The sequence below is a fragment of the Siniperca chuatsi genome, linkage group LG5, assembly GCF_020085105.1.
Source record: "Siniperca chuatsi isolate FFG_IHB_CAS linkage group LG5, ASM2008510v1, whole genome shotgun sequence".
NCBI lineage: Eukaryota > Metazoa > Chordata > Actinopteri > Centrarchiformes > Sinipercidae > Siniperca > Siniperca chuatsi.
Genome location: NC_058046.1, coordinates 1,806,049 through 1,876,519, shown reverse-complemented (window position 1 = coordinate 1,876,519; position 70,471 = coordinate 1,806,049). Strand labels below are relative to the sequence as shown.

The following is a 70,471-nucleotide window of genomic DNA, read 5'->3' as shown; positions in this document are numbered from 1 at the left end:
CACACACAAAGTTTATGACTGATTTATTAGAATTTATACAATTCAAAAGTGATACAGATTTAAACAGTTCTCATATTTGATTTGTCTTGCAAAACTGTCTTAAAAACACATTTTCGTTGGCAGTTTCTCTTTGTGCCTGATAAATTCCGATTTTATATCCCGTCCTTTTACAAAGAGAGAGTACATCGTCATCAGCATATCAGTTGAACCAGTCACTGCGGTTTTTAGATTCTCCTCCAGGGAGTAACTTCACTTAAATATCAGCGCGGCCTCATATCCTAAATCAGCGACATTACGTGCACCCAACCACACAGAGGTCAAAGGTCAGAGGTCACCTCCAACTGAAAAATATTTGTGCAACTACTGACAGAACTGATAGAATCCTGACCATTTATACACAGAAAAAGTCTTATGAGTTCATGACTCAATCCAACTCTATAATACTGCTGTCATGTAAGATCATGACACATGACACTGTCTCTCCCCAGGCAAACTAATATGGGTGGCAATAGATCTCAGCTCGCTGATTCTGGACTGACGTGTCTGCAGTCTCTTCTATTTTGCTTCCCTTCAAGTGCATTTAGTGTCTTAAGGGACACAAGATGGCGTGAGTGAAAATGACTTGCTCCTCCATCACGCCACCACACACTCCAGCTGAGTCTCTGAAGCTTCAACCACCGTCTGGCTCCTCCAGGGCTCCTCCCCCGTCCATTTCTGAGCTGTGCCCAGGCTCCCCTCACCCTCCTGGGGCTGAGACCCTGCCGGGTCCAGGCACTGGCTCTGGAACTCTGCAAGTTCACAACAGAAGACACAGATACAACATTTAATATCTAGAACTAAAACTAAATCAGCAGATGTCAATGTACACAATGCGACACATTCCCACTTCCAGTGTAGACAGGAAGTTAAAAGATAAAATTATGGAGTCGGAGCACTTCCTTGTTGCTGAAACGCATAAGGTCAATACAGAATGGCAGTATTAATTCAGTCAATGAAAAGCATGCCAAAAAATATTTGTTGACAAATAATGAGACAAATTAGCTAATTACTTTACTACTTAAACTTAACAAAAATTAAGTAACTAAAATTTGACTAAAACTAACAGACATTTTCAAAAGACTACGACTAAAATTAAATCAAAGTCAGGGGCCGAAATTAACACTTTTAAATGGCTAGAATTAGTGTATATGTTTAGTATATAATATACATTTAGCTAAGATAACAACCTAGCTAATACAGTCAAACTATACATGGCCCTGCCAAACCCTATTATAGTCCCTTACATCCCTTAGAGAGGTTTTTATTCCTCTATCATTACATTTGTTCAATATTCACTCAGGAATGATTCTTCATATTGTGACAGATCAGGTGTGAGCCTATAAATGGTTGATGCATCAATGTGTGCAAACCAACCTGTGCAGATGTGCGTCTCCTCAGTGTAGATCTGCAGGAAGACAAGTGCAGAGAGGAGCAGCAGCCAGCGGCGGGCCTGGTCCGGGGCCTCCCTCAGAGGGGGCCTCCTGCTCTGAGAGGCCGGGTACAGGACCCGGCGGTGGCGGCGACCCCGGGGAGGAGAGGGACGCAGGCAGGAAGATGAGGAACAGGAACAGGAGGAGGATGTCAAGGTGCTGGGTGCTTCCAAAGGCCCCAGGGCCACAGGGAGTGGTCTGCAGGAGGAGGATGAAGGCATGGTCGATGTCTGATGATCTTCTTTTACTATTAAGAGTCTTTTAAAGGTTGTTGGTTTTTTATTTTTCTATCTGTCGACTGCTGAGTTTTCAGTATTTTTTCCTCTCGCTCTGTCAGCCTTAACACTGATAGCTCTCTATCAAAATGCGGTCGTCACATAGCATCTACTGCTCCTTCTTGTCTCTCAGTCTTCTCCAGATTGTTTTTAGAGACTCTTCACAACAAACTGCCTCTGCTTGTCTCGCACTCTGCATCAGCCCTTATTTTCCACTCTTTTATCTCGTGTTGCTCTCTGTCAATTTCTCTCTTTTTCACTCTAAAAGTCTATCTCCATCAGTCTAGTTCTAAATTCAGTACACAGACTGTTTATATATGTGCAGAGTAGGTGTTGTCAGTTTGCCTGTGGCCAGGTAGACCCCGCCCACCTCTGGAATTATTGTTGTTGTGAGTTCAAATTATTTTTAGATGCACGCAAACTCCTTCTCCCCCAAGAACATTCCTCCACCTCCTTCTTTTGCATCATGTTTCACTGCTGCAGCTGCAGGCTCGAGTCACAGGGTGAAGTCGAGGATCTCTGAGTGCATCATTGTCCATCTTCATTTTACTTACAATAAGATGAAACGAAATGTGGCCGAAGCTGCACTGCTGTAGTGCCATGAATCCATCCAGGTCCATGAACATTTGCATATAAAAAGGCTTGCCTATAGAGATGGGTTTTTAGAAGAATAGTCCAAAGATTCAGCAGATCTGATAGATCGGGGAGGATGATTCCAGAGGGCTGGGGCTAAAACAGCGAAGGCACGATCACCTTTTGTTTTGCAGTTGGAGCAGGGGACGGATAAAAGGCCGAGATTTAGTCCTTCTATTCCTGTGTGCACTGACGTGACAGTGAGCTGCTGTAACGAAAGAGATTCCCCTCAGGGATCAATAAAGTATTTCTGATTCTGATTCTGATTTGAGGATCGGAGTGGTCGAGAAGCGGCATGAGGATCCAGGTGAGTTCTCCCCAGGCTCGTGTTCAGAAATAGTTTTAAAATACAGAGAAATGTCCACATTTCCAAGACAATAATCCAAAATATAGGTAGAGTGAATGTAACAGCTACATAGCCTACTCCAAATATTTTACAAATACCAACCTGTCCAAGAGCAGTAACGTGACATCTGTGTGTGTCTGCCCTCAGTCCCTTCTCCTGCACCTCCAACGCTAACGCTACACCAGTGGTTATGTTTGTCCTCACTGATGATCGCTTTCTTTTTTGACAGAACACTGAGTTTCTTTTTTATCTGAAGCATCAGACACTTGTCTCGGATGCTTCTTAGGTTTTTCCACCATAGGCTCTGCCATATACTCCTAGTTTCTGTAGCCTTTACGTCACTACGGTTGCTCCCCCCTTCAGCTCTGGCAAACCAATCATTGCTGGTTGGCGTAAAATGATTCAATCATTACCGGGGGCGCCAGCGCGGGAATGTCGCCACAGACACCAGACTTAAAGATTCCGTATTCTGCGAAATACAGAGAGATTTAATCAGCATTGTGACGTTCATTTACGTGTAAAAGTCCACTAGCTCCAGCTTTAACACTAGTGTTATCTTCTAAACGGACTGCCAAGTCAGCGTTCTATGGAAGAATGAACTTTTGCAATAAAAGTAAAAGACAAAGACAAGTGAAAAGTACAAGGCACAAGAACAAGCTGGACTCCATCAGGGTTGTTTTCTCTCCTCTCCTGTCCTCTCCTGTCCTCTCCTCTCTCTCCTGTCCTCTCCTCCTCTCCTGTCCTCTCCTCTCTCTCCTTGTTTCCTCTCCTCTCTCTCCTGTCCTCTCCTCTCCTCTCCTCCTGTCCTCTCCTCTTCTCCTCCTCTCTCCTCCTCTCCTCTCCTGTCCTCTCTGTCTCTCCTCTCCTCTCCTCTCCTCTCCTCTCCTCTCTCTCCTCCTCTCTCTCCTCTCTCCTCTCTCTCCTCTCCTCTCCTCTCTCTCCTCTCCTCTCCTCCTCCTCTCTCCTCTCCTGTCCTCTCTCTCTCTCTCTCTCCTGTCCTCTCCTCTCTCTCTCTGTCCTCTCTCTCTCTCCTCTCCTCTCCTCTCCTCCTCCTCCTCTCTCCTCCTCCTCTCTCTCCTTGTTTCCTCTCTCTCTCTCCTGTCCTCTCTCTCTCCTCCTCTCCTCTCTCCTCTCCTCTCCTCTCCTCTCTCTCTCTCTCTCCTGTCCTCTCTGTCTCTCTCCTCTCCTCTCCTCTCTCCTCTCCTCTCTCTCTCCTCTCTCCTCCTCTCCTCTCTCTCCTCTCCTCTCCTGTCCTCTCTGTCCTCTCCTCTCTCTCTCCTCTCCTGTCCTCTCCTCTCTCTCTCTCCTCTCCTCTCTCCTCTCTCTCTCCTCTCCTCTCCTCTCCTGTCCTCTCCTGTCCTCTCCTCCTCTCCTCTCTCTCCTCCTTTCCTCTCTCTCCTCTCTCTGTCCTCTCCTGTCCTCTCTCTCCTCTCCTGTCCTCTCCTCTCTCTCCTCCTCTCCTCTCCTGTCCTCTCCTCTCTCCTGTCCTCTCCTCTCCTCCTCCTCCTCCTCTCCTCTCTCTCTCTCTCCTCTCCTCCTCTCTCTCCTCTCTCTCTCTCTCTCCTCTCCTCCTCTCCTCCTCTCTCTCCTCTCCTGTCCTCCTCCTCTCCTCCTCCTCCTCTCTCTCTCTCTCCTGTCCTCCCTCCTCTCTCTCTCTCCTCCTCTCCTCCTCTCTCTCTCCTCTCCTCTCCTCCTCCTCTCCTCCTCCTCCTCCTGTCTCTCCTCTCCCGTCCTCTCTCTCTCTCCTTGTTCTCTCCTGTCCTCTCCTGTCCTCTCTCCTCCTCTCTCTCCTCTCCTGTCCTCTCCTCTCTCTCCTCTCTCCTCCTCTCTCCTCTCCTGTCTCTCCTCTCCTCTCTCTCTCCTCCTCTCCTCTCCTCTCCTCTCCTCTCCTCTCTCTCTCCTCTCCTCCTCTCCTCTCCTCTCTCCTCCTCCTCTCCTCTCTCTCTCTCCTCTCCTCTCTCTCCTCTCCTGTCCTCTCTGTCCTCCTCTCTCTCTCCTGTCTCTCCTCCTCTCCTCTCCTCTCCTCCTCCTCCTCTCCTCTCCTCCTCCTCCTCCTCTCCTCCCTCTCCCTGTCCTCTCCTGTCCTCTCCTCTCTCTCCTTGTTTCCTCTCCTCCTCTCTTGTCCTCTCCTCCTCTCCTGTCCTCTCCTGTCCTCTCCTCTCCTCTCCTCTCTCTCCTGTCCTCTCCTGTCCTCTCCTCTCTCTCCTCCTCTCCTCCTCTCTCTCTCTCTCTCCTCTCTCCTCCTCTCCTCTCCTCTCCTTGTCCTCTCCTCCCTCTCCTCTCCTCTCCTCTCTCTCCTCCTCTCCTCTCTCCTCCTCTCCTCTCCTCTCTCTCTCCTCTCCTCTCCTTGTTCTCTCTCCTCCTCTCCTGTCCTCTCCTCTCCTCTCCTCTCCTCTCTCTCTCCTCTCCTCTCTCTCTCCTCTCCTCTCCTCTCTCTCTCTCTCTCCTCCTCCTGTCCTCTCCTCTCCTCTCTCTCCTCCTCTCTCTCCTCTCTCTCTCTCCTGTCCTCTCCTCCTCTCCTGTCCTCTCCTGTCCTCTCCTCTCTCTCCTCCTCTCCTCTCCTCTCTCTCTCTCCTCCTCTCTCTGTCCTCTCCTCTCCTCCTCTCCTCTCCTTCTCCTCCTGTCCTCTCCTGTCCTCTCCTCTCTCTCCTCTCCTCTCCTCCTCTCCTCTCTCCTGTTTCCTCTCTCTCTCCTCCCTCTCCCTCCTCCTCTCTCCTCCTCCTCTCTCCTCTCCTCTCTCTCCTCTCCTCTCCTCTCTCCTCTCCTCTCCTCTCCTCTCTCTCTCCTGTCCTCTCCTCTCCTCCTCTCTCTCCTCCTCTCCTCTCTCTCTCCTTGTTTCTCTCTCCTCCTCTCCTCTCCTCTCTCCTCCTCCTCCTCCTCCTCTCCTCCCTCCTCTCTCCTCTCCTCTCCCTCCTCCTCTCCTCCTGTCCTCTCTCTCTCTCTCTCTCCTCCTCTCCTCCTCCTCTCCTCTCCCTGGTCTCCTCCCTCCTCCTCCTCCTCTCCTGTCCTCTCCTGTCCGCTCCTGGTTTCCTCTCCTCCTCCTCCTCCTCTCTCTCTCCTGTCCTCTCCTGTCCTCTCCTGGTCCCTCCTTCCTCTCTCTCTCCTCCTCCTCTCTCTTGTCCTCTCCTCTCCTCTCCTGTCCTCTGTCCTCTCCTGTCCTGTCCGCTCCTGGTTTCCTCTCCTCCTCCTCCTCTCCTCCTCCTCCTCTCCTCCTCTCCTGTCCTCTCCTTGCGTGTGGACTAAGGTTTTGATTTTGCTGTCTCTCCTCAGGCTTCGACCACAGAAACTCTCACTGAAACTTCTGGAATGTTTTTGAGTTACTTTGATCGCCTGCCTGCCTCTCTCTCTGCACGACACACACACACACACACACACACACACACACACACACCACTGCATGCTAAATACTGTATATCATTATTGCATTACAGTATGTGACGTACAGTAATTTAACACATACAAAGTGCTGCATGCAACATGAAGTAAGTCGACACCAGTCTTGACACACTGGTTCCAGAAAACTGTATATTGACACACACATATACACACATACCCACTGAGTGCTAGATGTCAACACATAAACACAACTGCATCACACACAATATGTCGCACACAGACAAGACACACAGATCCGTGTGGCAGTTGGTTTGTGGTGATTTGATTTGGATTACACAGGGACTCAGGATCTCATGTTTAATTCAGCCATCGCAGCGCACAAGTAAACACACTCCCAGTCAGGGAGTCCGTCAGTTCTGAGTCGTTTACAGTTGTAGTCCGTAAAGCTCCACTGCAGAGGAAACATGACTACAGCCATGCTAGCAGCTCTGTACACAGCGGTGCTTTGAGCTAAATGCTAACATCAGCATGCTAAAATACTCATAATGACAATGCTAACAGCTGATGTTTAACAGGTATCATTTTCACTGTTGGACACATTAACATGTCGACCTGATGGTGGCGCTACATTAAAAAGTCAGAGGATATTTAGAGTTATTACAGTTCATCCTGAGGGGAGCATGAATGTCTGAACCACATTTCGTGGCAACCCGTCCAGTAGTTGTTGAGGTGGTGTGGACCGAGCCACTGACGGACACTGCCACCCGCAGAGCCAGCAGCGTGGCTAAAAACATTCAAACAGTGAGGCCGACTACACACGAGCGACCCGGACGCCGCCGAACCTCTTGTGTTACTAAAACACGTGATTTTTTTTGGCTGAGCTCATTGTTAAGTTGTTCAGATTTACAGGCACTTTACTGCTTCCTGTCTTCGTTGGTGAGGCAAACATGTGTAGAGAGACATTTAAATCGTGATTTTCACAGTTAATCAACTTTATTCAAATCAAGTGGCAGTAATAGATATTTTGTTTATAGTTAAATTCCTAAGAAGCATTTTGCACAGTGATTTATTCTTTTAACTCATTCCTGTCACAGTGGACCATGTTAGGTTTAAACACATATATGTGAGTATATACAAATGTACAAGAAATGTTGGATGTTGGATCGTCTCCGTGATGTACATGCTGCACTGAAATGAAAGCAAATGGAGCCGGTTGAATTGTGGTCCGACTCTCTGCTTCATTAAATCCAGATTCCCTCGACCCTTTGAACCCCCTTCGATTCAGCCACCATGAGTTCACAGAGTCCAAACCCTCAGAGTCTGACTGTGATTCACTGAGGGAGTGTCGGAGGTTCAGGCCCTGGCCAAAGGGAACATATTATTAGCCCATTTTAACAAAGGTGTCTGTATTCAGTCTGTCCACACCCACAGTCAATGAATGAAAAGCAATAAAAGGGAAGAAGATGTATATCATTAAGACTAGTTATTAATGTAGACGATCAAAGGTGAATTTAACCTTTAAAGAGCTGAAGAAGAGAAATGATCTTGTCTTGCGTGGATTTTGCAGTTAATAGCATCAATCCATCTCAGACTGTTGGATTTTAGATACATGGATCCAAGGCTGATTCAATACGATCTGATTCAGCTGTACTTAGGTATAGAAGTGCTTTAAGCTAAATGCTAACATGTTAACATGCTGATGTTTACCAGGTATAATGTTTACCATGTTCACCATCTTACTACCATGCTTTAGCATGCTAACATTAGCTAATTAGCAGTAAACACAAAGTGCAGCTGAGGCTGACTGGAACGTCATCAGTTCTGCAGGTATTTGGTCACAAGTATTGGACAAAAGTTTGACCTGATGGTGGCGCTAGATGAAAAGTCAGAGGATCACCAAAATTATTACAATTCATCCTGACGGGAACATGAATGATGAACCAAATGTCATGGCAGTCCATCAAATAGTTGTTGAGATATTTCGGTCAGGACCAAAGAGGTGGACAGACTGACAGACATTGCCTCCCATAGAGCCGCGAGGCTAGCATGGCTAAAAAGTCACCAGCGTGCTTACTTGACATACAGGAGGCATGATAATGTCACAAAAACAAGAGAATACCTTTAACACACTCAGCTGATTCCAGAAACCAGAATCCAAGTACTGTAAAGCAGGAGAGATGACATCGTTCTCCAGTAAGTGAAGTGTTTCATGTATCAATAAGCTCTTTCACACGTTAACTAATTAAATTTGCTTTGATAGATGTTTTTAGAAATGCAGCAGCTTCTATTGTTCAAGTGTCAACTGTATCTCTAACACAGTGTTTTGCTTCAAACTCAAAGCCGCTGTGCGTCAGTGTGTTGTGTTTTCACAGCAGTAAGCTCGCTCTTTTGTTCACACAACATGCCATGTGAAACTTTCTGCAGCTGAAGTTTGACATCGGTATGCTGCTGTGTCCTGATCACGTACACTGCTGTGACACATTTACCAGCGTTGGCGGGTGTTCAGACCAAAAATAGACCTTAAAAAACACAAGTGTCTGTGTTGGTGTGGGTGTGAAGCTTCGTAGTGAAAACATGAAATACAATCCAGTAGTCCACTCTGAGTAACAAATGCATGAGTTTGAAATATTCTCAGATGTCATGCACGTTGGTCTATAATACTATGACACATGGTTTTAACTCTCTACTCATTTTACCTTTATTTCAAAATAAGAGCACACTTTTATTTCACTATTATTCAAGATAACTTCATCCAGGATTAACAAATCAATCCTCACGCTGCCTTCAAGGAACCGAATTAGCTGGATGGGAATGAACGGGATTATTTTAGCATGTTAGCCTGAATTAGTTACATGCCAGTCACATTTGAAGAACAGGGCCTAGATTACAAAATAATTATGTGTATTTGCACACATTGGCTAATGCAAGCCATTGCCTGTAGTTGTTTTTTTGACATTGGGACTCTGCCAGCTCTCACGCTCTGACCACGAGACTCGTGCATTTATTACCCCCCCCACACACACACACACACACACACACACTTTTCAAACCAATGTTACGCCGTGAAGTGAGTACTTCAAATTTGAAAATCAAATCACCAATAGCAAACGTTAACGATATATGTGAACAAAATGCCATCATATCCACTCATAACCCTCCAGATTCTCCTAGAGTCCCATTTTCATCCTCCCGCCCCCACATTTCGGCAACAAAATGACTCCATAAGTTCACTAGATTGCAGGAAAACTCTCTCTGAAGTTAACAGTTTTACATTTAACCAGATACAGCTGTTAGGTTTGGTCTCGCGATTAAGGCTGTGATGTCTGGAGGCAAGTATGCTGATCAACCATATTTATTCATCACTGACCGTAAATTATTGACTTGGCTTTTCATGTTTCATGTCTTTACACATGCTTTAAACTGTGAATTTGGCTGCTGAACTTTTTTAACAAAATTCCTGGGGGTTGAGCAGTGATGACCCCGCCCCTGCGGCGGGTCACAGAAGGCCTACTCACCAGTACCGACTCTCAAGACGGCAGCCCTGTCGGGACCCGCCTGTACAGTAGCATGTCTCTGTGATAGTTGCGCTGAAGCATAATGAGGTGCTGACAGTGCGTCTACGTGCATTTAAGAAAACCTTTTTTCCTTTTTTTTTTATTTAATCTGATCTCTTTTGCAAGAGATACCTGACCTGAGTAGAATTACACAGAGTCACATAAAAATGTACAGCATTCACATATACGCACAATAATATAGGACCTGAGAGGCATAAAGGAGGAGGTAACTATTTCAAACTGTTACGTCTTGGATGTAGCCGGGTTACTCAGTGAAACCAGGTTACGTGGGTAATCAAAGAACACGTTTACATGCACTGTGGAACTTATTTAGAGAACACTTTGTGTTAGTTTCAGCTTCAGTCTGACTTTGGATGAATTCATTTTTAATTTTGGGCATTTTTGCCTTTATTTGGATAGAGATGCTTGCAGAGAAAAGGTGGAGAGAGGATGACATGCAGCAAAGGCCCACGGTCTATACCTGAACCCACGCTGCTGCGGTTAGTGCTCAGCCTTCATGGTAAGCGCTCTGCCAGGTGAGCCGCCAGGGAGCCCCAGCCAGTGTAGAGAGACAGGAAATGTTGTATGACATACTGTACAACAAAGGGGCTGAGATTTCATTTGAATACATCTCTCCGTGTGATGATATTTTCATTCATCCAGCCACTCGGATACGTTCTCCAGGAGCAATCAGGACTCTCTAATCCCCTACCCCAATTACAGAAACCAGGTTTCTTATTTACAAGACATTTAAGAAATCAGCTTACTGGAAAGCTGACTGTAACCATTAAACGCATGTAAACTCAGTTTTTGTTTCAGTATATGTATATGCACACAGGTGCAGACTAGATGCACGTCCCAGGTTCCTGCAGGTATTATTCCAGGGAAAAGGAGGAGATGTTGGGAAAAATTCCTGTAACAAGATGTAAATTCTCTGTACTGAACAACAAAAGGAATCAAGAATCCATTGTGTCAGAGCGGATATGAGTGTCATCTCTGTTGCAACGCAGAGAGAAAGTGATGACTTAACTGAAGCCAATTCAGATGAAATCCAGAGTCAGAGCGAGAGACAAAGACATGGTCAGAGGGTAACAGCTACCCTTCTGCACCGTTCTGGTTTGATAGAGATGTTTTAAAGCTTTTTCCCCGTCCATCCCTGTCCTGGGAACACTTCACTCTCCTGTTGGCAAAATGTTTGTCAGGTTTCTCTCTGTCTTTGATGATGGGAGGCTGAAGTAGCTGCTGTCTTGTTTGCACTGGCATGGTAACAGAATACCGATGTGCTGGTTCATACCTGCTGAGAGGAAAAGGCTCGGCCTCTCTGCTTCACAAAACCCAAGTCGGAGGCACGTTGGAGCTTGAGAATCACAGTCCTTACAGCTTAATAATGCAAATAAGTGTTTCCCAAAGCTGTGATCACAGAGGCTAACACCCTGCTGAAAGAATTCAGCCTCCCCATGTAGCGTTTGATTCAAACGAGGGGGCTGAAGGAAAATTCCAGCTTTATTCAACCTGAGTCGTCATTCTGGCACCACTCCTGTTGGTTCAACCAATTATTCTTATTCAGGAATTAAAATTAAGGTGAACTTTATATTTCACCCATAAAATGTTAAACATCCACAAGGTTTTAAAGAGCTACTCCCTCCCTCAACTAGGCAATAAAATGGAGTGGTATGATGAAGATCAGTTGTGGGTTGATCCCAGTTTAGATAATGATAAAATCAGGAAAGGTTATTTAATCACGAGAGTTTCAGTGGTCCAAAGTCAAATGCACTAAATCTCTAAAATCATATTCTTGACCTTAAACGTAAAATAAAAAAATTAAATAAATGCAACAGAGCAGTGGGGGAAATTATCAGTTAGGACATGATTTAGAGATTCAGATCAATAAAGAGTTTAACAGAATTGCAGACGGTTTGGTTTCGATTGAGAGTCAAATGGACTAAATCTTGTTTCCTTAAAGATTTAGTTTGATTCTTGACCCTCCCTTTAGTAGACCCCCCAACGCAGACTAGCAGGCAGAGCTGGTGCAGATCATCTATTAACAAAAGGCTTACACTGGAGAAGGCAGGCAACAGTAGCTCACAGCAGGTGAGCTACGATGGACGAGCTAAATGCAAAAATCCACAAACACAAAGGCAAGTACAGAGAAACAAAGCCTCCACAGGAACAGCCAACCAGGACGCGACCATCTGACCCCGAACAAATACGCTCAGGTAGGGGAGCCAAGGAGACACAGGTGAAAACAAAGCAATCAACGACAGGAAGCAAAACTACCAGACACACGAGGGAAGGGGAGTATTTCAAAATAAAACAGGAAATCAACGATCAATCATTACAGATACAGTTAATAAGCTCACAACACGTTTGAACGGAGAGTTACTGTAGTGTCACACAGTCTTCAATTAAAAAGTATTCATACTGATTTTTAAAGATAGAGCTGAGCGTGACAGTTATAGTTCTAATAATGAGGCCTTTTTTAAGCATCTTGTTGTAATGTTTGATGGTCGAACTGTTCATTTGATCCAAACTTTGTTTTACTGCGCTGCAGTCTAATGGGATTAGTGTTCACCTCCCGACCTGTGAGACAGTTTCACGTGTTCAGGGCAAATGAAAATGTCTAAAAGCTCTAATTTGAGTCAATAATTGGTTTCTAAAAACAGATTTTGTTTCTCCGATGTGAAACAGAGATAAACACATGTTTGAGTCTAATCTGGAGCCTAATAATGATAATTACAGCTGGAGGTGGAACTCATAAATGAGCATGTTGGATCTAAAGAGGCTGACTGTGTGTACGAGTTTGTCTTCACGTCGTTATGACAACTGATGAATGATGATCAGTTATGGCTGATTATCTTGCCATCAACAACAAACAGCTGGTGATAATCTATTTTTTTCTTATTCTCATCAAAGCTTGTGTGCAGACTCAAACCAGCAATAAATGTATCCTACTAAGTATGCCAAGTGTGCGCATCACAGCCTGATGTATCTTCTTCCTTTGTGCCGTAGAGAGTTTTTAAAGACTTCCGTCTTCAGGAGGAACCGCTGGGCTCGGAGCTGAGAGACACACTGTTGTCCACACATTGTGGCGTTTGATTTAGCTGCTGTGTTTAAGTCTCTCTGTGACATATTTCCAGACAGGTAACAGAGCCGCGCTATCTGAGACCACGAGGAGGAGGAGGAGCGGATGTTTGAAGCTGTTCGACGTGTTGGGAAATATCAAATTCATACTTGGTGTGTTTAAACGTCTAAATTACAGACTGCCATGGCAACTGGGAAACAAACAGCTGACATATTTGCATACAGATTGTTAACAGCATGATTTCAGGAGGTATTTTGATGTGTGCCTCTCCCCTGCTCTACGTGCAGCCTGAGGCTTTCTGAGTACACCGTTAGGGTGTATTCACAAATCCATTAAATGATCTAACAGCTGCAGCAGACTTTGTACTGAAAATAGTATTTGCAGTGACAAGATGAAAACACTTCAAATTCGTTCCCAACTAAACTGCAGTTTTCTCATCACAAACATTCATTTACTTGCTTTCTAATGATGATGAAGTCATGTTCAGAAATGTTTCTAAGCGAGCATGAAACATATGCGAGGCTTTTCTGTACACTCCGTCTGTTCTAAAGGTTTGGGTTGTATCTTCGCTGTCAGCAAGCAATTAATGTCAGTGAATATCAGCTGTGTCGGCACAATCCTGTGATCGCTGCGTGACTCAAAGATCCTGAGTGCTTTTCTTTTGTGTTTCTCGCCTTAGTTTATTGCTCATTGCTTATTCTAGCTTTGCTTTCGTTGCGTCTGATGTGTATTTGCCATTTGAACACATTCTGTCCATGTGTTGTGAGGCCAGGAGGAGTTCAGACGGCACGCTGTTGGCAGGGCTGCAGGATCTGGCTGTAGGTTTTAATAAAGTGGTAACATATTCATAAAACTAGAAAGGTACCAAACCCTCGTCTGCTTTATGGTTTATTTGTAAATTATTTTTGAAATGTTTGAAAAATAAATTGTTTTTATAAAAATCTGTATTGAATATTTGGAGGAAGACTGAACGCCTACTGGCTGCTCCGGGTGACTTTATATTTTTCTTTATGCTACTGAAGTTAATTATTTTGTTCCAGACTTAAAAACTATACAAGTCATGATGTTGTTGAAGTTATTAAAAACAGGTTGAATAATGTGCAGAACGAGTGGAAGCACAGTTTGCATCTGGTTGTCACATGAAAATGTTGGAAATGATTATTTCAGCATCTCAGGATTAAAGTTTCGAGTTTGGTCAAAGGAAAACTTATTTTTGGGAGTCGAACCGTCATCTGCCTCCTCGACCTCCACACCCTCACTTTCCACCACAGACGCTTTGTCTTTCTGCTCATGTCTCCCTCCGTCTGATGCTTTCCTGCTGAGGAAACATATTCCTCTCACTTTTCGTGCAAAGAGCACATTATTCCTATTTTAAAGGCATCGTCCTCCCGGGCTAAACTCTGGTGGGTGGATGCAGAGGAAATACAGCCAAGAAAAACAGACAGTAAGACACAGACAGCTGAGGTACAGTACGCCGGCCTCGGGCTGAATATTTGTGGGAGGTGGAGGTAGCGTGCAGGACACCACACAGGTTGTAACAGTGTGCAGAGGAGAAACCTCAGCTATGAAAATGACTTACTGTACCTGAAGGTATCCTCACACAGGTGCATGCTGGGCTCAGTGAACTCCGGTTCAACTCACAGTCATTCGGTTACTAAACAGTTCACTTTCAGAAGTTCTGATTATGTTGATGACCGGGCTTGTTCAAAACTTATGTTTGAGTTACTTGATGTTTTTACTTTGAGGCACCAAATGATCATTATATATCTGCACGAAATGATTCCTGATAATTACTGATCGGGATTATTGATAATCACAAGTGACTCAGTCGGCAGACAGATACATTGACACTGGACAATTCTGCAAAACTCCAGATTATGATAAATGACAATGTGTGGTTAAATTAGTAGGCTACTCCACAGTTGTACAGTTTTTTAAATAAGGATTAAGCAGCAGAACCAGAGATGTCGTCCACACATTCTTCTTCCTTTTCAAAACCTGGCGCCAATATTACCCATGATGCAACTCGAACGCCGACATTTCAGTCGGAGATTGGGGTGTGCTATGCTAATGTAGCCTGGAGCCTCTAGCCTGACTTGGTTTAAGATTAGGGTAAGACTGTGTGTGTGCATGTGCGTGTGTGTGTGTGTGTGTGTGTGTGTGTGTGTGAGAGGTTTGCAGCCATAGACTGAGGGAACATCTCTGTCTGTATGTACAGGTATTACTAGAGCTGTTGCGTGAGGTGTGTGTGTGTGTGTGTGTGTGTGTGTGTGTGTGTGTGTGTGTGTGTGTGTGAGAGGTTTGCAGCCATAGACTGAAGGAACATCTCTGTCTGTATGTACAGGTATTACTAGAGCTGTTGCGTGAGGTGTGTGTGTGTGTGTGTGTGTGTGTGTGTGTGTGTGTGTGTGTGTGTGTGGGGAAGTCAATAATGCTGTGACTCAGGAATCCTCAGGCAAGACAAGAATCTGCAGACTGATTCAGAACACCTTCCCTTCCCACAACCTCGGTGTCCTGCAGAAGCTGAATGGGTGTACAACAACAACACACTGAAACTCTGTCAGCGCTGAATGAAAGTGTTAACAGCTCTGATTTGCTATTCAGCGTGTGCAAAGAAAACATACATTCCTGTCAGGTTCATACATCAGCGCAGTCGGTATGCTGGCTGTTTGTGTTTGTTTGTTCATGTTCTAGCAGAATCTGAGGTGTAGTTTCCAAACATGGACGCCGTATGTCAGCCAAAACTCACCGATTTTTGTAGAGATTCTTCTACAAAAGAGTTGAATTTACATTTTCTTTATCCAGTAATCCAGACTAATTCGTAAAGAGCAGAATAAACTGTGAAGCACATTCACGTTGCAGTGTTCCCACCTTTACTTTAATTATTCATTTGTCAGGGTGAAAGTGATGCTATCTGAACCGGACAATGGCATACATACATAAATAAATAATACTTTATGAAATAAATAATCATATGAGTAGATAATAGATAACAATGCTAATAATTATGATAAAGTTTATTTATACAAAGCGCTAAAAGGGGGGGGGTACACATACAAAGTCACATAATATAAAGTGAGAATAGAAATAGTCACAATAATGTGAAACATGAAACTGATGATGGAAGTCCCTGAAGGCAGCATTCCCTAGCAACCAATTCGATATCTGGATGAGCAGTGGAGACTGTGCTAACCTATGGTGCTAACGTACACTGCAGACCTGCTTCCCGCTTCTGGGGTAATAGTTTCTGATATATTATATAATATATTATACTATGGTATATATAATTATATTGAAGGCTATCATATTATGTATTTCTGAATAGTTTTAATGAAGGTCAGTTTATTTTTTTAAACAGAACTTTTTCGGAGCAGTCCCTGAAGGCAGCATTCCCTAGCAACAGCAGTCTAACGTTAGTTTCTCGGCTAGATTTTTCTGTCAACTTTCTTTAAGGAAATGCCCTGAAAAAAGGGATCAAGAAAGCGGAGACTGACGACAGAAAGCCAAGAAATATACGAGAAAAAGACAAATACAGAACTATGGCGGATAAAAACGGTTCTGACGACAAAGAGACGTCATTATATTTGACACAAATTCAATATCTGGACGAGCAGCTGGAGAGGTAAGGCTGTTGCACTGCAGACCTGCTCCTGTTTTGGGGGGAAATAAGTCCTCAATAGTTTATTTAAGCACAAAATGATGTATAAATGTGGATTCATGTGTTTATGTCTTTTAAACTTAAACTAATAAAAAAATCTAAATGTGTTTGAATGGCCCTTTAACATTAGCCAGAGTGATGTTAGCTATGTTAGCATTAGCACCAGTTTGTGCCTCTTAAAATGGTTCTGTGGCTGACAATATGTGACATCACTGCCACTGCCGCCATGTTAAATGTGTTAAAATGTGTTAAAATATTTAGCTATAATAAAAAAAAAAAATACTGAATTAAAGTGTGAAAGTAAATCCAATAGTATTCTATAAATATAGTACAAATATACAGTAATATATAACCCAGAATTAACATAAAATGACATGTAAAGTGCTGTGCTCTTCCAGTTAGGGCTGCAACTAACGATTAGCTATTTTAATTTGCTATTAATATGATAGTAAAATCCAAAGATATTTCATTTACCATCATGCATGACAAAGAAAAGCAGAACATCTTCACACTGCTTGAACGATTGCTCAAACAATTAATGGATTACCAAAACATTTGCCAATAAATATTCTGTATGGTATGTGGTGGATCAGCCTCATAGCCTTTACCTTCACTCGTACCTCATTTCAGTTTTTATGACCTTGTTTTACAAAATAAATAAATATCATGTACTGCAACTGAGGACAAGCTTCAGTCACAATTTCAACATGATAAAAACTCTGATACAGAATGTAGTTACTGCAGTTATTTTATATTATGATTTTACATAACCCATAAGCCCACGGGTCCCTCTTCGTCCTGCAGATGTCAGTTTAAATGTGACGAGCTGGAGAAACAGAACAAGGACCTCGTCTCTCAGTACGGAGCGCTGGAGAAGTTAAAGACAGACATCATTGAGTACCTAAAATGCTCCGTGGTTGCAAAACAGAGGATGGTGGACGAGCTGGCTGAGCAGCTGTCTGAGCAGCAGCAGGCTGCCGAGGAGGAGCGAGAGGCCCTGAAGCTGCAGCACAGCCAGCAGATACAGGAGCTCCAGGAGCAAGTCGACAGACTTAACTCAGAGAGCATGATACAGGGTGAGACAACGCGTCACTGGAAAAATGTTTGTTACACAGTATTTAGTTTCATCTTCCACCCTCTTAGAACAGATTCAGGATGGACTCAGGGATGGATCAGGTTCCTGAGTGCAGGACAAGACTATGAATCTTTAAAAAAAAAGATATCAAGGAAATGGAAAGGGGGATCTTTCATCTCATTGGATCTGTAACATCAATAAATTATCAATAAACTGATTGTGAGACTTTAGTATTCACCATTTTTAAAAAAAACTATAGGATTGGTGAAGCAGATTATATAGTTGTCATTGGTACTCAGACTAGATTCTTGTTGTAAATTGTTCAGTATGTTTGAAATTGCTGCGTAAATTGTGCGTGACTGTCAGATTGTCTTTTTCAGAAAGTTGCAAAAAAATATGTCAGACACAGCCCCCCCAAGCCTGGCGTTGGAAAGGTGTGGTGGGAGGAGGTTTCAAACACTGTTCCAAGCATCGTAGAAAGGGTTTCAGTCGTAGTCATCTGGACACTGTTTTCAGAATCAAGACGTTTCGGCTCCCATCCAGAAGTCATTCTCAATTGTGACAATGGTCTGAGAACTCAGAAATTTAAGCTACTCTGTGTTGCTTAAGCCCTGCCCTCAGGAAGGAGTCTACCTGAGTGTCTGCTGTTTACCCTGCCTAGTTTCACCTGAAACTGACCTTCTTTTGTTTCCATGATGGCCCAGTAATCAGTAATCAGGCCTATTTTTCTCTGGCTGCACCTCCCTCATCACAGTTAAGTACCTAATTAGCATATGATTGGGTTGACCATGGTGTTAATACACTGTGGCAAACGGTTGACAAATTGAATCTCAGACCACCATTTCTGTTCAAAGAGGGGTTTTCTTTTTTCACAAAGATGCCTTATTTGACTCCTCTTTCAAACCAACTCTTCTCTCTACTTAGAATTTTCACCTCACTGTCTTCAAATGTGTGGTAAACAGAAATGGTGGTCTGAGATTCAATTTGCCAACCGTTTACCACAGTGTATTAACACCATGGTCAACCTAATCATATGCTAATCAGGTACTTAACTGTGATGAGGGAGGTGCAGCCAGAAAACAATAGGCCTGATTACTGATAACTGGGCCATCATGGAAACAATTAGGTCAGTTTCAGGTGAAACTAGCTAATCAACAGATACTCAGGTAGACTCCTTCCTGAGGGCGGGGCTTATGTAACACAGACTAGCTTAAATTTCTGTTATTATAATATCTGTAATTTATGTTATGCAGACTCCTACTGCTTCGATGGTAGCAGTACTCTGATCTTGAGGCCAGGCGCTTATTAAACCAGTGGGGGTATAGCTCAGTGGTAGAGCATTTGACTGCAGATCAAGAGGTCTCTGGTTCAAATCCGGATACCCCCTGTCTCAGATTTATACCACTTCTCTGGAAACATTGTCAGTATTGGTCCTCATTCCTTCTTGTCACTTGTTTTGCTCACAAACACTGGCACCAGAATCAGTGACAAAAAGTGTGACCTGTGGGGGTATAGCTCAGTGGTAGAGCATTTGACTGCAGATCAAGAGGTCTCTGGTTCAAGTCCGGATACCCCCTGAATCCAATTTATACCACTTTACAACAGACATGCACTACTTCTGATGTCTGAATGACATCTGTCTTCCACACCCTAGATAGTAAACATAAATACAATGTTTCCAAAGCGACATACAAAGTATAGGCTTTAAAGGCAGAACAAGCAGGACCTAAGCAACACAGAGTAGCTTAAATTTCTGAGTTCTCAGACCATTTTCACAATTGGGAAAACAGTGTCCAGATGACTACGACTGAAACCTTTTCTACGATGGAACACTCCTGGACGAATGAGGGACTACACCGTCCTGTTCCAAGCACTTTGTGTGAAGCCTTCTGTGGGAAGCATCCTCTCCTCTCCTTGTTTACTCTCCTCTCCTCCCCTCAGCGGCAAGGTTTGAGGAGCAGCAGGAGCAGAAGGAGCAGCTGATGCAGCAGCTGTCCGACATGGAGTCGCTGGAGAAGCAGCTGGTCAGTCAGCAGGAAGAGCATGAAGCTGCCATCCACAGGCTGATGATAGAAGCAGAGTTGGAGAGGGAAAAGTAAAGTCTAGCATTACATCTGCATCTTTCACGCTGATGATGGTTTGACTGTTGCTTTAAAATGTTCGTTAGCAAACCCTAAATGTTTACCCTTCTCTTCCCCTGTCCTCTAACAACAGGATTGAGGAGAGACATAGCACGGTGGACAACTACATTAAGACAAAGACCTCAAAAATTCTTCGGGAGGAGAGGGCTCAGCACAGTGAGCGACTGGAGAAGGTCCAGCTCCTGCTGAACGAGAACATGGATCTGTGGGAGGAGAACGACGCCCTGCGAGGCAGCGAAAGCCGTCTTTGCTTTGAGATAGACGAGCTGAAGAATGATCTCACCAAGATGACCCAGGAAAGCCTCAACCGCAAGAAGGTGATCTGCAGTCAAATGCTCTACCACTGAGCTATACCCCCACAGTTTAACCATGGTATCACTGACTCTGACCCCAGTGTTTGTGAGAGCAAAGCGTGTGCAAAACAAGCATATTCAAAGAATTTGTTTTGGGGTGTCAACCTTTGGGCAGTGGTGTGCAGTCCGGGCTGTGAGGTTGAGGTCGGGACGCCATAAAAACGTAGAGACCAGGTTACACCGCTGCTCTCTCTCTCTCTCTCTCTCTCTGTCGCTCGTTGAGCCGGGAGGAGGGGCCAACTTTGAAACAGCAACCAAAAATCCTGCTCGTTCTGCCTTTAAAGCCTATACTTTGTATGTCGCTTTGGAAACATTGTATTTATGTTTACTATCTAGGGTGTAGAAGACAGATGTCATTCAGACATCAGAAGTAGTCTGTTGTAAAGTGGTATAAATTGGATTCAGGGGGTATCCGGACTTGAACCAGAGACCTCTTGATCTGCAGTCAAATGCTCTACCACTGAGCTATACCCCCACAGGTCACACTTTTTGTCACTGATTCTGGTGCCAGTGTTTGTGAGCAAAACAAGTGACAAGAAGGAGGACCAATACTGACAATGTTTCCAGAGAAGTGGTATAAATCTGAGACAGGGGGTATCCGGATTTGAACCGGAGACCTCTTGATCTGCAGTCAAATGCTCTACCACTGAGCTATACCCCCGAGCTATACCCCCCTTATTTGCTCTTTCGCCTGGCCTCATGATCAGAGTACTGCTACCATCGAAGCAGTAGGAGTCTGCCTTTAAGATAACATAAATTACAGATATTATAATAACAGAAATTTAAGCTAGTCTGTGTTACATAAGCCCTGCCCTCAGGAAGGAGTCTACCTGAGTATCTGTTGATTAGCTAGTTTCACCTGAAACTGACCTAATTGTTTCCATGATGGCCCAGTTATCAGTAATCAGGCCTATTGTTTTCTGGCTGCACCTCCCTCATCACTGTTAAGTACCTGATTAGCATATGATTGGCGTGACCAAGGTGCTAATAAGCTAATAAGCACTCCTTAATAAACTCCTTAATAAACTCTCCGTCAGAAAACGCCTTACTAACCTGGCTAGCATCACTTGTCGCTGTTCACCTTCACTCACAGCTCACGCGACGCTCCGAGATATTGAAATAAGTCCAAACCACAGACATGTTGGCTCTTATCCAGATAACCGTGTCCTGGCTGCGCTTTTTAATTGCGTCATTACAATTGTGTTTCGGCCGTGTTGTTTCTGTGATTTAGGTATTTCGGCCGAAAATTTTCGTGCATCCCTATAATTTAAGATTGGCCTCACGCGGGCCGGATGTGGCCCAGGTCTGATCTAGGGTGTGGAAGACACACATCATTCAGATATCAGAAGTAGTGCATGTCTGTTGTAGAGTGGTATAAATTGGATTCAGGGGGTATCTGGACTTGAACCAGAGACCTCTTGATCTGCAGTCAAATGCTCTACCACTGAGCTATACCCCCACAGGTCACACTTTTTGTCACTGATTCTGGTGCCAGTGTTTGTGAGCAAAATAAGTGACAAGAAGGAATGAGGACCAATACTGACAATGTTTCCAGAGAAGTGGTATAAATCTGAGACAGGGGGTATCCGGATTTGAACCGGAGACCTCTTGATCTGCAGTCAAATGCTCTACCACTGAGCTATACCGCCCGAGCTATACCCCCATTATTTGCTCTTTCGCCTGGCCTCATGATCAGAGTACTGCTACCATCGAAGCAGTAGGAGTCTGCCTTTAAGATAACATAAATTACAGATATTATAATAACAGAAATTTAAGCTAGTCTGTGTTACATAAGCCCTGCCCTCAGGAAGGAGTCTACCTGAGTATCTGTTGATTAGCTAGTTTCACCTGAAACTGACCTAATTGTTTCCATGATGGCCCAGTTATCAGTAATCAGGCCTATTGTTTTCTGGCTGCACCTCCCTCATCACTGTTAAGTACCTGATTAGCATATGATTGGCGTGACCAAGGTGCTAATAAGCTAATAAGCACTCCTTAATAAACTCCTTAATAAACTCTCCGTCAGAAAACGCCTTACTAACCTGGCTAGCATCACTTGTCGCTGTTCACCTTCACTCACAGCTCACGCACGCTCCGAGATATTGAAATAAGTCCAAACCACAGACATGTTGGCTCTTATCCAGATAACCGTGTCCTGGCTGCGCTTTTTAATTGCGTCATTACAATTGTGTTTCGGCCGTGTTGTTTCTGTGATTTAGGTATTTCGGCCGAAAATTTTCGGTGCATCCCTATAATTTAAGATTGGCCTCACGCGGGCCGGATGTGGCCCAGGTCTGATCTAGGGTGTGGAAGACACACATCATTCAGATATCAGAAGTAGTGCATGTCTGTTGTAGAGTGGTATAAATTGGATTCAGGGGGTATCTGGACTTGAACCAGAGACCTCTTGATCTGCAGTCAAATGCTCTACCACTGAGCTATACCCCCACAGGTCACACTTTTTGTCACTGATTCTGGTGCCAGTGTTTGTGAGCAAAACAAGTGACAAGAAGGAATGAGGACCAATACTGACAATGTTTCCAGAGAAGTGGTATAAATCTGAGACAGGGGGTATCCGTTTGAACCGGAGACCTCTTGATCTGCAGTCAAATGCTCTACCACTGAGCTATACCCCCGAGCTATACCCCCATTATTTGCTCTTTCGCCTGGCCTCATGATCAGAGTACTGCTACCATCGAAGCAGTAGGAGTCTGCCTTTAAGATAACATAAATTACAGATATTATAATAACAGAAATTTAAGCTAGTCTGTGTTACATAAGCCCCGCCCTCAGGAAGGAGTCTACCTGAGTATCTGTTGATTAGCTAGTTTCACCTGAAACTGACCTAATTGTTTCCATGATGGCCCAGTTATCAGTAATCAGGCCTATTGTTTTCTGGCTGCACCTCCCTCATCACTGTTAAGTACCTGATTAGCATATGATTGGCGTGACCAAGGTGCTAATAAGCTAATAAGCACTCCTTAATAAACTCCTTAATAAACTCTCCGTCAGAAAACGCCTTACTAACCTGGCTAGCATCACTTGTCGCTGTTCACCTTCACTCACAGCTCACGCACGCTCCGAGATATTGAAATAAGTCCAAACCACAGACATGTTGGCTCTTATCCAGATAACCGTGTCCTGGCTGCGCTTTTTAATTGCGTCATTACAATTGTGTTTCGGCCGTGTTGTTTCTGTGATTTAGGTATTTCGGCCGAAACTTTTCGGTGCATCCCTATAATTTAAGATTGGCCTCACGCGGGCCGGATGTGGCCCAGGTCTGATCTAGGGTGTGGAAGACACACATCATTCAGATATCAGAAGTAGTGCATGTCTGTTGTAGAGTGGTATAAATTGGATTCAGGGGGTATCTGGACTTGAACCAGAGACCTCTTGATCTGCAGTCAAATGCTCTACCACTGAGCTATACCCCCACAGGTCCCACTTTTTGTCACTGATTCTGGTGCCAGTGTTTGTGAGCAAAATAAGTGACAAGAAGGAATGAGGACCAATACTGACAATGTTTCCAGAGAAGTGGTATAAATCTGAGACAGGGGGTATCCGGATTTGAACCGGAGACCTCTTGATCTGCAGTCAAATGCTCTACCACTGAGCTATACCCCCGAGCTATACCCCCATTATTTGCTCTTTCGCCTGGCCTCATGATCAGAGTACTGCTACCATCGAAGCAGTAGGAGTCTGCCTTTAAGATAACATAAATTACAGATATTATAATAACAGAAATTTAAGCTAGTCTGTGTTACATAAGCCCTGCCCTCAGGAAGGAGTCTACCTGAGTATCTGTTGATTAGCTAGTTTCACCTGAAACTGACCTAATTGTTTCCATGATGGCCCAGTTATCAGTAATCAGGCCTATTGTTTTCTGGCTGCACCTCCCTCATCACTGTTAAGTACCTGATTAGCATATGATTGGCGTGACCAAGGTGCTAATAAGCTAATAAGCACTCCTTAATAAACTCCTTAATAAACTCTCCGTCAGAAAACGCCTTACTAACCTGGCTAGCATCACTTGTCGCTGTTCACCTTCACTCACAGCTCACGCATGCGCTCGAGATATTGAAATAAGTCCAAACCACAGACATGTTGGCTCTTATCCAGATAACCGTGTCCTGGCTGCGCTTTTTAATTGCGTCATTACAATTGTGTTTCGGCCGTGTTGTTTCTGTGATTTAGGTATTTCGGCCGAAAATTTTCGGTGCATCCCTATAATTTAAGATTGGCCTCACGCGGGCCGGATGTGGCCCAGGTCTGATCTAGGGTGTGGAAGACACACATCATTCAGATATCAGAAGTAGTGCATGTCTGTTGTAGAGTGGTATAAATTGGATTCAGGGGGTATCTGGACTTGAACCAGAGACCTCTTGATCTGCAGTCAAATGCTCTACCACTGAGCTATACCCCCACAGGTCACACTTTTTGTCACTGATTCTGGTGCCAGTGTTTGTGAGCAAAACAAGTGACAAGAAGGAATGAGGACCAATACTGACAATGTTTCCAGAGAAGTGGTATAAATCTGAGACAGGGGGTATCCGGATTTGAACCGGAGACCTCTTGATCTGCAGTCAAATGCTCTACCACTGAGCTATACCCCCACAGGTGACACTTTTTGTCACTGGCCTCATGATCAGTAGTACTGCTACCATCGAAGCAGTATACCAAAGTATAATAAAATTACAGATATCATAATCAGAAATTTAAGCTAGTCTGTGTTACATAAGCCCTGCCCTCAGGAAGGAGTCTACCTGAGTATCTGTTGATTAGCTAGTTTCACCTGAAACTGACCTAATTGTTTCCATGATGGCCCAGTTATCAGTAATCAGGCCTATTGTTTTCTGGCTGCACCTCCCTCATCACTGTTAAGTACCTGATTAGCATATGATTGGCGTGCTAATACACTGTGGGCAATTCATTTTACAAGGGGCCACATAAGAAACCTGAATTGTGTCAGACGGCCAAAACCAACGATAAGTTGAACTTAATTCTGTTCAACTTCACTTCAATTATCAAAATGCGCTAAATATATATAAGTTTGAATAGACTGGTACTGATAATCGGAAGAATAAAACTATTCTGTAAATATTTATATTAGCATCATTACAATTGTGTGTTTCGCCGTATAGGTCATTTAAGTATTTCAAAAACAATTATTGAATCATAATTTAAATTTATTTTTACTTTTTCTCCGGTCACATCAGGCAACAGAAGTCACAATAAGCACTCCTTAATAAACTCTCTGTTGTAAAGTGGTATAAATTGGATTCTAGCAGTATCTTGTCGCTGTTCACCTTCACTCATCTGCTCAAATGCTCTACCACTGAGATATTGAAATAAGTCACACTTTTGTCACTGATTCAGGTGCCAGTGTTTGTGTGCAAAACAAGTGACAAGAAGGAATGAGGACCAATACTGACAATGTCTCCAGAGAAGTGGTATAAATCTGAGACAGGGGTATCCGGATTTGAACCAGAGACCTCTTGATCTGCAGTCAAATGCTCTACCACTGAGCTATACCCCCATTATTTGCTCTTTAAGCCTGGCCTCATGATCAGAGTACTGCTACCATCTGGCCTCATAATCAGAGTACTGCTACCATCTTTGTAGCAGTAGGAGTTTCAGTGCCTTTAAGATAAATCATAAATTACAGATATTATAATAACAGAAATTTAAGCTAGTCTGTGTTACATAAGCCCTGCACTCAGGAAGGAGTCTAACTGAGTATCTGTTGATTAGCTAGTTTCACCTGAAACTGACCTAATTGTTTCCATGATGGCCCAGTTATCAGTAATCAGGCCTATTGTTTTCTGGCTGCACCTCCCTCATCACTGTTAAGTGCCTGATTAGCATATGATTGGCGTGACCAAGGTGCTAATACACTGTGGTAGACTTTGGGCAGATTGAATCTCAGACAACCATTTCTGTTAAAAGAGGGGTTTTCATTTTTCACTAAAATGGCTTCCTTGACACCTCGTTCAAACCAACTCTTCTCTCTACTTAGAATCTTCACCTCGCTGTCTTCAAATGTGTGGTTTGTAGCTTATTGATAACATTAAAATGTACTGGTTATAATATAGTCGTTGGACTAGACTGTGGTCTCGAGAGATCTATTCCTGCTAAGGTTACGATCACATCGAGTGGGAGAACGGATACAAAGAGCTCAAGTCCTGACATCTGCTATCTGCTGTTAGCTACTAGCTAACAGTGCCGTCTCCTGTTGAGGGTTTCTTTCATCGTTTCGTCTTTGCACCTGTCACTTAATGGACTCCGTAGTGTGGACAAACTATTTTGAGCATTCAATTTTTATATTTTTAAATATTTATCCTTACAACACATTCAGCTAACTCTGCTTATCTGTGATATTATTTTAGGATAAATGAGAGTGTTAAGGTTACAGCCTAGGTTTATTTGTAGCTTGTGAAACACTAATTTTTGTACCAACTGGGCAGTAGAAGATACAGACACCATTCTGGAAATAAACACACTACATGCTACATTACATTTCCTGATTTTTAATGAGATTTTCTTACTGCTGGAGGAGAATCCGAAAGTTTTGTTTTCACTTCCAGTCTCTATTTAAATCCCAATATTTTAGGACAAATAAGCTGTGTTTGCAGTTTGCTTTTGAAACATTGTATTTATGTTTACTATCTAGGGTGTGGAAGACACAGACGTCATTCAGACATCAGAAGTAGTGCATGTCTGTTGTAAAGTGGTATAAACAGGGCCCAGGGGGCATCCGGACTTGAACCAGAGACCTCTTGATCTGCACTCAAATGCTCTACCACTGAGCTATACCCCCATTAGTTGATCTCACGCCTGGCCTCATGATCAGGGTACTGCTACCATCGAAGCAGTAGGAGTTTGCCTTTAAGATAACATTAAAATGTGCTGGTTATAATATAGTCGTTGGACTAGACTGTGGTCTCGAGAGACCCCTGGTATCACTGACTCTGGTCCCAGTGTTTGTGAGTGCAAAGCGTGTGCAAAATAAGTGACAACTTTTCCTCCAAAAATCTCTGTGATCTTAAGTTTCTCAGTTTCGTTGAGGAAGGAAAGTACAGTGTTTTCCAATGAGGAGCGTCCAGCTCAGACTGCTGAAGCCTCATATCTTTAAACAGAACAAACACTGTGGATTTTGTGAACAACTCTTACATTGAAAGGGATTGATTGCTTTAAGAAGGACTCTCTTTGAGACTGTAGCTGCACCCGTCGCTGAAATGGAGGCGAAATTAGCCTACAGGTTTCCTCTTCTTTTCCACCACAGTTTAGTGGGTGGAATTTTTAATTGCCCCCCCCGGGGTACAGGGCGAGTCTATACACATTTTAGCACTTACACTGTAAAGATATGGGATTTTATTATATAACAATAGTTAACTGAATAATACACCCAAGAATAAGATGGAAAAGGGATCTTTTATCTTATTGGACGTGTAAGGCCATGAAGGTTTGCACAGGATTCTTCTTCATCCCCAGTTGTTGTTTGTCACACTCACACTTGCACCTGAGAGCACCTGGCATCTGTCAGTTTGCTAACATTATTGTCCATTTTCATCAGCTGTCTTTGGAAAAAAAACATCACCAAAATCATTCAAACACACAAGGTTGTCCTTCCCTTCTTCAGGAGGCGGAGCAGCTGACGAAGAAGCGCCAGCAGCTGGAGGTGGAGCTAAAGGACTGTAGCATGACCAATCAGCACATGCTGGCCAAGGAAGAGGATCTCAGGTAAGATTCACATTCATTGTTATGTACAGTGCATTTCAACAATGTTACAATGCTGAAGATTAAAGGTATCATATTCCATTTTTGATACTATTTATGGCGGCCTGAACTGCCTCCATTTCCAGAAGTAAACAGGTAATCTAAGCTGTATAATTGAAGGGATGAAAGCTCACTGACATCAGCAGTGAAAGATCAAGAATCTCACTCAGGGGGCATCTGGACTTGAACCAGAGACCTCTTGATCTGCAGTCAAATGCTCTACCACTGAGCTATACCCCCCTACATCAGCCATTGTAGTGGTATTGCCTCTGTATTGCTTTCAGACAGAGCCTGGTCTCAGTATCAGAGGAGTGCCATCAAAAAACAGCCGAGGCACGTCAGCTGAGGGCCGAGATCCAAAATGAGAGGAGCAGGAAGAGGCAGCTGGAGGGCGACATGCAGGAAGCAGTCATCATTCTCAGAAACATCCTGGAGGTAAGTCCTGACCAGGAGCGTCAGGACAGCTCAAGTTTATTTATAAGCAAGTTTAAAAACAACAGATGTTGACGAAGTGCTGCACAAATGAGTACGATTTTCGTAAGATTTATTATAGGGACCCAGAGGGCCAAGGTCACAACTAAGGGTGGTGAGGAGGTCAGGGCTGTATATAATCTGTGAGAGCTGTATTCCAGTGAGGGAAGATGATTCTGGTTTTAATCCAGGAAGGCCAGACATCTCATTTACCTTCTGCTGCTTTACTAAGGATCTTTAGCAAGTCAAAAACAATTCAACAATGTCAAATACTCCATTACAAGTAAAAGTTGTGCATTCAAAAATTTACTTCCCAAAGAACTAACTGTAAAAGTAAAGTGCTCAAAAGTTTAAAATACTCCCTTTTCACAGTGATATATCATTATATCTATTATATCACTGCATCATTATTAGTAATGCATTAACATGTAAGCAGTGTTTTAATGTTGTAGCTGGTAGCATGGTGGAGTGGTACAGTACAGTACGCGAGTGGATGTGTTCAGTTCCTTTCCACCGCTGCAGACAGCTGTGCTTTAGCAGTAACTGAACAGCCGCTTAACTTTTCTGCATACATTTATATTAGGACAGGTAGGTCAGCATCCTCTTAACATTCAGCAATATGCATCTGTATTTTCTTACCCACAACATATTCTGACCCGAATCACAAGTCTGAAGAAGGTAAAGTATCTGAGCAAAGTCTTTGCCAGAGAGATGACTTCCAGGCATATTTCTTCTGCTCGAGACATCTGCTCTAAAGGCTATAATGTGGTTTCTTGATCCAGTGTACATTTATGATGCGCTTTGTGAAATGCAGCTGGTGTGTTTAGGAGTAAACTCTCAAGCATTTTTATTGGCTGAAAAATTCATTCTTACTCATGTGAACAGGTTTAACTATAATATGCACTTATCGTCTTAAGCTCACTAAAACATAAAAGTAGCACAAGGATGTGTAACATAAAACAAATATGATAACAAGACAAAATACAGAATAATACAGCACAAACCTAAATAACAGTGTGAAAACAAAAAGTCAAAACGAAATAAAAATAAAAACTAATGACAAATGCAAAACTATAATAACCCTGATCTCAACCAATGAGATCATTTCTGATTATTGAAGTTCTGGTGTTCTCTGTCCTCTGCAGGACTCAGAGAAGGCCTCCGAGACTCAGTGGAAGATGCAGATGCTGCAGGAGCTCCTGGAGAGCCCCACCCCCCAGGCAACAGGCTCCGCCCTCAAGGACTCCACCGAGAAGAGCAGTCGAGGACAGAAACCGCAGACCTCTGACCCCGAACCAGCCAGGTACTGGAATCACTCTCCACTGGGCCGTTTGTTGACCGTTTGTTGTGTGAACACTGCTGATTTCCTGCTTAGAAAAACCCAGAACACACGTGTTAGCTCTTAACTGCAGTCGACAGATGAATGTAGTGGAGTAAAACTTCACTTTGTACAATGGAAATGTAGCTGAGGCAAAATAGAAAGTCTCTCAAAAAGGAAATACTGAAGTAAAGTATAAAAACCAAAGAAGTGTATGTACCCTGAGCCAAGACAGTCAGCTCCTGTTCCCATCATCCTGTCTCTCCTCCACAGAGCAGAGACCCTGAACCTGGCCACAGATCCGTTGTTCCTGATGGTCCGCTACAGGCCAGGCGACCTCGGCCTCGTACCTCGACCCACGTGGAAACACAAACCAGCCATCTCCAGGACGGGTGCTCCTTCCACCAGCACCCAGCTGCCTCTCAACAGGTTTGTTGTGACTTGGAAACTCAAGTGCTTTGCCTGCAGGGGGCAGTGTTGGGTCACATCCGTGTTTACGGTGTAAAAATGTGATATCACTCTGCATTCGAATCCTCCAAAAACTACATTCCTTACCGCTGTATAATGGTGAAACTGAGAGCCACTCCTTCCTCAGAGCGTTGTAAATATTAGAATATCAACACAGGCTTAAGCATTATGTGTCGTTTTACATATATAGCAGTAAATACTTGTTTTCAGATACAAGAACAGCCACTATACACACATTTAGTTCCACAACTATTTATTAATCTGCAGAAATAGAAATGTGCAAAATACAGCCTTTGTGTGCTTCAGCAGGAGACGTGACGAGGGCTGCTGCTGGTCGCAGGAGGAAACACACTCGTCTGCAGCCTGCAGTTCACTTTACCGCCCGCTTCATCTGAAACACACGCTGAAAAAAAATGTGTCGACGACATTAACAAGATATCATTTTGAACGATCGATTTAGCCAGCCCTTGTCTTAAGGAACACCATGATTCTACACCATTAACGTTAGCGGTTGGCGGTAGCATGTAGCTAACATTAGCTGTATGTGATTTACCTTGAACCGACCAATCAGAAATGTTCAGCGCAGCAAGCACCACCCCGAAGGTTTCTGTACTTTTGGAAAGTACTACCCCCCAACCAGGGACCTTTTCAGGGGTAAAAAATGTCCCCGGTACTTAATTTAGACCCTGGTCCCTGCGGTGGAAACTCAAAGGTTCCCCCAAAGGTTCCTAGTCCCTGGGGAAAGTTCCTGCGGTGGAAACGCAGCTTTAGTGGACATATTTCCGTTGTTTAGACTTTACAAAGAGAAAAGGCAACAAGAACACCAGATTTTGGTGTCCTGATCCTTCAGGAGAGAGGAGACTGATTCATGTCTGTTTGAAGCTGAAAAAGTCACTTTCTTTCCTTACAGTGGCTACAAAAAATATTTTCATGTTACAATTTATCACGACTACCTCATACTGATAAAACCAGAGAAAGAACTTTATATTGTCTTTCAGCTCATTGTTTGTTCAACATGCAACTTTACTTTGACTGTTCACTCTCACCGCTCGCAGCAGACAGCTGTTTTCAGCAACAAAGCTCTTAAAAAAACACTGTCACAACCTGCTCAGCAGCAAACAGCAAAGTTGAAGAAAGTGAAGCATTTAGCTAAAGAACCAGATTATTTTCCGACGAGTTGGTGGAGACAAAAAACAGAGGTAAAAGAAAGTAAATATTGGAATTATATTGATCAGGTGGCCAGAAACTGGTGAAATGATTCAAATGAGTGCTAATGTTGTTCTGTAGCTGCTGAATGTGTAAATAAGCAACTGTTTGCTATCAAGTTCATCATATCAACTTAAAAGGTGATGCTATGTCCGTGTTGTGTTCACAGCGTGTTTCCGCTGTCACCCAGTGGCCAAAAACACAATTAATCAATATTAATCAATTAATAATAAATAAATAAAAATAAACCATAATTGTTGGGGTTTTTTTGGTTCCACAAAAGTTGTTGTTTTTAATGTATAATCTGTTCTTTGTATAAATGCTGTTATTCTGTCCTTCAGGAAACTCTGCAGTCAGAAAACATCCAGCTCTGTTGATCCGTCAGACCCGGCTCCTCAGTCTGACCCAGCTGACCCGGCTCCTCAGTCTGACCCGGCTCCTCAGTCTGACCCAGCTGACCCGGCTCCTCAGTCTGACCCTGCTGACCCGGCTCCTCAGTCTGACCCGGCTCCTCAGTCTGACCCTGCTGACCCAGCTGACCCGGTTCCTCAGTCTGACCCTGCTGACCCTGCTGACCCTGTTGACCCGGCTCCTCAGTCTGACTCGTCTGACTCGTCTGACCCGCCTCCTCAGTCTGACCCGGCTCCTCAGTCTGACTCTTTTGACCCGGATCCTCAGGCTGACCCAGCTGACCCGGCTCCTCAGTCTGACCCAGCTACTCAGTCTGACCCAGCTGACCTGGCTCCTCAGTCTGACCCGGCTCCTCAGTCTGACCCAGTTGACCTGGCTCCTCAGTCAGACCCGGCTCCTCGGTCTGACCCGGCTGACCTGGCTCCTCAGTCAGACCCTGCTGACCCAGCTGACCCAGCTGACCCAGCTCCTCAGTCTGACTCGTCAGACCTGGCTCCGTCAGACCCGGCTCCTCAGTCTGACCCGTCTAATTTACAGTGATTAAAACAAAGGAAGTGGGAAATTCCCACATTTGAGACCCTCGAACCAGAGAATATATTGCATTTTTTCTTGATAAATGACTGATTGTTGTCGAATTATTTTATTTTATTTCTAAAGTACTAGTTTCAGTCCTACTTAATAATATTGATAAGAGTTAGCCTACATTATTTACCAAAATGATAAATATATTTTTTAGATTTTTTAGACACCAGCTGTAAAATCCAGTTTGTGTAATTAGTGGACTGAAAATTGATGCAAATCATGTCAAGTCAATTTTTCTTATATATCCCAAAATTTGCCTCAAAAGAAATAACAGTAGTTGAAATATCTTTATCCATGTGATCACTGACTGAATGTCAGACCTCTTTTCACCAATGTCTGACTGCTGCTGTAAGCTCGTTATAAAGAGGACACTGAATCACAGATTAGAGGCACGCCAAGCGGATAAAGCTGCGATGATCTCAGCAGTGTTTACAATATACCGGGCCAAGCTGAGGCCAAAGGTCAGACTGCTCAACCACGCCTGCTTACTTTGAACTGTCGCCACCGTTTAAAAATCAATGAGCATCGCAGCGAGGAGAGGCAGAGTTCTGGGCAGACAGAGGATAAGAGGCGCGGCAGGAGAGGACCGAAACTGAGGGAACATGGTGGAAACGAAGCATCTGCCGCCTTCACACTCGGACATGACGGAGCTCTACCTCGACCTGCTCTCCCAGCCCTGCCGCTCCGTCTTCCTGTTCGCCAAAGCGGTCGGGATTCCCTTTGAGTTTAAGCTTGTCGACTTCGCTGCAGGTAATCCCACACCGCCAGACAGACACAGGGACAGGGAGGATTCAGTAGGTTTTAGGCTTTTAGTTCAAATTCTGCCTTAAAATAGTGCCTTAAAAGTTACCAGATGTTTGCAGAGTTAAATGACCTGCAGTCTTTTAACTTGTTGCATAAGCTCCAGCCCCAGAAATCTGCATAGTTATATTTCCAGTTATTTGTTTACACAGTCTCATCCAGTGAGGCGAGGAGTAGATAATTGAGCAAACAGTGGGTGGGATGTGGCGGGTCGGAGGTCAAAGCATCGAGACAAAACATTCCTGCGTCCCTGAGGTGATCGAGCATAACAGAGACGTGCTGGGGAAAGAAAATAAAGGAAAGAGAAGCGTTTCAAAGCAGATAAGAGGGAAAACGCCAAAAGCAGTGAGTTTACACTGGCTGGCTTTTGAAGAACCTAGTATAATCCATGGTCAAAATGTGAAAATATTTAATATTTTAGACATCACTGGTCTCCTACGTGATAAAACTTTGAGGGATTGTGGGACGTATTACGTTCAAAAGCGCTCCTGATTGGCCTATTTGAAGCATTATAGTTAAAGATGAAATCTCTTATATTGTTTAATACGTATTTATGTAATCATATCATATTTTGTGTTCATTGTAAGTGGAGTCTTAAGTAGTTTTAAGTAGAGTCTACAGCCATGCTAGCGGCTCTGTGAGGTTGCACTTAGGTATTCAATCGTAAACCAAAGTACTGGACATATTAAAATGTTAACCTGATGATGGCGCTAGATGAAAAGTCAGAGGATCACCAAAGTCATGACAGTTCATCCTGAGGGGAACGTGAATCTCTGAACCACAGTTTATGCCAATCCATCCAAGAGTTGTTTCAGTCAAAGTGGTGGACCGACCGTCAGAGCGTCGTTAGAGCGTTAGAATAACCGTGGGAACTTTATCCAGCCAGCTCTGCTCCCCACTCTGCAAGAGCCCCGACCAATCAGCAAGGTCATGGTCCCTCACTGGCTTCCCACCACAAACACAACCATTTGTGTTCTTTGAAACCCAAAATCCATCCGGAGGTTCTGCTACTGGGAATGAAAGCTTGGGTTTGTGGTGGTGGTGGGGGGGAACTTTACCCTGCACTTCTTATGCACTCCGAAACAGCATCAGCACTGACTGTGAAACACACAGTTTACTGTGGAGAGTCCCGGGTGACTGAGCACACGGACCGGTCAGTGCAGGCTGACTGGACTAAACTGGAAAACACAGAAGATGGTCAGCTGGTGTGTGTGATGGAGGCTGTGCTGATGTAACACATTTTGGTGAAACAGGAAGTTGCAGCCAGCCTGGAATGTCCTGCTGACACACACATTAGTCATGCGGCTCTGATACATTTGTGTATTTTACCACTTTTCTGCAAATAATCTACACAATCAGTGCCTCATAATTACATGATGTTTTAAGCTATGGATCATTAGTGAAAGTCATTCTGCCTTCACATCCACCAGCTGCTGAAGCAACTTTACCTGAGACGGCTTTGTCTCACCTTCGGCGACTCCAAAGCACTGCTGCCGGATCCAAAAACATGTTCATATCACTGGTAGTCGGTTACTGTAGCTGAATGCGAACATTTCAAAGCACTGTATATATTTAACATTTCATTTATACCGGGTCAGAACTGCCCCTTTTGGGGTACAAACGCTTGTCAGTGGGGCAGAACCTTTAACAGCTAGAAGTCTACTAAAAAGGTGTCCCTTATGTGATGATGAACCCACTCAGAATTGTCACCATCTCTGCAGCTCTACGGAGCTGTTTAGCCTTGTTCAGCTCCTAGTTTTGGTTTTGCGGCACATTTCCTGTCTGGTTCAGTCTCAGTGTTTCCAGCAGCAGCAGCTGTTTTCAGACAAGCTGTTAATAAAACCTCTGAACACAGACAGACTGCTGCTGCTGAACATAGCGGAGCATCTAGCAGCTAAAGAGCCAGATGTTTCAGCAGCTGCTGAACATAGCGGAGCATCTAGCTGCTAAAGAGCCAGATGTTTCCCTCAGCAGCTGCTGAACATAACATAGACTGAGCCAGATGTTTCAGAGTGCTGGAGACCGAACACAGAGCGGACGGACAGAAGACTTTAGGTGGATACAAACACGTCTCCAAAGTAACAAAACTGTGATAATATTTTACAGCTGTGTTTCTGTCCGTCTGTTTGTTTTGGGGTCAAGTGCAACTTTATACAAAAGTATTATCAGATCTGTGGCGTTTTGCTTAAAGGCCCTGAAAACGTATTTTCTCCGTCAGCTTCTTACAAGAGTAACGGGGTTCTACACGAACACACAATTTTCTGCCAACAATAAAACACTTTAGATTATTTTAAGTAAGAGATTTTTGTATTTCTTGTTTTCTCTGAGCTCTTCTCACTGGTCTGAAGTGTGTGGGTTCATTTACAAACAGGTGACATGACGCACTTCTGCACCAATCAGGATTTAGCAACATTTAAATCTGATGACAGTAGGTGAGTTGTTTAGTTACTGTCAGTCAAATCTGATCAAACCACACCCACACAGTCCGGATGAGGCATGTTCTTTTGACTGTTAAAAAGATGTTTGTCTAAACACTGATTGTTGCTTATTTAGTCGTGAATATATAATCTTATAACGAAATACTTTTCACTGGAAAGACTTGAATCCACGTTTTGATTGGCTTTAAGAAAGCTGATTTCAGTTGTTTGGTGCAGTCTGGATGGTCTTACAGCCAAATAACTAGTTAATGGTATCTGATTACACAGCATGCACTGGACCGTCCAGTAATGCTGTCTGTTCACTTTCAGACTCTCCCAGCCTACGTGCCCACGCCGAGGGAGGAATTCTGGGAAACTGGCAAAGCATCATGAGACGATGTGGATGTTCGCTGCTGCTTCAACAACAAGCCTTCTATCACACAAACAAAATGTGTGCGTGTGTGTGTCCTGGACAGAGAAACGAAATTGTTCTGAATGAGGCCAACGAACTAAAGAAGCCCTCCTCTGTCCTCTCTTTCCCTCATTGACAGAAAAACCCATCTCTACTCAGGTTGTTCCAGCAAGTCAAGTGCTCTGCAGGACGAAGGAAACAGGTTTATTACATAGATGTTTTTATAGTCAACAGCAACAACTTAATATATTTTACAAAAAAGATCAGAACCAGAATCCAGGGAGGAGAAAGTGTAAAAACTGAAGGAAAGCCGAGAAGAAGAGCAGCTGCTTCTTTTGGTGTTTTACAATATGAAGCCAGAGGATTTGTCCTGTCCAGGTTAAAGGACAGGTTCACAGCTTCTCAAGTCTGTCTTAAAACAACAGTCAGGCGCCCATATGTGTATTGAGTTACATAAGCTTTTGCTCGCTGTAATTATTCATACCGGCCATTAAAACTATTTAAAGAGCCGATCCTTTAAATGAGAGAGAAGAAAAAAGAAGAAATGTGGAAGAGATTGTACCTTGTGGGTAAAATTTACTAGAAAGTTCTTACACACCAGAAAGTCTTATAGACAAACTCTGATTGTGGAGGAACCAAAACATTCATCGCGTGTACAGAGGCGGGCGTGGAGGTGTGAGGGAGAGACTTCGCTGTTCCCCCTGACAGCACCACCACCAAGTGTTTCTGAATGTGATCGCTGTCTTCTGAATGAGTGGAGCTGGTGAGCGTCTCTGAACATGTCACAGAAGCTGGATGAAAGAAAACGATGATGTTGTTCAGCCGTCATGAGACGCTGCATCGGTCGTCTTCCACTGTGACTACATCCGGTAGGATCGAACCAGCAGCTGCCGTGCCTGACGCTCACCGACGTCCCACGTCTGTCGGGTCGTTCTATAATCAGCGCTGATATCACGTAGTCTAAATTTAAACTAAACAACAAAATACATGGTTTGTCCATGCCCTCTAGAACGGCACAAAGAGGCGTTTCCTGATCGCCTCTATCAGCAGGACGACATCTTTTGTCTGTGCCTCTTAAAACTGTTTCATATCACTGTTTAAAGTCCGATGACTGTTGACTCATCCATCCACCGCGACCTCGCTTTATAAAACCATCACCTGGCTTCCTCCGTTACCCCTGTCATAATTCCTATGGCCGCTAGAGGGCGCTGTCACTTTAACAGTCAGTTTGGCTTCAGAGCTTTAAATCTGCACTGACCGCTTCAAAGGTTTGAGTCTTACACCTCTGACAGCACCCATCTGGGATGTTTGGCTTGGTCTGACTGGTGTGGGTGTGGTCTGTTTTACTTGAGACCACACCTGGCACTGTGATGTGCAACGCTACATGAGCAGTTGAGTAGTAGTAGCCTCCAGATCTGTCCAGGCTACTACAGGATGGGAACTCTTAAAAGGGGTTTGATTGAAGCAGCGGCTCACATGGCTGGTCTCCATGGAGACAAGCTTGTTTAATTGCTCAGTGTGTTGTTAAGGTGTGTTCACTGCTATCATACACAAAGCCACCTATTTACACACCCACCCACACTGTGTCATAAAGGATGTGGAGGAGATAACACAGCGCTGAGCGGAAACCGTCAGCTCTGATAAATCTTCCTCACTAGATGATTGTTTTCAACGGTTTTAACCAAAATAAATAAATAACTATGTTGTTTCTGGAAAGTTCACGTATTTGCACAAACGCATTCCCGTTCAGCTCTGACGTACTGAGACAGCAGTACAAGTTTCAGGGGTGAATATCTCAAAACCTCAGCGCATAAAACCAAAACTATCCTCAGGGTCAAGTGAGGAAAAGGGGTTTTCTTAGAGGAGAAACTGCAGCTGATCAGCGACAAACACTATCAGCTGGTTCTGTGTTTTCCTGGACTCACTCTGAAATTACAATGGTAACTGAAAGAAGAGGTTACAGTTGTGTTGGATAATTAGCGCCGGGTCAAAACTGCCCAAAAATAAGAAGAACGTGACATCTCGGAGTAGCGTTTTGGTCAACTTGCAGAGCAATCAGCCACAAACGGAGTCTCTGTCATCCGGTCGCGTTCGTTGATGAAAACTGCACAGTGTGCGTCTCGTCATTTCATTCTTGCAGTTCGGAACTCGTTTGCTAGTACATTGAGCGCGAACACACGCTAAAGGGAAAGCTATACACAGCCTCAGAGTTGCCCCGGATGTAGACGTCTATACAGTTAGCCATAATGGCTGTTTCTGTGTTTAGTTTTGGCCAGAATCAGACAAGCACTTGAAAAATAAACGTACTTTTTTGTTTTAAAGCTGCAGGAGGCTCGAGCAGCTCACCCCGATGTACGCTATTTTGTTTTGTATTCCCAGAATCTCTACGAGTTACGAGCTAAGTGGCGAGTGCAAAGTTGGCACGACCCATAGATCCACAGTAGCCACATTTATGGAAAATACGGCAGGTTGAAATAAACAGGAATTATCCTTTAGGTCCATTTTTAGTCATAATAGTGGAATGACTCCAGAGATGACAACGTCGACTGGATGCATCGGCACAAACTTTTGGCCCCCAGATGACGATTCTTAATGACCCCGACATTGATGGTTTGAGTGAAATGTCTCGTTAACTGCATATTTAGTCAATTGAAATTTTGTACAGACCTTCAGGATGAACTGTAATAACTCTGGTGATCCTCTGACTTTTCCTCTAGCGCCACCATCAGGTCGACATGTTAACGTGACCAAATACCTGCAGAGCTGATGATCAGCCTCAGCTGCACTCTGTGTTTACTACTAATTAGTAAATGTTAGCATGCTAACACACTAAGCTAAGATGGTGAACATTGTAAACATATCTGCTTAACATGTTAGCGTGCTGACTTTAGCATTTAGCTAGAAACATTGCTGTGTCTGAGTACAGCCTCAGAGCTGCTAGCATGGCTGTAACTCCAAGTCTTGTTATAAATATACTTCGACTGCTTTTAAAGCATAGAAATAATTGTTTTTTGACATAGCACATGAACACACAGTGAGAAGTGCCAAGAAATATATTGCAAGTATACTAGTGATACATTAAGATTTTCCATATTTCTACCTAAACACGCTTCATAAACTCGTATACTTCCAATATGGAAAATAATTTCTCACTTATGGCGATTGCAAGACAAAGAAATGTTATGCTGATGTTTGACGAGGAAGGAGAAGTGCTTCAACATCCCAACGGAGCTGCTGCTGCCTCACTCGCCATCTGACCGTAGCGGCGGTTCAGAAGGGGCTCGGCCGAACTGGAAGTCGCGGGACTTTAAAACGCACCTTTGTGCCGAGTTTAAAGTGACTTGATGCGCTCCTGCCCACACAGGGGAGTCACAGGAACGCCACATAAAATGCTGTCGCTTTGTTTTTCCTCAGACGCTGCTAATGAAGGAAACTGGAATCATCTCAGATTTCTAATTTCTAACTATCACTGAATACTGAGGAAAGACTACTCGGAAAACATAGCCTGTTCTATCATTCAAAGTCTAGTTGCACTTTTGACTTTACAGATTTCTGTCAAATAAACTAGTAAAATAGATAAATAAATGACCTCTAATCTGACTCATGACGCTCTGAACATACGTGAACATTTCTAACACAGGAAGACAAACTATGTTGCTGTTTTTAACTAGTTCTCAGACCAAAAACACATTTTATTATTTAAAAGAAAGTAAACTTCTTCAACCAGGTTGTTTCCACGGGAGTGACCTGGTCAGTTTTCCACTCGTGTGGAAACAAACCTGGATGCAGATGATTTCTGTCCACGTTGTATCTGTATGTATGTTAATGTATTCCCACACCTCTCACATTTAATTCACTAAACTTCAGAGAACATTACATTGACTTACCCTAACCACTACATGATTAACCTTGACCCTTACCTAAACTTACCCTAACCCTTAAACCAAGTCCTCTAAAATGTAATGATTTACGTTAAGGGGACGAGTCCCCACAATGTCACTGTAAACAGATTTATGTCCCCACAACATGACACACACACACACACACACGTTGGTGTCACTATCCCCGTGGGGGCAGTCATTGACATGATGCTTTCTTTAGCCCCTAACCTGAACCCTAAAACCAAATCTTAACCCTCAAAAAGCAGTTTCCACAGGTTAGTGTGCATGCAGCTTAAAGTCCCCACCGGGATAGAAGAACATGACACGCACACACTGATGCTACAGCTCCACCTGCTGGGTGAATAAAGGTTTAAATCAGAGAGGATTAGGGAAGGGATTTTTTTATTGAACAAAGACTTGACAAAATCTTTTAAAAGGTGTCCCTTTAATAATTAAAAACACAGGTATGATCACTCGTGTTTTAAATAGATTCAGATGTTACTGATCCGAGTCCTCGTCCTGCAGGAGACCGTTGGCTTTACCTTTGTTAATAACTTTGCTCACATCATGTGCATCATCCTCTCTGAACGCCTCCTACGTGCATACAGAGGTTCTGTAGTCCTGGTCCTGCCAGCGCTTTGCAGCTTAACATCTTTTCTGATCATTTTCTGCACACGTTTGCATTTTATTTACCCAATATTGTCACTTTGTCTTCTATTACTATTATTTCTTCGGCTCTGTTTTCCCTCACCTGAACCGCGGGTCTAAGGACGGAGGGGGATGTAAGCTGTGCAGACTGTAAAGCCCTTTAAGGCAAATTTGTGATTTTGGGCTGTATAAACAAAATGCACGACCTTGTGGCAGTAAACATTGCACAGGTCCGTTCTCTACCAGCAGAGGGAGACTTTATTACTGTAGACGGTTTGCTGACGTATGCATTGCAAACAGACAGTTGTGAATTCTGTCAGCACCTGCACTGGGTTGAAGAAAGTTATTATAGTTTGATTTGTCTCTCCTGCCAGTACTTCATCTCTAACTCACAGCTGGACCCAGCCTTAGCTCCACGTTTACAAACCTGCAGAACTTTATTATAAATTGTATATACAGAATACAGTTTGAGACACTAACTTTACTTTTAACGTTTAAAAGAAACTTAAACTCTAGATTTTCCTCTAAGATTTCCCCTTTCAAAAGGTTTGATCAGTTCAACTAAAAAACGTGAAAAAGACAAACTGTATAATTCAAAAAAGGAATTTATTCAAGTTTAACACGAGACAAACATGGTGAGAGTGTAAGCTTTGCTAAAACAGTTATAAAATATAATGTATAAAATTATTTATTTTTTACATTGAGTCTAAAACACACAGTACACAACAGAACAAAACATTGTTTTAAAATGTATTTTCCCCTCAGATGCAGTCTTAAACCGTCACATAACGTATTTGTAACTGAAGGTAAATAATCTTTTAAAATACATATTTTAATGGACGACGTTCCGTGGCGGCACAATGAAGGTAGTTTCTGATTTCAGGTCGAGTTTGATTTGCAAGTCAAAGTGTTCTTGGGAAAAGTTTTGCAGTTCTCTCATTTTCAGCTGAGCACAAGAAGAAAATTCATGGTTGTTTTTAATATAACATGCGTCACTGTGATCTTTGATTGGCCGGTTAAAACATGATTAAGTTTCCAACTGAGCAGGATTCGGTTGGATCAGACAGCGTCCCTCTGCGCTTGATACCAGTGCAGCACTCGGGGAGCGTCCCGCAACTCGCAGCCTCCTGCGGGTGCAACAGAGCAGCTGGCAGGCTGGATGCTCTCTGAGCCTCATACTGACACAAACGTCAGCTTTCAAACTTTGAGAGCTTATTTCAGGCACACGACTGCCTCATGATTTCAACCAGACAAGGTTCTGCTTTATTTTAAAAGATTCAAGTCTCCAGATCTACAAATAAAATTCTCTACATGCAGGTACTTTTGGTTTTATTCGTCCAAGTTTTCAGATATTGTCAGATTTCTGCCTCCACATCTAATACAATGGAGGATAATGGAATTTAATGTGGGTTGCTCACAGTATTGAAAAACAACATTTATCCAGAGTAATGAGGCGCCATTTCTGGGAAGACATTCTTAAACAAAACTCCATTCACCTCCATTTTATTGGGGCGGAGGCAGAAGTCTCAGACAAATATGTGAAAACCTGGACAGATAAAACCAAACCCATCTGCACGCAGAGAAACCTCTGGAGGTTAAGTGGAAAAGTGTCTTTTTGTAATTGGGGTGAACTAATCCTTGTGATCTGAAGCCACCGTCACATACTAGCATCTATGAAAATGCACTGAGCCCTGCTCGGCTCGCTGCGGCGGGCTGACTGTGGCTCAGGTCGTTTGCATGACTCCTGCTTACAACATTTGGTTAAGGCCGGGGAAACAGACTCCCAGTAGAGTCGGGCAGTTTTAAAGGCAGAATAAATACACACAGAATCAAACATGTAACATTCAGTCGTTAGTTTTCTTTTTAAAGTGCTGAAAGCTGCCAGAACAAGTTAAAACAGGAGAAGGTGCCACCTGGTGACAAGTTTATATAATATGTTGTCGTAATAAGTGAAGCGAGGGGACCAAAACTACAAGCGGTTCACAGTCAGTAACTTTATGTTTTAATTACGTTTGGTCCCAAAGTAACAAAGTGAAAGTAGATTTGTGTTTCATCTGCAGCCGGACGGGAGCCAGCAGACACTTCGCCCTGCTGTTCACAATAAACCTGCTACCAATCTTTTTTTTATTTCTTCTATAAAGCGTCACTTCTCATCTTCACTGCTATCAAATGACCTTCAAACCTGCCATCTAGTATTACCTGACCGCCATTTTGTAACCTGAAATTCAAGACAGAAACGGTGATTGTGTATATTTTTCCCCAAACTTGAGGTGAAGTTTTAAGTGCTGTGAGGCAGCTTAAAGCCACTGCTTCTCCTCCGCTGTTACCTGACCACCATTTTGTGACTTGAACCAATAAAACTGAGCAGGAAGTTCTGATGTCCAGGATTCCCCCCCCCCCAAACAGCTAGCTAATCATTTGAAGCTTTTGGCACAAGTTCAGTTCTGTGAAGCAGATTAAAGTCCACTGCTTCTCAGTTTCATACCTCAGCTGTTACAGGATTGTCATTTCCTAACTTAATTTTGAGGAATGAACATAAAACAATGTGGGAAGTCTGTATATTCAGACATCTGCGTGAAGTTAAACGTTACGAAGCAGTGCTTCAGTTTCTCAGTTCAGGTGACTTAAGAGCAGCTCTTCCTCCGTCTTGGCTTTGGATGTGACCAGCGAGTTAAAAGCTGCTTGTTGCACAACAGCCTGGAACGACGGGTTTTATTGCACATCTGGATCAGTTTTCATCTTTTAACCACAGCAGTGAAACAGATGTTGCTCATTAGCTGGATTGGGATATAAAGTTCCCTCGAGATGGTGGAATTTTACTGTTCGATGGCTTTTATGTTTTTCCAGTCACCGAAATAAAAGCAGAAGGAAGACAGGATGTGATGTCACTCACGTGTTAACTTTTGAAGGTGAGGAGGAAGATGATGATGCCCGTCAGCATCACCATCATCATCACCACAGACGTCAGGAGGAAGGCTCGGCACCCCGGCCGGCCCGTCAGTCTGAACAGAGCTCCGCCCACGCCGCCCGCCTCGCTGCGACCCCCGACGGGTGGGCTGGGAAGCCCCACGTCCAGAGAGCGGTTCATCGACCTCAGAGACAACAGCGACCTCTGACCCCACCGCTGACGACCTTCAGATGACCTTAAAGAGAAACAGAACATTATTGATCAGATGAAGCTGTGAAGTCTATGCTTCATCTATTAAAATACTTTCGTCATTTTATTTCCAAGACTGTTTTATTTGAATCCCTGCAGAAGAAAAGCATCATGTGCGACAGTTGTGCTTCTTCTCAGTATATGTAGAAATGCGAATACTGACGGGCCTTTGGACCTGCAGTGTGGCCGTAAAAATCAATCTCCAAAATCAGAATTATTCAGATTTATTTCTGTATATTCATTTCTGTGCTGTAATCAAACAATTCCTGCTAGTCAGTTGTTTTGCAATTTGGCTGTCCAGCCTCATTTTGTCTTTTGGTTTTTAAAAGCTGGCAGTTTGAGCAAACTCTGACTTTCAAATTTCATTTGGGTGAAAGTAAACATGAAGTTAATTTTCTTGATGTTTCAATAAAATAACGACTCATTTTGTCTCCAATTTCTCTCTTATTGTTAAAAACATTAAATAAGACGTCTGTGGGGAGGGGGGGGGGACATGACAGAAGAGATTTAAGAACCACTGCCACGAAAGAAAACGGTCATTAAGTTTTGATTAAATGTTGTTTAAAAGTTACGCTGAGCCCTACAGAGTTAAACTCATTAACATGAAGCTTTTGAAAGGCACTGAGGAGAAGAAGCATGTTTTGAAATTGTTAAAAATCATATTTCTTTCAAAAGCTAAGCACAAAAAGAACTCCGGACAGGTTACTGCAGAGGCCTGACCTTTTGACCTGCAGCTTCCCTTTGTTGCGGAGGAAGCGGATGCTGTAGACTCTCTGCATGGCGGCCGGCAGGTAAGACAGCACGTCCGGGTCCGTGGCCAGCCTGGGCAGCCCGAGGACGGGCAGGGGCGTGAGGCCGCGGCACAGCGGGCACTGGATGGCGTTGGGCTGAGCTGACTTGACGTTGATGCGTGCCAGGCACTCCAGGCAGAACGTGTGCTTGCACTGAAGCATCTTGGGACAGCGGAAGACGTTGTTGAACTGGCTGAAGCAGATGGAGCACTCCAGGTCCGGGCAGGTGTCCTCGGAGCACTGAGACTGGAGAGGAGACGGGCGGAGGTCTGGGGACGGGATGATGACTGAGACCTGGCAGGAGGGGGGTGTGGCGGGGGCAGGGTAAGGGTTCGGTGTGGCAGACTCTGCAGATGGAGTTTGAGCTAGAGACGAGACTGGAGCTAGGCTGGACTGAGGCCTGGACCTGAGGCTGAAGCCTGGATCTGAGCCTGGGAGTGGCGAGGTAGAGCGGTCTGAGTTTGGTGCTCGGACCAGGATTTGACCTCCATCTTGGTTTGAGGGGGCCAGATAGGGAATTGAGTTATGGCTCAAAACTGTCACGGAGCTATGACCTGTCTGGATGACTGCAGGAGACGGTAAGACGGCTGACAGAGATGGATTATGGGAGTTAATAGGGTCGGGAGGTGAATACGGAGGTGGACTTGGTAAAGAGCCGGGAGCAGTGAGACCATCACGTGGGCGAGAGCTCAGGTTTGTGTCTCTGTAGGGATTCATGACTGCTGGACAGACGGAGGGAGGCGTGATTTAGTGAAAGAAGAAGAGAGGGAGGACGTTGAGCCTTCAGCGGCCAGCAGGGACAGGAAGCGTCAGACACACGGAGGAGGGAGGGACGAAGAAATGATGAAGACGCCCCTCGTACAGCCTCACAACTCAATCTGAAGATGAAACGACATCATCAATACACTGCAAATCAACAGGATTAAATCTACAGACTCAACAGTAGCATTAGTATTATAGTATATGGCCAAAAGTATGTGGACACCACTGTCTGTTTTTCCTGATTCGGTCTAATCCCCTTCGTTCAGATAAACTTAAAATCGTAACGCTGCAACATATGATTTTTTAACTGTTCTTTCAACTGTGTGTCATCAGTTTGTGTCCGTCCCTTTCCTGTTTCAACAGCTCCAGAAAGAAACAGATTTCCCAGTTTGGTGTGGAAGAACTTGACTGGCCTGCAGAGTCCTGACCCAAACCCCATCCAACACCTCTGGGATGAACTGGAACACGGACTGCGAGCCAGACCTGATCACCAACATCAGTGTCGGACCTCACTGATGTTCTGGGCTCCGAATCCCTGCAGCAGGTTCAACGTCTGCTGGAAAGACTGAAGCCAGCAGTCAGTTAATCTATCTGGATTCAGTTCAGTCTTATCACTGTAGAGATATTACTACGGCTGGTGTTAGTAAGAGTTACACTTCATCTGGTCAAGCTTAAACCACTGACAACACAGGGGGAACTAAATGTCATCGCACAGACTCTACAGGCTGCTGATTCAGGGAAAGCTTCCACTTCTGTCCCCGTTAATTTCACTGGCTCTAGTTCTTCTCCCGGCACTGGAGGTGAAATAAACAACGCTGCGGTCCAAAGATGTTGGAAGATCAAACAAAGTGAAATGCAACAGGTTTTCTGGACACCACATCATCAGGCCTGTCAACAATTACAACTTGAACTACATCCAGCATACAGTCAGTGTATGTTTTATCTATATCAAGAGTGGGACAGTAAGAATAACTGACGCGTGTAAAAAGTATATGAAAAACATTTAACTTTTTTTTTTTAAATCATATTCAAACTAATCAGAGCCTTTCAAAAAGAAGTTTGAGACACAAATTATTTAAAATGCAGTATATTTAAGTAACAAGTTCCACATAAACTGACCCTGCCAGACCCCCCATAGTGTAAAAGAAAGCTGATGGACAATCTGTTAAAAAGACGAAGCACCTACCAGCAGTTATGGAGCCCTGCGGTCGTTTCTAACACTAGTTCTCTACTTTAGGTAAAACTGGACCCTGGTCCGTGTCCGAATGAGTAACTCTGTACCACACAACTGGATTCATGTTCCAGTCTAGCAGACGTCAACGGGACAGAAATTTGCATTGTCCGTTAAATAAAAGAGAAAAAAAAAGGGAAATCATATGCAAAACGAGCTGGCCTTGTGTTGTGACGGAGAAGCACCCGGCAGGGATCCCCGCAGCTCCGAACACAGCCAGAAACATGCAAGTCGTCTCTACTGCAATCTTTCCCACCCGTCGCTCTGTGCGCGTCTTCGTGACATTTCCTGCTATGTGTAGTTTTGCTGTGGTCGCTGAGCAGATGCCAAGTTCACAAGATCACTACAGTAATCTGTGTGCCATTGCTCAGAAAGTCACTGTATTACACGCACTCACGCTGCATTCAAGTAAAACAACACCACAACTGAATCAATACTCACACATTTGAACATTTTAATCTTCACAACGGATATATTTATTGCAGTGCTATTTAATTCGACTGTAATAATGATAAAACTATTTATAGAGCACTTTTCAAAAGGACAAAGTGCTTCACAACAAGAGAAACACCACAGTGAATGACGAAATATGAAGAAATAAAATACATAAAAGCAGTAAAATAAGCAGCCAGTTCAGGTAAAATCAGGATCTGCTTTCTGATAAAAATGTGTTTTGAGACGAGACTTAAACGAAGACTCTGACTCAGACAGCCTGATGTTTTCGGGCAGGTTGTTCCAGAGCCTCGGGGCCCTGATGCCCAAAGCTCTGTCCCCCTTAGTTTCCATCCTGGACTCAGGAACAGACAGGAGACCCTCTGCCCGAAGATCTCAAACTATGTTAAGCCTTAAAAGTAATCAACAAGATCTTAAAGTCGATCCTGAAACAAACAGGGAGCCGATGTAAAGAGGCTGAACCAGGTGTGACGGGGTCGCACCTCTCGGTCCTGGTTTACAGCCGAACAGCTGAGTCCTGTACAGTCTGCAGTCTGTCAGAGTTTTTAGATTAAGACGAGTGAACAGGCTGTTACAGTAATCGTGAGGAGATAAAAGCATGAGGAACAGTTTCTGCATCACTAAGATTTAAAATAGATCGGATTTTTGCAATATTTTGAGGTGATAGAAACATGACTGGACGAGCTCAGTGACATGTTGCTCAAAACATAAACTGCTGTCAAACAGAACACCGAGGTTTCCTGCAACAGGTGTTCATATATCTACTCTGTGTGGCTTTTGGGCCATAAACTGCTGGAAAATAACCAATAATGAGCTTCAGAACTCACATGGATTGAAACATAATCTAGTTTGCGCAGCCAGGCCGACACATCTGAGCGGGATTTAAATCTGTTTCTGAAAACTGGTTTCTGAGGCAGACCTTCTTTTGAGTTATTACTTAAACTGGTTTTCAGAAGAGCCCACATGACTTATGCTGGTGCTAATTTAACAGCTACACATTAGGACTCTCACAAAAATACCAATTCCACAGCAAATACTGTCAGAAGACATAATGGTGAATCAACAGACAACTTTACAACATGCCAATACGTAGGTGCATCCTCAACTGAAAGCCTGGATACTACAGTCGTAGATAGCCCAAATAAAGCCACCTGCAATTCTTTAGTTTGACGAATATCTGACTGATCAGTTCTGCTAGAAATGTTCATGAATAAAGCCAAATAAAGTCCATTATATCACAGTGGACAAAACATTTTCTAACACCTCAAACACAAGCTGTCAGAAGTGTGGTCTTATTATAGTGTTTTATGGGGTGCTGCGCATAAAGGGTCCTGTGTGTGGTATAGGTCTTGCCTCCTCATGTAAATTACATCTGGCTGTCAAATTTACCAGCTGATCATCACAGATAGAACAGCTGATCTACTGTCACTTCCTACTTTCCTTATCATATTAGATCTGTTAAACATAAAAAAGGGCAAAACAACATGCCCACTTAAGTAGTTGAACGAGTTTAAACCCTTAAAATACAAATAAAGTAAGGGTGTTTCATCATTTAGTCTGAGTAGAAACACTCTAAATGGTTCAAAGCATAAAAACAGGTTAAAATGAACTTTCTCTCTCTCTCTCTCTATATATATATATATATATATATATATATATATACACACACACATATATATATATACACACACACACACACAGCTATAATATATAATATATTTAAAAAAATAAACTAAACTGTGTATATTGCAGGTTTGACTGACATGAATAAAATGACATGGCATGACTACTCCTTACAGGACCAGCTGTTACAGGGAAGCTTGCACGTTTTCAAAGCAGGAACTGTTTAATTGTACGCAGTTAAAAAGAGAAAAAAAAACGACTTCAGGCACGGGACACCAAACTCCATGCGAAAATCTAGCAATTTACGATGTATAATGTGATTAGGAAATTACCTTATAGAAACTGATTTTGAAAATAGTATTTAAAATTAATCAGTACGAACAGCCTCTCAATTCGGCACACATGCAACACCAGTTTCGGTAAAACTGCCTGTAATTCTTGTCATACACCATGATGGGCAGAAGCAAGGAAGGAACCAGTGTCTACCTTTACAATAGAGTGCCTTTTCGTCGACGTTAAACGTTGCTTTGTTGGCAATCATCCATGCCGAATTTACCTTAAGACCCTCTTGATTTGTAAAACATCTAAAACATAAGCGATTTTACAACGCGTGTGCCTTTGTACACAAACAGCAGACTAAACTGTAAAATTTATGAATGAAGTTTAGCGTGCAAGCAGAAAACACTGCTCTTACCGTTTACAATCACTGCAGATTGATGTCCTCTCTCATCCCACTCAATGCATCATAATTAGGCCGGTTTCTAACGCAGACCCTCATAGAGTTTTGTGCTTGTCTTTTGAGCTCAACTTCTCTCTGCCTTATGAGAGTAACTCTGCATTTGAATAGCTGAATAAAAACGAGGAAACTGGTTAGGCAAATCACCTGTTGGCAGCGCCCTTCACTGGCGGTATTTGAATGGTAACACACCTGGAGAAAGTGATGTTGCTGATTGACAGAGAGCCGAAAGTGAAGCTCTCCATTTTCCCAACACCCCGGGCAATTAGCACTATTGTTGAACTAATGCCTAATGGTCAACAAAACACCTAAAATGTAACAGTTAGCTACGCCAAAAATGTAGATAAATTATCACAGTAAGCTAATCAGCTACCTTTGTAGTTAGCTAACTTTACTTTAACTCTACTTAGCAACTCCCACAAAAAGGAGAGAGAGGCCTTAAAAAACTTTAGAAATTCAGTCAAGAAGTCTATAGTCTCTTCTAATCATATGGCATTAATTTAATAGGAATTAAGTAGAAACATATTCAGTGTTTGCTGTAGATACAGAGTGCAACTGTGGACAGTTAGCTAACTTTACTTTAACTCTTACTTAGCAACTGCAGCTAACTCCCACACAATAACCACAAAAAAAACTTAGCTATCCACCTGAGAAATTCACTCAAGAAGTCTATGGTCTCTTCTAGTCATATGGCATTAATTTAATAGGAATTAAGTAGAAAAATATTCAGTGTTTGCTGTAGATACAGAGTGCAACTGTGGACAGTTAGCTAACGGTTGTGTGGCAAAGAAGAAATCCTTCGATGGACCCCAAAATTATATTTAGCCCAGATAGTCAGCTAACCATCATATTAGCAGTGAATTAGCAATATGAGCCTCATTCAATAACCTCAAATAGTTTCATGTTGGGAATAATACAAACAGCGTATCTGTTTATTTAGCTGAATTGATAGTATCAGTTATGGATATTAATTCCATGTAGGCCGAACTGCCAGTAATAGTGGCTTTGCAGCCATTTTTTTATTGACTTTTTCACAAATAGGAAAGGGCACGCTTGAAAAACTGCATTTTTCTCTTCTGTTTAGTTTCAGTAGAGTTTAGCGAGCTAGTTAGGAATAGATAATTGTGTTCTGTAAATATTACAGTGGGGTTTTTTTTTTTTTTAACAAATAATGTAACCAAGATACTGAGTGGGACATTTAAAAAAAATTGTGTCAGTGCTCGCTGGTGGACAAACTATGTTATAGTTTGTAATATCTCTCAGGAAAAAAAACAGCCCTGTGTCAGGTCAAACATGGAGCATTGAGGCACTTCTTCTCGAAGGCTTCTCGTCGATCCACTGCAGCTTGGATTAAACCTCATTTGCACGTTGCTTTTTCTGTCGACTGAATAAACGTAATGGTGGCACTGTTCCTAAACTACCTCAAATATATCTTTGGCATTTCTGTTGTGCGGTTTCTTTTTCTCTTCAGCATACTTACACACATTGGGTATCTTCTCGAAATATTTGTCCTGGCTGTCTTGTATAGGTTTTGTTCCAATATACATATGGCAAACAGGACATATCCCTCTGCCACAAAGGTGGAATTTAGTACCATAAAGACTGTAACTTTAGAAGATACCCACTTGCTAAATAACACAGCTAAAGCCTCATTTAGGATTGAGGACGGTGGATTTTGACCCCCATCTTTTGCAGCGTACTTGCGTTAAGAAGGCATCACGTCACAACAAGTCTGGACAAGAAGAACGACTACAGCGGCCAATAACTCTCAATGTACGTAAGTAAGACTTTGGAAAATGGGAACCTATCCTTCAAATGTTGCTGAATGTTAGCCTTGCTACTGTACGGAAGATTGTTTTGGGGTAAGGGAGAGTTTAGCAGTGGTCCCTCCCTCAATAAGTACTTTTTAAAGATACTGTAGAGGTCTCAGTAAATGCCAACAGAAGTGCTTGTCGGATGGTTGAACGGTTTCTGAAAGTCCGTCCCCACGACATCAGAATCGGAGGGGCTGTGTTTTTAGTGTAAATCTTTGGAGTGCCTGTATGTTTTGTATTTGAGTTGGATGTTATCATTTTGGTAAAAAATAAAACAGAAAGCTGTGATGCTTCCTTATTGTAACTACTATTGGTATCAGCAGATACCCAATATTAAAGGACTGTGTTTGGGACGGGGGCCACAAAACTTGATCGGGACATCACTAATTTAAATGATTATCAGGCCTCGCCCCTCCAGCTTTTCACCCTGACTTTCAGTGTAGCCATTTGGAACAACTTTAAACACTTTTGCCTTCTGACGCGGTCGGACAACATGTCATACAAACTGGTGCTTTTACAAGCACAACCTGGCCCTATTCTTCTTAATATATTGCTGCTTTTCAGGTCTGAACTGACTTGACGTGGATTTGGATGTCCAGTCTTCCACAAGTTTAATGGAATTCGGTTCTCGTCATTAAAGGATTTAATACCTCCAGCAGGCAGATCTACTCTCTGTGGTAGATGTCTACAACATGGAAGTGAAGGAAAGTTCTGTACGTTAAGTAAGAATGTGAAGTGCTGAGCTGTATATCAGGCTTCCCAGTTCCTGGTTCATAACTTTAGGGAGAGTTAAACATTAACTCGTGCAGTGTCCTGCCCACTCTGAAAGGAAAGGTAGTCCCAGGTGAGTGATTTCACTGAGCTACTTCGCAGCAAAGAGGATCTCACCTGGTGAGTAGACACAGCACATATATAAATTCAAACAAACAAATGTGTATAACTGTAAGAAAGACGACATCCTTCGATTGATAAGTAAAAACTGATTGTTGCTAATCCTCAGGTGTATGCTGAATACTCAGGATCGGTGATTAGCCGGACCAGAATCACCGTCTGTAGTTGCCAAAGTAACCACATGAACTGAGCTGAAAAGAAAATTCTTGCAATATATTTTCAAAAAATCAAAACCAAAGACAACGACAGGTAAGAAATGACACGGGAATGAATTATTTAAATAAATAGTTTTGAAATGTTGGTGAATTCTAGACAAATCAAGCCCAATGTTATAAAGTTTGCCACAGAATCTAATGTTCACTGACACTGAGAAACGTATGATGCCTTTATTAGTCTATAAATGTAGATAAGACTCAGTTTGTCAGAAGTTCAGACTAAAGGTGAACAAGGAAGTTAAATCATCTTGTGATAAATAAACTATAAAAACAAGATAACAATTGGAAGTTTTACCACCATTGATGACACATTAACTAACTATGAATAAGAATACAGGCTACCTTTTTAACACATTTTTATTCAGGGAAGGTTGTTAAGATTGCATGCTTTTTAAGCAAACTCAGCTTCAAACCTAATTATTATACCCAAATATAATGTTTTCTTTACATTCAGTGCTTTGAAAATACTCAAAAACTCCATGATTTTTTTTTTTACATAGTTGTGCCACAGAATTAAATAACTAGTTTATCTATACAATGTTTGTGAGTACACTAAACTGTTGTAAGCAAGTAAATTCCATTTGTACAGGCCTTGTGTCTATTTGACAAACACATCTAGTGTTGGTTTGTAGCTACAGGTTTTGAACATGATCGATCTATCCATCCATTTTCTGCCATTTATCCAGATCACATTGGTGGGCCACATTATCTTTTAACTGTTAAAATTCTAGCAATTCTGCCTTTTTTGCCAAAAAAAAAGCTGAAACAGTTCTCAGTAATTCTACATTGTAGACTGTTGGCTGAATTCAAAGTCATAAAAGTAAGTGGAACATAAGGTTTACACATGTCCACTGTCTCTTATGTTCAGGTCTGAGGGCTGAAAGAAAAACTAAATAAGGTGGCACTTTCCTTACAGTTAATCTTCTCAGACACTTGAAAGGACAGATTCCAGCTGAAGTACGCTAGGATGCATTTTTGGTTAAAGTGAAGGAATAACAGTTTCTGTTTATTAACTGTTTATTGTTCCATTCGTGTAAAATCAGAATGAGAGGACTTTTCGCTGGTTACAGTTAAAATGAATTATTACAATATTGAAGGGTAATTCATCTCCAAAACCTGCTGCTGCCTCTAATCTATTGACTTTTATTCAAGGAGTTTTACAACACAAACACACACACACACAAGCCCTGCTTACATGACTTTTTGAACATTTTTGGAAATGCAAAACATTTTTTTATAGTGTCTTCTTGTTCTTAAGAATCAGAATCATATTTATTGGCCAAGTGTATTTGGACACAGTGAATTTGACTCAGGTCTCCAGTAGCTCAGAATCAGAATCAGAAATACTCTTTTGTTACAGCTGCTCACTGTCACGTCAGTGCACACAGGAGTAGAAGTACTAAGCAAATCAGAATATAATACACTATAATACAGGTCAGATAAATTATGTACCAAGTGGGTATAAGTATAAAATTTAAATAAGTGTAAAGTACAAAGTGGATTTACCGGTTGATAAGTATGCACGGTATAATAATACAATGTAATAATATAAGTAATAAATAGTAGTGCATATACTGTCAAGTTAAGTGCAGCTTATTAAGATGATTATGAGACGGTGGACAGCAGTAATAGAAGTATGAATAAATATCAATAAATTAAACTGAAAACAGATTATATTGCACAGCAGTATTAAACAGAGAATATTGCACAATTATTCCAAGTATTGCAGTGATGTTAATGGTCCAATGTCCACTTTAATGACTTTAGGGTCATATAGACACTTAGAGGGAGGAGTTTGATCTCTCAATGTTCTTCCATACAAATTACAGGAAGATAAAACATACAGAAGACATGAAGCTAAACCAAAGAGAGTAAGCTGATAGAGAGAACCGTGTATAAACAACAGTGGACAACAACATACAGCGTCTATATACAGGTCGAACCTGAACCTGTAAACTGTACACAGGGTTACAGCAGGGCAACGGTGATACATGGTTATTGCACAGGGATTGTTTACCGTCATCACATGATTTAAGTGTTCATGAGTGTGATGGCGTGTGGAAAGTAACTGTTCTTATACCTGGTTTCTATTTCACTTTTGTGCGTCTTGTCCGACTGTTTTCCAATACCGCGTCTTCTTCGCCTCGTTCGAAAACAAACTTCGACAAGCAACACAAAGCTGAATTTAAAAGTTTTTCCGAATTTTCAAACAGTATTTTTCAGTTTTTACCAGAGAATAGACTGCAAGGATGAAGACTAAGTAATTAATTTGGCAGATGTACTTCTGGTTAACTTCCTCACCTCCGCTAAAGAACAGCACACAGCCGGTCGGCTCAGGACTCTTCAAATATTGTTATTATTATGGTCTGATAACAGTAAAGTTTTGTGTCAAACGGTAGTTTTATACAAATAAGCTTTGCATTGAAAGCTTTGGTGTGTGTGTATATGTGTGTGTGTGTGTGTGTGTGGTTTACTGATGTTACAAGAGGCAGCAGCAGACAAGTTAACAAACAAGACAGTTGACATGTTATGCTGTCCTCTCTGCAGGTTCCCAGCAGTTGGTTTCCAGTTGAATTAGTCTCTGGTGTCTCCGGAAGAGGGACATCATGGCGGCTGCAGCAACAGGTGAGTTCAGTCAGACTTTATTAGTCTGGATAACACTCTGCCTGCTCTCACCATCTGCATTAAAGAACTGTGTCCTGAACTAAAAGTCATTTGGTTTCCAGAGCTCCATATTCACCTCTGCAGAAAAAGGTTGTTTTGGGTTCGTTATTTCAACCATTGTTACCATAGTAACATTCCTGTGGAGTTGTTCACGGTGATGGATCACACGACACAAGTCAGTGTGTTAACTGAGTCATTCTTAAATTAAAGTATTCATCAATAGAATTAGTTGATTATGTCCCTAAATTAATATCACAATATTTCAGGGTATTTCTGCGATAACGATATTCTTGATGATATGACAAAATCCTGATATATATATATATATATATATATATATATATATATATATATTTATTTATATATTTGTTTATTGAAAATATTATTTATATATTTGAAAGAATACATTACCATATTTCTTGTAAATTATTTCATATTTCACCATTTTAATTCTACTTAATCCTCCACATTATTGTAGTGTTTATTCACAAACTACTTTAATCTGCTCACCTTGCTTTTCCCTTCACTTCTCTTTCCCCCCCACACACACCTGCTTGCCCCACCTCTTTCTGTTTCTCTTTCTCCCCGTATATGTGTTGACTTCCTTCGTCAGCAGTATATTTTATAAAGTCGCCCAAAAAACACAACTTTTTGGAGGGGGCTTGTTAATGACGTAGCCTATCGAAACAATCGAAACCACCAAATGACATCTGCACTGACAGGTGCACTTAAAGTAGGAGACTCTCCTTGTGTTTCTCTGCAGAGCATGTGCGATTGTCAGTAGACCACACGGGAGGGGTAGAGCGAGGGGAGATTGTCCACTAGTTAATCGATCGCGGATGGCGCCGTTTATACACCTGGGCGGCCCGACCAAGTAAAGTCCATGTGCGGGAAACACTGCTTGATCTCTTGTAACCAAAGCACTTCCACTACTGAAGTCGCTCCCCTTTTTGGAACCAGCTCCTCCACCGTGGAGCCGGCAGCAGTTTTTACTTTAGCTTTCAGCCATGCTTGTTGTTGCTGTGCAAAACAGTACGTCGTCATTACGTCAACAAGTCTGAGTGTTGCCATTATCACGGTATGATTTTTTAAAATCATATTAAAAATTATACCGGTATTATCGTAACCGATATGGCATGGCACACCCCTGTTCATCAATATCCAGTGTTTACTTTGTAAAAGATTAATTTTCCTTCAGTAGCTTTGTGCAGCCTCGCTGATTCAGTCAAACAGTGCAGAGCCAACAGAGTCCCATTTGATTGGCTTGTTTTTAAACAATAAACATAAACAACATTACACAGTACCTTAAATAGTGGCATAACGTGTAATTTTTGATTTCACAATTGATGTGTTTTACAGCATCATTTATGATCACACTGTCTTTTCCTTTTCTACATCCTTTATTCTTATTTTAATAGCTGTTTTAATGACACGATTTTCAAAAATGATTATTTTTAGTTTTGCTTAAATTTAATCAAATTAAGTTCCCATCATCCTCATTAACAAAGGGGTACTTTGTGTGCAGGTATGAGTTAAGAACTAGTTGACTACACCTGAAATTGTGCAAAAGATTGTATATTTTGTATTTTATTGTACATTTCACCTTTCAAAGCTCCGTACCATTTAATTACAATGAAGTATTGTGTTCGTTGGTCCAGGGTAAGAATAAGTTGTATCACTGTATTAGATGCATGACTGAATCTGCCACCTTGTATAATCAATTCTGGTCACCCTAAAGTATCTGAATTCTGGAAAAAATATTCAGATGTTTCTCAGAGATGTACCATGTTGTTGTTCAATCTTCTCCATGTTTTGCTTTAATTTGCCTGCAGATTCTGTCGGGATCAAAGGCAGAAGCTTTTTTTACTAGTTTTATCTCAAACAAGTAAAAACACTAAATAATCAACAGCAGTATGTCCTTCCAGAAACAGTGTTCCTTTAATTAAAGATCACATGTGAATGAATCAACGTTCTGTGTCCTTACAGATGATCTGGAACTGCTGAAGCGGAGCAGCAGCTTTGGATTGCTGCCACCTCACAGTGAGTTCAACTGAACTGAGTCAGAATTATTCTTCTGTGTATTAACATCTAGAATTACAGTGTTTGTAGGTGGTGGTAACAAACTCACATTTTCAAGTTCACTGGGGAATTTACAAGTTTCAAGATGATAACAGCTGACACATTCACTGTGCAAGTGACACAAGTCCACCTTAAAAAAAGATGTGACTTCCTCATTAAATCCAGTTTTATTGTTTTCATTATGGTCGAAGTCTACACTGAGCAGGTTTTTCTAAGTCAGTGTTTTCTTTTCAGTGTCTGAGCTGAGGGTTGTTCTGCTGGGGAACAGCTGGTCTCAGAGGAGTTCAGTGGGGAACTTCATACTGGGAGAGACTAAGTTCAACACTGAGGAAGAACTAGACTGCTGTCAAAGACAAAGAGGACAGTTGAAGGAGAAAGAAATAGTTCTCATCAACACTCCAGATCTGCTGCATCCCAACATCTCTGAAGACAAACTGAGAGAACATGTGACAAACTGTGTGAGACTCTCTGATCCTGGACCTCATGTGTTCCTGCTGGTCCTACACCCTGAAGGATTCACTGAGGAACTCAAACTGAAACTCTGCAGAGTCCTGAAACTCTTCAGTGATCGATCATTTGATCATTCACTGGTTCTGATGTCAACACCCAGAGAGAAGAGTCCAGGTTTCATGGAAAAATACATGAACCATCCGCCCTTAAAAGACATGATCAGCATGTGTAGATACAGACACCTGAAGCAGAAGAACCTTGAACTTCCAGAGCTGTTGACACGCTTGGGTCAAACTGCAAAGGAGAACAATGGAGAGCATGTCAGCTCTGATGGGTTTGAAGATGAGGATGCAGGTTTAGTCATGACACAAAAGTCTGAACACATCAAACCAGCTTTAAACCTGGTTCTGTGTGGGAGGAGAGGAGCAGGGAAGACTTCAGCAGCCAAGGCCATTTTAGGTCAGACAGAGCTTCATTCAGTCTCCAACTCATCAGTGTGTCTTAAACATCAGGGAGAGGTGTGTGGACGTCAGGTTTCCCTGGTGGAGCTGCCTGCCTTGTATGGAAAACCTCAAGAGGCAGTGATGGAGGAATCATTCAGGTGTATCTCCCTCTGTGATCCTGAGGCCGTCCATGCCTTCATCCTGGTCCTACCTGTGGATCCCCTCACTGATGAAGACAAGGGAGAGTTAAAGACCATCCAGAACACATTCAGCTCTCGAGTCGATGACTTCACCATGATTCTGTTCACTGTGGAGTCAGATCCTGCAGCTCCAGCTGTTGTTGAGTTTGTAAAAGGAAACAAGGACATCCAGGAGCTCAGTCAGAGCTGTGGAGACAGATATGTTGTTCTCAACATCAAGGGCAAGCAGCAGATCCCAGAGCTGTTGGATGCTTTGAAACAAATGACAGTTAAAGGATCCAGATGCTTCACAAAGGACATGTTCACCAAGGCTCAGATGGAGAAGGTTTCAAAACTTAAAGCTCAGCTGCAGGATGTGAAACAGCGTGAGGAGGGAGGTGATGATGAAAACCAGAGCAGAGAGCCTCTCAGGATGGTGCTGTTTGGGAAGGCTGGCAGTGGGAAGAGTGCGACAGCAAACACTATTTTAGGGAAAAAGCATTTCAAACCCAGAATCGCCTCGAAGCCAGCGACCAAGTCTTATGAGAGAGCAACAGGAGACATTGATGGACGGCCTGTCGCTGTGGTCAACGCCCCCGGCTTGTTTGATACAACCCTTTCTGATGATGAAATTCGACAGGAGCTTCACAAATGCTTCAGCATGTTGTCTCCTGGACCTCATGTGTTCTTATTAGTGATGCAAATAGGAAACTTTACACAAGAGGAAAAAGACTCTGTGGAGCTGATCAAGAAATATTTTGGCAAGAAAGCTGTAGAATTCATCATCATTATATTCACCAGAGGAGATGATCTGGAAGATCAGACATTTGAGAGTTATATCGAAGGTTGTGATGGCTTTGTCAAACAACTCATAAATGACTGTGGGGAGAGATACCTGGTCTTCAACAACAAAGATGACACAAACCGCACACAGGTCAGAGAGCTGCTGACCAAGATCGAGACCATGGTGAAGGAAAATGGCGGCTGCTACAACACTGAGAGGTTTGATGACAAAGAGGAATTCATACAAGTGGACAGGATTTTGAAAGAGAAGGAAGAAGAGATAAAGAGAAAGGATGAGGACCTCAGAAAACATGAGGAAGATTTGAAAACACTGCAAAGGAAAATGAATGAACAGCGTGGAGAAATTGAACAGGAGAGAAAACTGAGATCGAAACAGCTGAAGGACAAAGACGAATGCATCAACAAGGAGCGTGAGAAGAGAAAGAAAGAACGGGAGGAAGAAGAGAGGAGACGGAAAAAACAAGAAGAAACTCTGCGACAGGAATGGAGAAGAAAACTGGAAGCTTCGGAGAAAACAGTTCAATCAGAAAGAGAGCAAAGGGAAAATGCTGAGAGGAAGCTGGAGCTGTGTAGAAAAGAGATGAAGAGAGATCGAGACGCCTGGGAAAAGGAAAGAAAAGACATCTGGGAACGAATACGTCAGGAGGATAAACAGAGCCTGGAGGAGGTGAAAACAAGCTACAGAAAGCTCCAAGAAGAGTACTATAGTAAGAGAAGAAAATGGACATGGTCTTTGTTTGTGCTGTTGATGTTGCAGGTATTTTTTTTTTGTTATGTTTTTCTGAGTCCTGCAAACACACACACTACAGAGACAAAAGAACACACATGAAGAGTTTTACATCTTGCTGGCTGTTCTTACTGGAAAGGGTAATTCCAGTATTTTTAAACCTGGGCCCTATTTTTTGCATATTTCAGGGTCTAAATGACTAATAGGTACAAAAAGCTTTGGAATTGTTCCAGTAGATCTCCTCAGCCGACAGCAGCGAAACGGCTGCAACATAATCCTTGGGGGTAATTGCGCCCGTCAAATGTACGACCAACAATATTCTTGTTTTTCCCAAAAACAGGCTCAGATTGTGTCTGACAACATTAGGAAAAGGATCCCTACAGAGATAGACCTTTTTCTTAAAGCCAGTGTAGGTAACATTGGAGAAACTAGCAACAGACAGCAGATTTTGAAAGTATCCAACTGAAAAAATCCCACCCCCTCTCTTCATGCCTCCCTCCAAATCCAATCCCTGAAAACACATTTTCATACGCAATGAGTACACGAGTAGAGTGCACGAGGTAGGTAGGCAGGTAGTTAGGTACGCTAGCAAGTAATTTCATTTGTTCTGAATTGGATGACCTTATTACAGGCCTACGACAGCCACTTTTTTCCCCAGAGCGTTGGATTTATTGATTGTTGTCAGGATGTAAAGAGAATTTCAACAAATATAACAAAAAATGCTTCATACCTACCTACATTACCTACCCTAGATTTAAAGAGTACGATGACTCACTGACTCGCATTTCCACCGTCGTCTTCCTGCAACAACTCACCTCTTGTGAGATTTCAGAGTGAGACTTCTCCTTGAGCGAGATGTCTGTGTCTGGTTAAACAAAAAGGATCTTACTCTTTAACATTCATCTTTATCACCTTGAATAGTAATAATTGTTTAAAGTGGGAACTTGCTTCTCCAGGCTGCATGGTAAGCAAACATGCACAGGGATCATTTGGAATAATTTGAGTTGCTGTTTCTTTTTCTTCTTGTACAGATTTTAGGCCTTAAAACGTTTGCGTGTTTTGTTTTTTGTTTTTTTTTTTTTTGGGGGTTCGTTTCCACCTCCCTACATAGGTAATATATAGGTAAAAGTAAAATAATAGTGTTTCTGATTAAAATTTTACAACAAAAAACAATATTATGTAAAAAGTGAACATATTATACATTATACATATATACATTATTTTATGCATTTTTTGTGTTAAGTAAAGTGCTGTTTAGGCCAAGAGTGCCAATCTGGAGCTCGTGCAGTCGCCTATACAATTTCTTTAGATCATAGAGGCTTTTTGATGGCAGCATTTATTTTCTATTTTGTGTGGAAAAGTAATATGTACTATACAGCATATAGTCCTATTTATATGGTTTATCTTATTTCATCATAGCCCTTACATCACCCTTTTGTTCAACATTGTGAAAGATATAAAACTCTGGAGACATTTTCATCATGAATAAAATATTTACTGTAAACAGTATTTTCTGTATTTGTTATTCCATAACTGGAGGTTGTGTGTACAAAGATACACAAAAGATAATACATCTATATCCTGTGCACACAAGAAAATAACTTGATGCACAAGATAAAAAAATACATATATTTTGGGGGATTGGTAGTATTCAGCCATGCAGATGTTTTATGTTCCTCTGACACTTCTGCCAGCACCCCAGGAAATGGAGGTTAATGGAATTAATTTGTACTGCTAAAAGAATTTAGAAATTACTCATTGAAAAACTCAACTCAAACACAACTTGCCTTTCCGGGCACAATGTTTCTGTTACCCAGCAGTCAGACTGTGCTACTTTATAATTGTGAACAAACAGTTTCTATATTATAAAATAAACCAAAACAAGCAATGTTAGGTTGCCTGTGGAGAGGAAAGCCCCTAAAAGTGGTGAAAGCTCAAGACATCTGGAGGAAGACACTACAGCATGTTTGAAAACAACCATATGGTATTAATGCAGGAGACTGAGAACATTGTGCATGAAAACAAAGAAATCTTCAATGCAATGCACTGTCCAAATAATAGCATTAAGGTGCACAGTTACCACTGCTAATGCAATTCTGTGTTTATTGATTTTCTCTCACATGACAAAACAGAATGTGACATAATCTCTGAATGTCATCTGTTAAAATTAAGCCTGTGACAAGCAAAACATAACAGATCTGTATTCTGACTGAACGGATCAGTCAAACAGTTTGTACGTGTACTTCACTGCTAAGTCTGAGTGACTGGCAGCAAAGCGCTTTTTAATTCTTTATTCGATATTTCATCATCCAGATTATGATCAAATGTCTCGATGATACTTTAAGAGCTCCCTTAAAAAAAAAGTTTATAATTTCTATAAATTATCAATTCCTTGACGCAAGAGTCTCTGACTAGTTTTAATTTTAGGAATTGTCAAGTGGTATTCACCTCATACTCCACAGCTCCACAGTTTATATTTCCATAATTTTGTTTCAATACATGTGGGTTTGAATGTTAAGTCAGTGAGAAAATGGCAACACTTCTATCAGTGGACCAAAATATAAACTTTAAGTAAAGACACAATGCAGTAAATTACAACAGTGGAATTTATAGAAAATGATTGCTGTCTAACCCTCTCTGTGATCACTCATTTTTAAAAGGCAGTATAGCAAATCATACAGTACAGCAGTTGTTAGTAAACTGACAACATTCTGATCATAAAATTGTAGGTAGGTTAACAGGTAGTATTCATAAACTGTTGCAGAAACAAAAAGTATGTCAATGATCAAAACACAGTATAGGTGATGATGGAGAGCAGGTGGGGACAAACAGTTATGTTTTTATGTTTTCAGGACTGTACCAGCAGAGGGAGACTTTATTCCACTAAACACTGTTTGGTAAAAACTTTCTATTAACTGTTTAGTGATACATAAAGGATAGTTTTGATGGCACATATGCAGTTGTGTCTGTCTCAACCTCCACTGTTGTGGAAGAAATTAGTATAGGTTGAAATTGTTAAAATGTTTTCCTCGGTAGGTGTAATCTTATTTTTATTAAACTCTGGCAGACCCAGCGGTGGCCCGTCTTAAAAAAGCTCATTTCATTTGTCCAAACATTGTTCAACCCACAGAACCTGCAAGACCTCTGATTATTTCTGTTTGAGGGAATTATGCAGCCATTAAAAACACAAGTATAAGTGTTTCACTCAGTGTAAATATCATACAGCTTGAATGTCATACAGTGTGGTTAGAGATTGTTTTCTCCTTAAATTTATCCATTAAAGAAAATACATTATTTCTTGCCTATTTAAAACAACAACAAACACTGTAAATCTCAAAAAGACATTTATTTCAAGTTACTACTACCTCAAGGTACTACGAGTAACAGACTGCTTCGAGAATCAACATGGGCACAAGAACTGTTTGTCAGGAGCTTCATGGAGTCATGAAGCTCCTGAAGAGCCATGCAAGTTCACAAGAGCGGCAGCCACCCTCCCTCTCCTTACCGCTGTCGCCTGCAAAAAACTTGAGAAAGTAAAACTAGAATCAATACTGGAACATTGGAGAGGTAATGTCATCTGGTGTGGAGACTTCAATGCGCACAGCACAGTATGGGGTGAACAAGAAGATTCAAATGGAGAAATCTTAGAGAAGCTAATGGATGAAAAGGAACTGGTGTGTTTAAATGATGGATCAAGCACACAGGTAAATTTGGTGATAGGAACAGAGTCTGCAATAGATCTTGCTTTGGTATCACAGTCTTTGGTCAGGGAGAGTAGTTGGGAAGTATTTAAAGGAAGCACTAGGGAGTGATCACTATCCTATAGTCACAAGTACTGGAGTAGAAAGGGAAGTAGAACAGGATGAGAGAGAAGGAAGATGGAAATTTGAAGAAGCAAATTGGAACAAGTATAGAATAATAACTTAAGGGAAATTAAAGGAGGTAAATATGAAACAGACAATTGATGACCTCAATGCAGAAATAAACTGTATTATAATAGGAGCAGCAAAAGAGTCCATAACAAAAAGAAGCAGTAATAAAAGGAAAAGTTCCACGGTGGACACAAGAATGCACTTCTGCAATTAAAAATCAAAATAAGGCATTTAAAGTCTTGAAGAAAACACATCATTTTCAGCATCTTATTGACTATAAAAGAAAGCAGGCAGTAGTTAGGAGTACAGTAAAGAGAGTTAAGTTAAGATTTTTGGAAGAGCTATTGTGACTACACCATTAGACCGAGTATGGGGTATGAGCAAGGGGATGTCTGGAAATAGAAAAGAGTATGGATATCCTATAATGAAAGATGGGAGAATGTAGTAATAGAAGGTAAAGAGAAAGCAGAGTTATTAGCAGAGACATTTGTTAAGGTACATAGCACTAAAAATTTGAGGAATGAGGAAAAGAAGCAGAGATAGAACAATAGGAAAAAAATGTAGAAGCACTGCAGGATGATAAGGAAGAAGGAAGTGCAATAAATATGTTGTTTACTATAAGAGAGCTAAATAATGCATTAAGAAAGTCTGGGAAAACAACGCTAGGGAAAGACCAAATAAGTTATTGTATGCTAGGAAACCTAAGTATTAGAGTAAAGGAATATTATTAAGATTATATAATAAGGTATGGGAAAAGGGATGTTTACCAAGTCAATGAAAAGAGTCAGTTATTGTCCCTATTTGTAAGCCAGGTAAGGACCCAGGCTTGGCAGAAAGTTATACACTGATTGCTTTGACGTCACATGAAGGAAAAATTATGGAAAAAATAATAAACGAAAGATTAAGGTATCATATAGAGACAAAAGGTCTGTTAAAGAATTACCAAAGCGGATTTAGAAAAGGAAGAAGTACAATTGATCTGGCTCTGTGTTTAGCAAATTAAATTAGGAAAGCTCAAATTAATAAAGAGAGTTTAGTAGCTGTATCTTTTGATGTTGAGAAGGCGTATGACACGTTGTGGAAGGAAGGGTTAATGATCAAGTTACATCAAATGGGAATAAGAGGGAGAATGTGTAGATGGGTTAAAAACTTCTTAACAGTGAGGTGGATACTGTATCAGTAAGAGCAGGGAAAGAATATAGTACCAAGTATTGAGTGGAATATGGAGTATAATTCGTCCAGTTCTGTTCCCATTTATGATCAATTAAGTGTTTAATAGTATAGATAGGTTGATTGGTGTTGCATTATTTGCAGATGATGGAGTTATGTGGAAAAAGGGAAGGAATATAGATTATGTAGTCAGGAAAATGCAACAGGCAATAAGGAAAGTAGAGAGTTGGGCAATGGAGTGGGGATTTTTAGTGGCAAAAACAAAGGCAGTATGTTTCACAAAAAGGAAAATTCAGATTAAACTTTATGGAGAAAGTTTAGAGAGGGTAGTGTTTCAAGTATCTAGGTATCTGGTTCAACAAGAATCTTACTTGGACTACTCATATTGGAAAAATTGTTGAAAAGTGTAAAAAGGTACTGAATATTTTAAGGTGTTTGAGGGGTAGAGAGTGGGGGTTTCTCTGAAAACTGTATATATTGGGTTAATCAGGGCAGTTCCAGACTATGGCAGCATAGTTTACCAATCAGCATCAAAAACATTATTAAAGACGTTTGATACAATACAATATCAGGCCTTGAGACTTTGCTGTGGTGCCATAAAAACTACCCCAGTATCAGCCTGGCAAGTGGAAATGACTTAAATGCCGCTGGAAATCAGAAGAACCCAATTAGCACTAACATACTGGGCAAACTTAAAGGGGCACAAGGAGAATCACCCTACTCAGAAGGTGTTAAAACCATGCCAAGAGAAAGAAAAATGACAGATCAAGAGCTTCAGCTGGACAATAGGAAATACAGCGAATGGAACAGGGATAGGGGATATAATGTTAAGCCCCACTGTGCCGTTCGCCATTGTCCCACCTTGGTTATTAGGAGAGATAATGGTGGACCTGCACCTTCTGGAAAGGAAGAAAGAGAGAAATGTAGATAGGAACCAAGTGCAAAAGATGCAACTAAGAAAGTAGAAGTAAATATGACAGTAAATTATAGTAAGGCTGAAGTTAAACGCACAATCAAAGTAGATATGAAAAAGAAATGGCAGGAAATTTGGAAGAGGGAAACTAAAGGTAAGAAAGTAGGAGAAATGAGGGAAACCAGTAGAACAAAAAAAGAAGAAGACATTATCTCGAGGATGAGGTTTGGGCATACTGGTCTTAATAGTAAACTTAAGATAACTGGTAAACGTGGCACTGGGTGCTCTGTGTGAGTACTGTAACATACAGGAAACTGTAGAACATGTAATTATCAGTTGTCCTAGGTACATGCAGTAAAGACAGATTCTAAAAAACAGACTGAGAAGAGATCGCATCAAGTTTGGAACAAAGGAGTTACTACAATTGAACTCAGGGCATGTGGGGTATAGGGCCATATTTCTTTTTTTAGAAAAGACAGGACTATAAGAATATAAAGTAGTCATAAGACCATTCTGATCCACACTCCATTTCAGAGGGTGGCGGTAATACACCATAAGTTGTTTGCCAATCGCCATAAAACATTAGAAGAAGAAGAAGTCCGCTTCCTACCCTGTTAACCTCCTGCATGCTGGCCTCCAGCCTGATTCCCAGCCACCTAGCCTTCAGCATCGTCTTCAGTCTGCACCTCGGCCTGCTAGCATCCAGCCGGCTAGCTTCCACCCAGTTTCCCACTCTGCTAGCAACCAGCCTTCATCTCAGCCTGCACTCCAGTCTGTTAGGCTCGTGTTTGTGAGCCTGCAGCCTGCCTGTCCGGAACTGGCTACTTCGCTTCCTGCCAGTCCTGAACCAGCAAATCCCACGCCTGGTCCCCCTCAATCTTTGAAAGCCTTAATGAACTGTTCAAAGAGCCACCCTAACATCTGGAAATCTCCTTTTGAGGGAACTCGCCTATGGAAGTTTTTATTAGACTTTATTATTTGTAATCCACAGAAGACAATCCACAAATGTGTACCATAGTACAGAAATATTCCACTATCCACAAACGTGTTTTTTGTATTTGTGTCATATCCACAAAAATACAGAGCGATTTGCAAATATGTTTAACTTAGTCTGTAAAAACATATTTTGATTTCACATAAAATGATGATTTTACCACAAAAATACATGTAAAGTGATATTTACGCATTTGTGGTTCCATTTTTATTTGTAGATTGCTTCCTGTCAGTTTGTGGGCCACGTGACATTTTTGACTTCCCTCCTGTTTATTTGTGGCAGCAGAGCTGTAAAAAATAATCTGTAAATTGAGGTGCGGTTACTAGAGACTCCCTCACATGAGCGGACGGAACTACAGTCTGTAAGCTACTGGAAGAAGGCTGAACAGGAAAAATGGCGGAAATGGAGTCAGAGGAGGAATCGGAGCGCGAAATTGGAAACGAGGACTGGAGAGGATTTGAAAAGAAAAAGAAAAGGAAGAAGAGCAGTTCAAGTGAATCCAGTCAGACAATGAAGAAAGAGGAGAAGTATCTTGTCGGGATGGTAGCGGTGACACAAACAGACTGCATTTTCAAGGATCCACATGAGGTCGGAAAGTTTGTAGGAGGAATGCTCGGAGATGTACAATCGGTCAGGATAACAGGAAGTGGGATGGTTATTATTGACTGTATCAAAGCGTCAGAGAGATAAAGCCCTGAAGATTAATGCATTTGGAGATTACAGCAGTGTGAAATGCTTCCCACTTAGAACAGAAATAAAGAAGAAGGGAGTAGTAAGCGTCGTGCTATTGACAGTAGAGGACGAGTCAAGATGTGTGTGAGGCAAGAAGGCTGACAAGATTCAGAAATGGGGAGGAGGAGAGTAACTCTGTGTGTTTGACATTTGAGGGGGAGTTGCCGGGAAAGAGTGGATCTAGATTATGTGTGTTACAGGGTGAGACCGTATGAGAGAGCTCCTCTCAGATGTTTCTGCTGTCAGGAATATGGACATGTTGCTGCAGGATGTAGAGGAAACAGGAGATGTGGGAAGGACAACTGTAATGTGGAGGAGTGCAAAGTGGAGAAAGAGCAAGCAAAGTGCCTGCACTGCGAAGGAAATCACCATACGGGATTAGCACAGTGTCCAAAAAGAATTAAGTAAAAATGAATAAGATCAGAGCAGAAAAGGGATTGTCATACGCTGAAGCTGCTAAGAGTATGGAGAGAAACTGTGAAATGGTGGCAGTGCAAAAGGAAAAGGAGCAGAAAGGGAATGGAGCTGATCAGAGCATCAGTATGGACAAGAAACAATTTCTGGCATTTATTGCCATGGTTATAAATTGTGCTGCTAAAATAAAGGGGAAGTCGAAAGGATTAAGATGGTGCTGGACACTGCAAGAAGGTTCTTGAATGTTGTGAACATATCTGGAGAGGATCTAGATGTTACATTGAGGGAAGGAATTTCACCAACTCAGACAACTGGGTCTGGGTTATAGAATGGACATGAGTGGGAGCACTTTGAGTGGACACTGTAAATAGTTTACACTGTGAAGCTGTTAACAGGAGTCACCGTACAACAGGAGAAAACCAGCTGGCTTCTACCAGGAGGAGAAAGACAAAGTGGAGCATTTTTATTCGACCCAACGGTCGTGATTCAGCATCGGGTTCATCATTGTCATCTCCAGGTGAGTGTGCTGTGCTGTGCTTGCTTACTTACTGGCGTTACCTACAGCTAGCTAACATTAGAGTTAGCTTGCTCATGTTAGATCATTTAGTTCGGGGCCCTGTTTCAGAGAAGTGAAAACTCTGACTGTTAACCCTGAGCTGAGGGAAACTCTGGGTTTTCAGTTCTAGAAAGAGAGGCAACTTAAACTCTGGATCAGTTACCATGGTAGCTGACTCTGCTGGCAGGTTTTCTTCAACAAACCCCGAGTTTCTCTCTGTCTCATATACTGCAAGCAATAACTGGGGAATAGAACTTCTCCAGAGCGGTTAACCCGGCGTAATATCCTGTAGCCACAGAGGACGTGGTGGGCCCGGTCCTGGAAGAAGCGACGAAGCTCTGGGAACGAAGACTGGGGAAGTAGGTTCTGAACCAGTCACGCAGCTGCTCCATGGAGTGGAGCAGGTTGGACACGAGAGGCAGCTGGCTCGTGAGGTGAGGCCGACAGAACAAGAGGCAGCTGGCTAGTGTAGCGTGGCAGATGGAACAAGCAAACGGTTTTGTAGCGATCCGGGAGGAGACTGTGGCTGAAATCACTAGCGTAGAGTAGCTCTGAGACAGAAGCAGACAAAGTTACAAACGAGGCAAAAACTAGAAACTACTACAATTACTTAACTTGGTCGAGGTAGGAGCCTTTACGTGGATATATTGTACAAGTGTACGGAGACAATCTGGCACTGGTAGTGTGGTAGAGCCTGAGAGATATGCTGTGGAGAGTGATTGAATGATTGACATCAGGTGTGCCGGTGATCAGCAGCAGGCGGGAGACCAGGAAGCCAGACCAGTATACCCACACACGCACATACAGCAACAGAGGACACACAAGAAACACAAGGAAAGAAAGAGCACACAGGGGTCAGGAGGGAATTGTGGCTAACTATAACTGCTTAGTGCGGTTCCTTTTAACGCCAGTTGAATTTTCCAGTCTCTGTAATAGGATGTGATGGTCAATGGTGTCGAATTCAGAACTAAGATCTAACAAGGCAAGTACAGAACAAGTCCATTGTCTGATGCAATTAAAAGGTCATTTGTAATTTTCACCAGTGCTGTCTCTGTGCTTTGATGCACTCTAAATCCTGACTGAAAATCCTCAAATAAACTATTGTTATTTAGAAAGTCACACAACTGATTGCCGATTGCTTTCTCAAGGATCTTAGCGAGAAAGGGAAGGTTAGATATAGGTCTTGGCTAAAACCCCTGGATCAAGAGTGGGCTTTTTAAGAAGAGGTTTAATTACAGGTATTTTAAAAGACTGGTACATAGCCTGCGAATGAAGACAGATTGATCATATCCAGTAAAGAAGTGCTAACTAAGGGTAAAACTTCTTTAAGAAGTCTGGTTGGGATGGGGATGATCCCAACTAGGCTGTCTTCAAACTAACTTCTTCATCCAGCCTGGCTGCTCTATCTGGCCGCATGTGTGTCTGACTTCAGATGCTAGCACGCTACTGCATATAAAGGGAGAGCATAACTGGACAAGTCTCAGCTGTGTCAATTAGCTCTCCCTGGCACTGCTCACCTGAGCCACTCCCCACCTCTCCCCTCTCTGCAGTTGACTGCCACTGCCCCGCCCCTTTAGGAGACTAGCAGCAGGTCCTGAGTCTATTCACTCCAATATAAGAAGTGAATGTGTGCATTGATTATGACAAATTCTCTCCTCTCTGCTGAATTTCACTCTGGTTTCACTGCAGTGCTGCCGATGTCGCTGTTAGCTGTGTAAATATCAAATGTTTGCAAAAGAAAAAATAAATACATTATGCAAATATAACCTAGATACATATAAATTCCAACATTTACTTGTAAGCCCACTTATCTCTACTGATAACTTGATGCAACACACAACCTATTGTTTTCATCCATCCACACGATGTCTTCACAACACTTGCAAACAGAGTGGGGGGAGGCAACCATGCTACTTAGGAGACAGGTGTATAGTGTATACCATTTCATACCATTGACGCAGCTTGTAATGCGTCATCTTTGCCATCCGCCGCTGCCGTGTTAGGTTGAGAGAGAGAGAGAGAGAGAGAGAGAGAGAGAGAGAGAGAGAGAGAGCACAGTGCTCTGTACAATGTGACTCACCATTATTTTCTGGCTTTGAAGTGTATGTTGGTTTTGTCTGGACTTGATTTGGTCGATTTGAACTCAGTCTTGACTTGACTTGTCTTAGACTAGATGGTCTTACAGCTGTCTGTATTCATGAAGTGTTTGTTCTGCAGTATTGTATTGTAGGGGCTAGATCTGCTGTAAGTCTGATTAAGATCAGATACCTTAAACTAGTGTTTTTGAACAAACGTCTTTCCACACCTAGCTGTACACACACATACACACACCATGGGAGCTGATTCAAAACATGCATTAGCACATACACGTGCATGTGATTCTTCAAAGCTAACACACACTTTCACACTATCAGATGTGTGAACTGAAATGTTTGTCTGACAGAGACCAGATGAAGCCTGTTTAACTGGTTATGCCTCTACTATTGTT

The 70,471-nt window shown here is 42.4% G+C and overlaps 3 protein-coding genes and 14 non-coding genes across 19 annotated transcripts; 4 read left to right on the top strand and 13 right to left on the bottom strand.

Moving 5' to 3' along the window:
- The first annotated feature begins 15,847 nt into the window (after positions 1 to 15,847).
- Positions 15,848 to 32,189, top strand: LOC122876773 (cilia- and flagella-associated protein 157-like). Of its 2 annotated transcripts, XM_044197491.1 has the most exons (11): positions 15,848 to 15,932; positions 16,054 to 16,317; positions 17,158 to 17,429; positions 19,370 to 19,523; positions 19,643 to 19,886; positions 27,562 to 27,662; positions 27,983 to 28,133; positions 29,315 to 29,472; positions 29,761 to 29,916; positions 31,503 to 31,569; positions 31,660 to 32,189. In XM_044197491.1, the coding sequence occupies exons 2-11, from the start codon at positions 16,235 to 16,237 to the stop codon at positions 32,110 to 32,112; spliced, it is 1,839 nt and encodes a 612-aa protein (XP_044053426.1). In that variant the 5' UTR covers positions 15,848 to 15,932; positions 16,054 to 16,234; the 3' UTR covers positions 32,113 to 32,189. The 2 variants fall into 2 exon arrangements, with proteins under 2 accessions (XP_044053426.1, XP_044053425.1); XM_044197490.1 differs by having other exon boundaries at positions 31,503 to 32,189.
- trnac-gca lies at positions 18,744 to 18,815 on the top strand. The gene has a single exon. It is a non-coding gene; the product is annotated as a tRNA-Cys (tRNA).
- trnac-gca lies at positions 18,934 to 19,005 on the top strand. Its single transcript has one exon. It is a non-coding gene; the product is annotated as a tRNA-Cys (tRNA).
- trnac-gca lies at positions 20,326 to 20,397 on the bottom strand. The gene has a single exon. It is a non-coding gene; the product is annotated as a tRNA-Cys (tRNA).
- Positions 20,512 to 20,583, bottom strand: trnac-gca. The gene has a single exon. It is a non-coding gene; the product is annotated as a tRNA-Cys (tRNA).
- trnac-gca lies at positions 21,310 to 21,381 on the bottom strand. Its single transcript has one exon. It is a non-coding gene; the product is annotated as a tRNA-Cys (tRNA).
- Positions 21,500 to 21,571, bottom strand: trnac-gca. Its single transcript has one exon. It is a non-coding gene; the product is annotated as a tRNA-Cys (tRNA).
- trnac-gca lies at positions 22,299 to 22,370 on the bottom strand. Its single transcript has one exon. It is a non-coding gene; the product is annotated as a tRNA-Cys (tRNA).
- trnac-gca lies at positions 23,285 to 23,356 on the bottom strand. Its single transcript has one exon. It is a non-coding gene; the product is annotated as a tRNA-Cys (tRNA).
- trnac-gca lies at positions 23,475 to 23,546 on the bottom strand. Its single transcript has one exon. It is a non-coding gene; the product is annotated as a tRNA-Cys (tRNA).
- On the bottom strand, positions 24,274 to 24,345 carry trnac-gca. Its single transcript has one exon. It is a non-coding gene; the product is annotated as a tRNA-Cys (tRNA).
- On the bottom strand, positions 24,464 to 24,535 carry trnac-gca. The gene has a single exon. It is a non-coding gene; the product is annotated as a tRNA-Cys (tRNA).
- Positions 25,387 to 25,458, bottom strand: trnac-gca. Its single transcript has one exon. It is a non-coding gene; the product is annotated as a tRNA-Cys (tRNA).
- trnac-gca lies at positions 26,668 to 26,739 on the bottom strand. Its single transcript has one exon. It is a non-coding gene; the product is annotated as a tRNA-Cys (tRNA).
- Positions 27,867 to 27,938, bottom strand: trnac-gca. Its single transcript has one exon. It is a non-coding gene; the product is annotated as a tRNA-Cys (tRNA).
- Positions 32,190 to 42,706: 10,517 nt separating the features above from the next.
- LOC122876783 (probable E3 ubiquitin-protein ligase DTX2) lies at positions 42,707 to 49,288 on the bottom strand. The gene is made up of 3 exons (XM_044197516.1): positions 49,025 to 49,288; positions 44,191 to 45,139; positions 42,707 to 43,456 (listed from the first exon to the last, which is right to left on the bottom strand). Exons 2-3 carry the CDS (start codon positions 44,976 to 44,978, stop codon positions 43,210 to 43,212), a joined length of 1,035 nt encoding a protein of 344 aa, XP_044053451.1. The 5' UTR covers positions 44,979 to 45,139; positions 49,025 to 49,288; the 3' UTR covers positions 42,707 to 43,209.
- A 2,177-nt stretch (positions 49,289 to 51,465) lies between these two features.
- On the top strand, positions 51,466 to 60,836 carry LOC122876767 (GTPase IMAP family member 8-like). 2 transcript variants are annotated; one of them, XM_044197470.1, is made up of 5 exons: positions 51,466 to 51,771; positions 51,881 to 52,020; positions 54,534 to 54,611; positions 56,637 to 56,690; positions 56,964 to 60,836. In XM_044197470.1, exons 3-5 carry the CDS (start codon positions 54,593 to 54,595, stop codon positions 59,432 to 59,434), a joined length of 2,544 nt encoding a protein of 847 aa, XP_044053405.1. In that variant the 5' UTR covers positions 51,466 to 51,771; positions 51,881 to 52,020; positions 54,534 to 54,592; the 3' UTR covers positions 59,435 to 60,836. The 2 variants fall into 2 exon arrangements, with proteins under 2 accessions (XP_044053405.1, XP_044053406.1); XM_044197471.1 differs by lacking the exon at positions 54,534 to 54,611 and having other exon boundaries at positions 51,468 to 51,771.
- Positions 60,837 to 70,471: the final 9,635 nt, after the last annotated feature.

Coding starts and splice junctions, on each gene's coding strand:
- LOC122876773 (XM_044197490.1), top strand. CDS start 16,235: ATGGCGGATAAAAACGGTTCTGACGACAAAGAGACGTCATTATATTTG. Junction 19,524..19,642: donor GCAGAGTTGGAGAGGGAAAA/GTAAAGTCTAGC, acceptor CTCTAACAACAG/GATTGAGGAGAGACATAGCA. Junction 19,887..27,561: donor AAAGCCTCAACCGCAAGAAG/GTGATCTGCAGT, acceptor TCCCTTCTTCAG/GAGGCGGAGCAGCTGACGAA.
- LOC122876783 (XM_044197516.1), bottom strand. CDS start 44,978: ATGAATCCCTACAGAGACACAAACCTGAGCTCTCGCCCACGTGATGGT. Junction 43,457..44,190: donor GGGAAGCTGCAGGTCAAAAG/GTCAGGCCTCTG, acceptor TTTCTCTTTAAG/GTCATCTGAAGGTCGTCAGC.
- LOC122876767 (XM_044197470.1), top strand. Junction 56,691..56,963: donor TGGATTGCTGCCACCTCACA/GTGAGTTCAACT, acceptor TTTTCTTTTCAG/TGTCTGAGCTGAGGGTTGTT.